The sequence below is a fragment of the Hypomesus nipponensis genome, chromosome 4 (genome assembly GCF_054491055.1).
Source record: "Hypomesus nipponensis isolate SF chromosome 4, ASM5449105v1, whole genome shotgun sequence".
Lineage (NCBI taxonomy): Eukaryota > Metazoa > Chordata > Actinopteri > Osmeriformes > Osmeridae > Hypomesus > Hypomesus nipponensis.
The window spans coordinates 1333251-1405339 of record NC_140364.1 but is presented as its reverse complement, the minus strand read 5'-3'; the positions used below and the strand labels follow the sequence as shown (position 1 = coordinate 1405339).

Here is a 72089-nt window from a genome sequence, read left to right as displayed (position 1 = left end):
GGGCTTTACAGCCAGTTAGTAACACAGACAAACATGTATTCTTTGGTGCAGATACCAACATGGTGAAAAATACAGAAATTGAAACGGTTCTTAATTTGTGTTTTTTCAGATTGCATTAGACCTTTAAAGTTATCCTACAACTGACAGGATATGCTTTTGAGTGTTAGGGACAAATCAGATGGCCAGAGACTTGAGACTTGACCTGAACTAGTGGCAAAAGACTTGACTTGGACTCGAGCTCAAAGACTTGACCTTCCAAAAAATGACTTGTGAACATCTCTGGTTCATGACCATGGGTGGAATACTCCAGGCCACCAAAAAGGCTACAAAGGCATTAAGGTAATTCAGCTCTCCACTGACCACACTCCCCAACTTGGTGTATGCACGGAAGGCCAAAACCCTAGTTGACACCCCAACGTCACAGCAATTCTGGCACTCACTTAAACACACACCTAGGCTACATCACTCGTGTAAGGGAGACCCAAATAACCCACTTCGGACTTTGCACCTCCTCGTACCCTATTTTCTCCTACCACCTGGTCATTTAACTAAGTCTAATTAAAATTGCACAGGACAAACACAGTTAAGGGTATACTTAGCTCGCCACTTCGTGAAAGCCTCCCCTGGGATCTGAGCTTGTGACGCCGTCCGCTTTCCCAGGAGGAACGTTTACTTAATTGCTTAATTGGTTATGGTCAATCATCATTTGGCAATCGTAGCACTCTCCTACTTCCCCTGCTTTAACTTCTACAGAAAGCAATATTCCTTTCTTGCTGTCACATGAACACTTAAATCCCCCTTACTGTCTTTGTCGCCATCAGTCCTTTTTACTGCGAACGCTCAGCCACCTATCCCCCCTATAATCAGCCACACCTGCAACCACTAATTAAATTACCCTGCAGCTCCTTCCTATTACAATATCACTAAATTGCCTGTGCATTTTTTTTTTTTACATCATTACTGTTATTGGATGTAAAACGTCACGCTTCAAATGCAACCAATAACTTCACTCATTTCTAATTAGAAATTACCGATCACCCCTCCCCGCACCCAAAAGTGAATGGGGGAGATAGGTGAAACAGTGGTTCTCTGAGGATGTTGACCAAATCAGCTAGATTTAAATTTGGTTACCTGAACCACAAAGAGTTTATATTAACGTCAAAAGGAAACACAGCCGTGTGTACATTTTACAAAGAGACGCTCATTGAGACGGCTGGGACTAGGCCTACATCAAACTTTTACCGGCATTTGAAAGAAAACATACAAAAAAGGTAAGCTGAGTGTAAGTGATGCTAGCATAGCTACCTAACGTTTGCAATCTGCCTCTGTACCAAAACTCTTCAGAAATCTTTTCCCCCTTTACCCAAAGAGACTTAGCAAGTATTAGCTACCTACCGTGTGTAACGTTTTATGGTGTATGTTTCAGGGTGCTAGCAAAGCCTGTTTAAGGAGAGCCTTGCCACTCCCTATTAAGCCCCATTGTACCGAATTTGGGTGCAGTTCCTCCAGAGTTCCACTGAGGGTGATCGCGAGCGAGTGCATGTTGAATGGGAGTCTATGGAGCTTAACGGCTAAATTTGCCTCTTTTGTCTGATTGTCGTTGAGATATCTCCGATTTGATTGTATTGCATGTTCAACATGGATTATAGGTCAAAAGTTGAATGAACGAGTACTTATTGGTGGCCAAGCCGCGAAGCCACCTTAAGTGTTTCTACGTATTCTTATTATTGGGGTGTGCTTGCCTTCGGCAGCACAAACCATTGTAATCTCACACATGTATTTATTTTTGGGGTGTGCTTGCCTTCGGCAGCACAAATCATTGTAATCTCACATATATATTTATTTTTGGGGTGTGCTTGCCTTCGGCGAGCACAAACCATTGTTATCTCACATATATTTATTGTGAGAATGCTGTTAAGCTGTTATGCTTTTCAACTTCTCAGTTCTTCCGCCGTTTTTTGGCCTTTAACTAGTCCTGCATACTTTCACCGATTCCTACAATTTTTGTATCAAAACATTCAGCTCCTTCAGGAAATGATGGCTATGACTTTTGGTATTTCTCACTTATATACTTTTTAAAGAATTAAGGTTTTTGTGCAAATTATTCTCCCATTAAAAGTAATGGTAAATCCTTTCAAATCATTAAAAAGCTTCCTCCTCTTTCAAACTTAACTACTTCAGCATACTTTCAGCTAGAGACACCATTCAACCTTTAAAATGTTCACAAGACATTCAGCTACTCCCAAAAGCTTTTTCAAATATATTCAGCCAAAAAGTATTTTTTAAATACTTGAAAAATGTTGCTCCTTCTTGATTTTTATGATTGAGCAGCCAGCAGAGTGGCACACTCTAAGCAGTGGCCTTACTATAGTTATATAGTAAGGCCTGGTCCTAACCAGACCCTCGTACATTGCATTTGTACAGAGGGTCTGGGATCTCTCCATTGACAAACGTTAACTTCCTTGAAGGCGGGTCCTCTGTTTAAGTTTAAAACCATTGGATCCGCTCAGAGCCACTCTGATTTGCCATAACCAATCGCAAGCGTCCGCCTTAGCCAACTCCTTCACCACTACTGTAACGGAGCTAGCTGCCGTAGCTGGAAAATCAAACTTTTCCCGAACCCCGTGGGGAGGAGGGCCACAAAATCATGGCCACCAACAAAACTCAGCAAGGAATGTTCTTGCTCTGGCTTTAACCTATGGATATTCGGCAGCGTTGCTGTCACAACCGCAGAATAGTTTCACTCGCATCTTTCTCCGCCGCCATTACTGAACTACTCAAACTAGTGCACGACATTAACGTCATCGTTCTCAGCCACTCCCTCTGTTCGCTGATTGGACCTACAAAAAAATTGTTTCTAGAAACCGACTTCAGAGCCTAGTTCCCAGACCTAGTACAGAAGCAAAATCCAAATTGAGCAGAAGTACGTAGGAGGGCAGAGCCAGGCTAGCCTTACTAGGGACCCCCAAGAAATTAACGCTTTCAGGAATTTTTATGTATCACTCTATACTTCAGAACAGCAACCTACCACTGATGACATGTTAACATTTTTAGCTAATCTTTCCATACCAAAATTATCCCAGGACATAGCTGAAAATCTTGATAGACCAATCACTGCAGAAGAGGTGGGGGAAGCTATTATGGCTACATAAAGTGGGAGGAGCCCTGGGCCCGATGGGTACCCGGCTGAGTTTTTCAAAAGATTTTCTGCGAAGCTCATTCCTCTGGTTCACAACATGTTCACGGAGTCTCATGCTTCAGGCATTCTTCCCAAAACTTTACGATCCGCCCAAATTTTCCTACTTCTGAAGAAGAACAAAGATTCTCACTGCTGTGGTTCCTATCGCCCTATTTCCCTATTAAACGTGGATGAAAAGATTTTAGCAAAAGTCCTTGCCCGTCGTCCGGAAAGAATCTTACCTGACATTATATGAGCTAACCAAACAGGCTTCATCAGGAACAGATTTTTATTCTTTAATGTGAGGCGTTTATTCAACATCATATACCACCCATCTGAATCCCCCATTCCAGAAGTTGTAGTGTCCTTAGACGCCAAAAAGGCTTTTGATAGGGTGAATTGGAGCTACCTTTTTTACACCCTTGAAAAGTTTGGTTTTGGCAAGATGTTTATTTCCTGGGTTAAACTACTATATACCTCTCGACTCTCTTGAGTTCGTACCAATAACACCTTTTCAAATTATTTTCAGATAGGCCGTGGTACAAGACAGGGTTGTCCACTATCACCCTTGCTCTTTGCTTTGGCCATTGAGCCATAGTCTCTTACTGTGAGCCAGACTTCACTGATAAAGGGTGTTGTGAGAGAGGGTCAGGAACAAAAGGTATCATTATATGCAGATGACCTACTTTTATACATTTCAGACCCAGCCCAATCTCTTCCACATGTGCTTAACATTTTTGATACATTTCATCATCTCAGGCTATACACTCAATTTACAGACGAGTGAATTGTTTCCAATTAATGAGGCCCTCCATCAATACACATCCAGTTCTCTGCCTTTCAAGGTTTCAAATACATTTACATATCTAGGTGTCAATTTTGTGGATAAATTCTCCAACCTCTTTTCTGCCAACTTTTCACCTCTCCTCAAACAGACTGAAATTAACCTTGAGCATTGGAGGCCCCTTCCACTCTCTGTTGCAGGCCGCATTAATTCCATTCGAATTAACATTCTTCCCAAATTCACTTATCTATTTCAATGCATTCCTGTATTCATTACCAAATCATTCTTTCAAAAACTAAATTCTGTCATTTAATCTTTTATATGGAATAACAAAGCTCCCCGCATAGCAAGAAGTATCTTACAAAATCCAAAATGTCTTGGTGGTATGGAAGCTCCAGATTTTCTTGCATACCACTGGGCTTCTAATATATGCCCAATTGCACATTGGCTGTATGAGGATCCAGGTGCTGATGCGCCATCATGGTGTGCTCTTGAATCTTTATCTTGCCTACCCTCCTCTTTGCCAGCATTGGTCTATTCCTCCACTTCTGAATCCCCAACGGCATTTACCAAAAATAAGATAGTGAGATCAACCTTAAAGATCTGGAAACAGATGCATCATCATTTTGGATGGACAAGTTTATCTTTAAAAGCTCCTATCCATTCAAACCATGTTTTCACACCTTCCTTATCAGACGTGTCATTTTTGAATTGTCAGAGATCAGGTATTGAATCTTTCTATGACCTCTGACGGTGTTCTTTCCTCATTTGACCAGCTCTGTAGCAAATTTGACCTCCCCAAAAATAACTTCTTCCGCTACCTTCAGGTCAGAGACTTTCTGCGTAAAACACTACCGGTGTTTCCAGCACTGCCACCATGCAGCCCATTTGAGGTGCTTGTAGAGCGACCTGACTTATTTAGGAGGATCATTTCCATAATATACAACAAGTTTACACAGGTTGCCACTCACTGCTTCCATCTTTAAAAGCCGATTGGGAATCTGATTTAGGTGAAAGCATTACAAACGATTTGTGGCTCTCTATCCTGCAAAGAGTACATGGTTTATCAATTTGTGCAAGGCACAGCCTGATGCAATGTAAAATTCTACCCCGCTCACACTGGACCAACCTAAAACTTTCAAGACACTTCCCAGACATCAGTCCCATCTGCAGTCGATGCCATTTATCCCCTGCTACTCATGCCCACATGTTTTGGGCTTGCAGCAAACTTAAAAACTTTTGGTCTTTGATTTTTGAAGTTCTCTCAGAATGCATTGGTGGGGGTTATAACCATCAGTCCTTGCTCATTCATGGCCATTATGGGTGCCTCCCCTGACCAACTTAAATTGTCAAAACAGTCAGATTCCATTGCTTTTGTGACTTTTATTGCCAGACTTTTAATCTTACTCAAGTGGAAAGATCCCCATCCTCCCACTTTTACACACTGGATTGAAGATGTGCTGTATTTTCTTAAACTAGAAAAGATAAAACACTCACTAAGGGGCTCTGTAAAGAGGTTTTTTTCTTTTATCACTCATGTCAGAGATAAAATCCAGCTACCTGCAATGTAAATGTAAATCATCTTTACGCATGCCTATTGCTCAACTTAAAATGTCAGCTCTGTAGGAACAATCATCCTGTGTTCTCATTGCCTAGTCCTGTGTTGTCTTGTCCATTTTAATTTAATTTTTTTAAATATATTTTGTTACTTTTGGGTGGGGGGTGGGCATTCTGATAACCTTGACTTTATTGTGTATGCTATTATTTGTTATGTCTCTGTAATATTGACCTTGACTACACCAATTATGCAACAATGTATATTGTGCTGTATAATTATCTGAAAATCCCAAGTAAAAAAAAAGTGGCACACTGCTGGCTGCTTTTTTTCTGATATTCAACTAAATTGTCAAACAAATTCTTCTGACGTTCATATAGTTTAACTTACAGAAACAAGTTATACCTTAAAATGTAGGAAAACTTGTCCTCTTTCAGCCAATGTAACTATTAAAGAGCTCACATTTACAGATTTTCAGCTTTGAGCCTTGAAGCGAGAGCAGCCTTTCAAATTCTCTCACTAACTTAAATGGAGCGGTGGGTCAAATTTGTCAGAGAATTTTGAAAGTAGACGTGTTTTTAAACTGCCGGTAGAGTTGTATTTCTGGTTTTGGGAGAGTCTTGGGTCTCGGAAAATATCCTTATTTTTTGGATTGGACGTATAGTTTTGCGTCTAGGTTAACTTGTTTGAGGTGTGTATTCCAGCTAAATTTGTGATTCTCTCTGCCCAGCTTGTTAGCGATCACAGCTGCGTCATCACCGTGGCAACCAAACAGACACGCACCATGAAAGCAGAATTGGGTGACGTTTTGGAAACTGCCAAAAGAGTTGTATTTCCGACCGCACAGACACATAAAGGATATCAATGGTTTCAGCAGTCTTGGGTCTCGGAAAATATCCTTATTTTTTGGATTGGACGTACAGTTTTGCGTCTAGGTTAACTTGTTTGAGGTGTGGATTCAAGCTACATTTCTCATAATCGAGCTAGCGTGATGGCTCTCCATAACTAGGCTAATAGTGGTTCGACTTTTTTTCCACAATCGACCAAATTGGCCAAACAAGGTATGTACATTGAGCTTAAAGTGTACATAATCTAGCTAGATCTTTTTTATTTTAGTAAGTTTTAGAGAAATCTGCAAAACTCGAGGCGTAACTGTCATAGCTGACCGTCACGAACAGCCAAACCAGGGCTGGGGTACAGTAACGCTAAGTGTTTGCTGCAGCTGGAGTTAATCCTACGAACAAACGCTTCGTAACTGGAAAACTTTTACTTTTAATTGACGATATTGAACACAGATGTTAAGTAACTTGTCTTTACTGTAAATATCTTGTCCGTTTTCAATTTGAAGTAGTAGATCTACTAATGTAGGAAATCTTCCATTGCATCCTCTCTCTGGGTTCCCGCCTTTGGTTATTATTCAAGCCTACGGTGTTACATACCACTTTGACACACAAGAAATGATCCGCTGGTTAGATGTAGCATGATCTTGTTATTTACTATTAAAAAAACACACGAGGGACAACAACAACATTGCCAACCCTGCACTAATTATTATGTTGATGTCATCTTAAATTAAGTGTCTGAACAGGACTGGGTGTGCAGGCACGCACGATTAGTTTCTCCTCCGTCTTGAACCTGATACATGGATTCTAGGTTAGAAATGTTGCCAGTCTGTTGCCAATGACCAACGGTTGCTATATTTTTCCAGCAAGTTCAAGTCATTCCAATGTTGTCCTTTTACCTTCAAATTCGTTCAACCCAGACTTCAGCAACTGGTTTTCTGTAAAATTTTCATATTTTCCTGCAGCTCATCAATTTTCCCATTTTGTTTAGCATTTTTCTTCTTCTTTTCTTCTGTTTTCTGCTTTCATCTTGCTCCAGGTCCTTTCAAAAATACCTTTCACAGCAGCATCTTCCAACTGTCAGTACTTTTGCATTTTTTTTTCTCTTTTCTGTACTTTTCTGCCTTTTTGCTGCAGGTCCATTCTAACATACATTTCAGGCCTTTTGAAACTCCAGCAAATAATCTTCTGCAAAATTTTCAAATTGTTATGCATTGTTCCTCTTCTCTCTGATTTTTTTTTCACTTTTTCTTCTCTTTTCTGTAGTTTTATGCCTTCGTTCAGCTCCAGCCCCTATTTAAAATACCTTTTGGGCGCTTTGAAGCTACAGCTTATAACTTGCTAAAAATGTTCACAATTTTCTGCTTTTTTAGCATGGTCAGCTCTCTCCATTCAGGTTTTCAGCATTCTCACTGCTGTTTCGCAGGAACAGCCTTTTGTAGTTGTGAGAATGCTGTTCAGCATTCAACTGGTTTTCTGCAAAATTTTCAAATTTTCCTGCAGCTCATCTTTCTGAAATGTTCCCCTTTTTGTTTTGCATTTTTCTTCTTTTCTGTACTTTTACATTTACATTACATTTATTCATTTAGCAGATGCTTTTATCCAAAGCGACTTCCAAAAGAGAGATTTACAAAGTGCATAGGTCACTGATAATAACAACAAGATAGCCCCAAAGCATTGTGGGTAGCCAAAAACAAGAAGTACACATTGTGAACAACCAAAAAATAAGTGCTAAAGGGAAGAAACCACAAGAGCATGTGGTTAAGCAAGTTACAATTAAACAACATTAATCTCTAAGTGCAAGTGTACCTGTAGGAAAGCAATAAAAATAGGATTAACTCAAATAAAATACAACAGTTTAAATCAGCTACTACTAACCAACAAGAGCAACAGTCTAAGCAAGAGTCATTGTGATCGTTGAGGAAACTAGCATTGGGTTCAGCAAACCATTCCTAAGTACCATTGTACTCCTGGAACAAGTGCGTCTTGAGCCTTCTCTTGAAGGTGGAGAGACATTCTGTGTCTTTGATGGAGGTGGGGAGTTGAACTCACCACTGGGGGGCCAGGCAGGAGAAGAGCTTGTGTTGGGACCGGGCGGTCTTGAGCGGTGGGACCACTAGGCGGTTGTCTGAAGAAGACAGTAGGTGGCGGGTGGGGGTGTAAGGCTGCAGGAGAGACTTGTTGTAATCGGTTGCAGTCCCGTTCACTGCTCGGAAGGTCAGTACCAGGGTCTTGAATCTGATGGGGGCGTTAAGGGTAGCCAGTGGAGGGAGATGAGGAGCGGGGTAACGTGGGAGCGTCTGGGTAGATTGAAGACCAGGCGGGCCGCTGCGTTCTCAATCCTCTGAAGATGGCGGGTTGCCCGTAGACCGGTGAGCAGCGAGTTGCAGTAGTCCAACTTGGAGAGGACAAGTGCTTGGACAAGCAGCTGGGTGGAGTGCTCAGACAGGTATCTCCTGATCTTCCGGATGTTGTAGAGGGTGAATCTACACGACCGCGAGACTGCAGCAATCTGGGCCGTGAGGGAGAGCTCGTCATCCATGGTAACCCCAAGGTTCCTGGCAGAGGATGAGGGGGTCACCGTCGCAGATCCCAGGGTGATTGAGAGGTCGTGGGGGATGGAGGGTTTGGCCGGGATGATAAGTTCTGTTTTGGCGAGGTTCAGCTGGAGGTTGTGCTCGGTCATCCAGGCGGAGATGTCTGCGAGGCAGGCCTCAATCCTAGCTGAGATCCCCGGATCGGTCGGGGGGAACGACAGGTACAGCTGCGTGTCGTCAGCGTAGCAGTGGTAGGAGAAGCCATGGGAGGTGATAATTGGTCCAAGTGAGGTGGTGTACAGAGAGAAGAGGAGGGGTCCAAGGACGGAGCCCTGTGGGACACCAGTGGAGAGCTGGCGAGGGTCTGACAGTTTGCCTCCCCAGGAGACCTGGTAGGATCTTCCCGACAGGTAGGATGAGATCCACTGGAGTGCAGTGCCAGTGATGCCCATCTCAGAAAGTCTGGAGAGCAGGATCTGGTGGTTAACCGTATCAAACGCTGCAGAAAGGTCCAGCAGAATGATGACGGATGACCTCGAAGCTGCTCTGGCAGACTGGAGGGCAGTGGTGACTGAAAGGAGGGCAGTCTCTGTGGACTGGCCGGTCTTGAAGCCCGATTGGTTGGGGTCAAGCAGGTTGTTCTGAGAGAGAAAGTTAGACAGTTGGTTAGATACAGCATGTTCAATTGTTTTAGAGAAGAAGGGTAACAGTGATACCGGTCTGTAGTTCTGGAGGACGACAGGGTTAAGGGAGGGGATTTTGAGTAGAGGGGTAACTCTGGCCTGTTTGAAGGCAGAGGGGAAATTGCCAGAGGTAAGAGAGGAGTTGAGAACATGGAGAAGAAAAGTTATGATTGAGGGGGAAATAGTTTGAAAGAGAGGGGAGGGGACAGGATCAAGGGGATAGGAGGTGGGGCGATGAGAGAGAATGAGGTTAGAGAGCTCTGCCTCGGACAGGGGAGAGAAAGAGTTTAGACATTTAGTTGGGTCAGTCATGGAGGGTGAGGGGGTAGGAAAGGTGGGTTTAGGGAACCGACTGCTAATCTCTTACAATGTACTGCAAATTTAAAATACTGTTTGTTTAACATGCAAATCATCAGAGCGAGCTTATCACTTGCAGCATGCAAACTTACGTAAAAGCTGAGTGGGGAACGGTGTAACAGAGAACGATTTTGTTGTCTTGGCCGGAGAAGATAATGTCATTCGATTTGGATGTGTCTCTTAATAGCCATTCAGTTTTTCAGGTGGTAGGCTACATCATATTCAACGTTGAACTATGAAAAATAAACCGTGTTGGCAGAGTTTGCATTCAACGTTTTTCGAGTCACCCGGTACTTTGTAAATGTACTTGCTGCCATACCACAGATTTCTTTGCCATTTTGACTAATAACACCGACAAAGTAGGTTATGTCAGTTTGTAGTTCTGCAGCCAATTGTGCTCGTGCCGTGTGCAATTACCAAACCAAAACAAAGCACAGATTAATGAAAGGGAAAACAGCAACACTTTTCCTCGAAATTATATATGTTAAGAGTTGCTTTATTTGTCTTAAATAATATAATCTACAATTTCTGTAGAACATTTTGTTAATTCAGCAATGATGACACAAGCGGGAATCAGATCTCACACTGCCATAAGGCAGCTTGACTAAAAAAATCTTAGTCGACCAACCTTGGCTCTTCTTGCAAGAGCATATCGAGCAGAAAATCGACTAGTCGCCTGAGTGCGGACAGCCTTAGTTAGCTGCATGCCTCTCCCAACAAGATGTGAAAGCAGAGACAGAGTGGAGACCAAGTACTAATGTGCCTCCATTTCTATGAAAAAATAGGCTGCTTTGTCTGACCATAAGCACACAGCACTACTTTAAAAGTGCCAATTTTCAGTTAAAATACATAGGTACAGATCAAATCTAACTTTTAACCTAGTCAAACCGTACTGCTTGTGTGTTTTGAGTGGTCTGGTCTTGACCCGGCCCCACATTGGTCGCCCCACATTGGTCTTGACTTGTTATCGTCTTGGACTAGACCCCTTAAAGTCTTGGTCTTGTCTTGGTCTTGATACACTGTGTCTGTGTGCGTTGTGACAACCAAGAGGCGTAGCAGGGGGCTATCTATTTAGCTCATAAGCCGCACCTGGGCATCTTGTTGTCTTCCTTGGGAGCGGCACTCTGAAATACCTGCCTCTGATCACCTGACCCAGGGCTTGCCGGTACCGTTGCCCAACGTGCTGACTGGTCAGCTGTCCCAGGTGCTGACTGGAGTGCTGCCTGCAGTGCCAACTGGGACGCTGCCCATGGTGTTGCGTTCCTGGGTTGCCACAATGTGTATGCATTTCTGTTTGTCTTTTCTGTTAATTTGTCAGCACTCCCCATTTTCATTACTCCCCACTGTAAATTGATGGCTGGACTGAGCTTCAATCCTTGTCAGCGGTGGTTCTGTCGTGATTTAAACTGGCTCTTCTCTTCAAATTAAGAGAACAACCTGACCATTTACTCATGTGTTTCTTTGCCACATATTCTTCAGTATCATTTGTATTGTTCCACCTTGTACAATGTCCCTCGGTAGGGCGAGGGAGGCAGGTAAAATTCCCAAGTGCTAGCGTCATGTAGGTTTTGGTTCTCTGTCTAGAAACGCTAGGCTAGAAATTAGTGGATGTCACCTAGTGTATATTTTCGGGTTTAGTTTAGAGATTTCGAGTTTAGTTTGTCATTTAATACATTGCTGGTTACAGAAAAAAATAACCATAGTTAATAACACATTTTCCTTGTCTGTAGTGGTTGTTATTATTCCCACATCATGTACTGACATGGTGTGTTATGGCTCACCCCCTCTCTCATGTCCCTCGACCAAAGAGAAGGCTGAGATAGTGTGCGTGTTTGTGTTTCCTGTTTGAAGCAATGCAGCAGGGATTGCTTTGGGATTGCAGTGAAATCCTCCTTCACACATCGGCTCCAAAATGCAGCTATAAGACACTTGCGTAGACGAATTAGGCTGTATGTGTGTCTACTTTGTGTGTGATAAGGGAGTGTAACAGATGTGGTCCTGCTCCATCAGAAGGCTTTATGGACCATTTGTTCGTCCCTGCCTGGTCTCGAACACGCAACCTCTGAACTGCCAAGCACAACCACTACCAGCTACGCCAAAGAAAAGCTAGCTATTCGTTGACGCGGGTGGCCTGTTACATACCTGAGGAGTGAGTTTCACCGATTCACACCGGTTACATGTTTGTATGTGAGTGCATGAACTTCAGTAAACCTACAATTAAGTATTCACTGTAAACAAGAGTTATCCTAGACCCTGCCTCACATGCTTTGCATTCAGAGTAGGAATCTAAGCTCATACACAGACAGCAATTTTGACCCTGTCATCCCTCTATTACAGATCTAGTGCCTAACAGTGTGGCTACCCTGCAGGTAGTAGTTTGCATGACTGGGAGTCCCGCACCAGCGCCCTCTAGATGACATGAGAGGAGATGAGAGGAGATGAGAGGGGACGTGGTAAAGGTGGGAAGAAAGTGAGAAGAGGTCAATGTGAGGGGTGGAGAGAAAGATATGAGGGTGTGCAAGAGAAATGCTAAAGGATGGAGAGAAGGTGTGGAATGAGAAACAAGGGTTTCTGTGTGCGTGCGCGTCTTTCTGGTTGTGATATCACTAAAAGCTCTTCAAGGTGACTCTTTTTCTTTTTACACACACACACCCCTACACACACACACACACTCTCATAGCCTAATGCTATCACTGTGCCCCCTGCTCTACTCCTAGCCTGGTACTGGCTGGCCTGCTTCCTTTTCCTGTTAGGGTTGGCAGACACACACACACACTCATACATGAATACCAATGCACGCGCACACAGAGACATGTACACACATACAGACATGCAAACACATAAATTCACAACTTCCAACACACACAAATAGGCAATAAATACTCCCTCTTCTTCCTCCTCTTTTCCTTTTTCTCCCCTTCTTCCACCTCTCTCTCCTCCCTCTTTTCTGTATCCCCTTCCACCCTCTCTCCTGTCTCTCAGTCTCCTCTTTCCCCCTCCATGTTTTATTCAAGCTGCTCGGGATATCTCTGAGGATTCAGGAGGGGGGGGGCACATGAGGGGTTTGAGAGAAGAGAGAGGAATACAGAAAAAGACGAGGGACAGAGAAATGTTCATCTCTCTTCTGACTCCTGAATAAAATAAATGAGTTGGTAAGAGAGGGGGAGGGGAGGAGGAGCAGGTGGGGGTTAGAAGGGGGCTCTATGTTAAGGTTGTCTCGTGTGATTTTACTTATGTCTGGTGAATGACTCCAAACACAACTCACTGTAAGGAAGTTACCCCGTGTACAATCCTTGTTTTCTAGCCTCAGTCTCCTTTATCCTTTAGAGTCCCACACACACAAGAACAAACAAGCTCATGCACACACTGAAATGGACACACACAGACTTACCTTGAGGCACATACACAAACACACAGACGCACACACACACACAGACTCACTTTGAAAGTCACATTGGTATGGTACACAACACCTTTTATGCAAATTGAGTAAAGGGCCTCTGCGTTCAGGACGGGCCAAGTTTAATATGGGCACAACGTCTATTGATGTCACTCTGAGCTGAGCGATCTGTTTGTCATTCGCTGCAAACTAACGTTACACGCGTGATTGACACCTACCCTGCCTTATGATGCTAACTACACACATATGTAGATCACACGCATATGGAGGGGGTGGGTGTTTATGTGCCATGCATGTATTCACATGTCTTGGTTAGACACAACAGACACTGACAAACCCATACACACGTGGGAAAGGGGAATGCAATCCTGCTGATCCAAGTGTGTACAGTACGATGGTGGACACCAGATATATATGGATATAATCATGTTTTATTTTAATCTAACAGCCTTGACAAGGTTACAAGGGAACTAAGAGCAGTGCCAAATAAAAGAACAGAGTAAAACGCCCTGCCTAAGCATATAATAACTAAACAAAATTACAATAGGCGGCACCCGCACCTTACCTAGTGTTCTTTGGCAGGGTTTTAACTATGTGATGGGAGAGTAGACCCATGGGTAGCTTGCTTATCCCCTAGTTCCTTGCTGGGGAAAACATAAAACACTACACCGAGTGTCGCCACAAAAAGGTTCTCTCAAGACAAAGGTACAGCTCTCCCTCACAGAACTCAACACTAAAACACACGACAAGTCAATTACACACACAAGACTTGGGGTGACAGCTCTCCTGGGATGTTGAAGCGAGCAGCCTTTATACGTAGTTATGGCGGTTGGCGATTGGTCGGTATGGGATGGACAGGTGAGTGGTTAGCTGAGGGAACCAGCATGGACCAATCAGGAAAGTTATGTGAGATGAATGGAGTAGGAGACGGGGAGAGAACACAAAACAAAACACAAATACAGCACGAAGACATGGGACATAACACACACACATCTGAGCACACACACACAGACACATCAGTAATACGGAGCAAGGTGGCCGAGCGGTTAGGGAATCAGGCTAGTAATCTGAAGGTTGCCAGTTCAATTCCTGTCCGTGCCAAATTAAGTTGTGTCAACCCTACTTGCCTCGGGGGGAATGTCACTGTACTTACTGTAAGTTGCTCTGGATAAGAGCGTCTGCTTAATGACTAAATGTAAATGTGAATACATTTAGTCATTTAGCAGACGCTCTTATCCAGAACAAATTTCCAAATATCCAGTAATAGTCCTGTTAATATTCTCGGTGAGAATGCAGAAAAGGCTAGCAAACAGATCACACCTATAAGTTGACTATTTCTCCAGCACAACCAATGCATAATGAGAGGCATTCACTGGAGACAGAAAGAAAAAGAGTCAAATACAAAGAGCCATACATATAGGAGACAGAAATAGAGGAAGTGGGATATAGAGATGGAGAGGGAGGAGTGGAGATGTAAGGAATTTAGATTTGTTGACAGAGGCTTAGTGATGAGAGGCTGGTGGGGAGAGTATTGACCTTTCTCTGTTTTGTGGGTAATTGGGTTAATTAAAGTGTTTTTAGCTTTTTAACTCCAGACAGCATGACAAACATGATGCATCCTTTGCTTTCATCTCTCTCTCCTCATAGATTTCTCAGATTTTTATTTATTTATTCCCCCTTGTTCATTTGTGTCTCTTTCTCTCCCTCTTTCTTCATCACTCTCTCTCTCAACATGTTTGTCTCTTAAACATAGACACCTACCTTTTTACTGAAGCATTTAAGTAATTTTATCTCAGAAGGGTTTTACTACTTTTATTAGTTATACTATTGTTGCTATTTTAATTATTACTTTTATCACTTGTATTATTGTTTTTATTGTTTTTATGTAAAGCACCTTGAGCTACAATTCTTGTATGAAATGTGCTATATAAATAAAGTCTTACTTACTTACTTACACGCATGCCTCTCTTTTTTTCTCTTTCTATCTCTCCCTCATACACACAAACAGGCCCAAAACATATACATGCATGAAAACTCCCCCAAACCCCACACACAATGATCTCAGCGCTCTCTTTTACTGACTGCCATTATGGGCTCTCTGAAGTCACAGACGGAAAGAAAGAGAGGAAGGAGGAAAGGAAAGAAATAGCAGGAGAACAAAAGAGGAAAAAAAGGAAAGGATTTGGGTGGATTTGGATGGGTGAATAGGATGAGAAAGAAATTTAGATGTGGTGAAATGTAATGCTGGAGAGAGGGGAGAGGGAGATAAGAAGAGTGAGCATTTCAGAGTGAGCTGTTTAGTTATATAAGTAGCAAGTAGCCTTCCTCTGGTACCGTTTTATGGAAGCATAATACACTGTGTATTATTATGATGTAGAACCCTGACACTCACAGGAATCACGCTGTACGTGTGTGTGTGTGTGTCTGATACATTCTGCATGATGAAACCTTGGATGAAAACTTTGGAGCAAATGAAAATTTCATGGGCTGCTGCCTTCATGGCCTAGGCTTCCTCCTACCACTCCTCCCCCTAAAAGTACAACCCTACCCTGTCAAGACCAAAGGTGGTTGAAGTTAGTCTCTCCTTATCCTCTTTTACTTTTTTGTTTCTCACTATTTTCCTCCCTGTCTTCTTTCTTTCTGTCTTTCTCTCTTGCTCCATATTTTCACTCTCTTTCTATGAAGCTTGGTGAAGTGTTTATAGTTTCTCAATTACCGTACTAAGATACTTTGAATGACATAGGGATCCACTTGATTTTTGTCATAACACGTATCACATTGTTACATTACTTACCCCCACACTGTGGTTTAAAATGATTGTTCTATCTTTGTTGCAAGGGAAAACATCCAATGCGTTTCTGATGAAAACGCATTGAATGACAACAACTGTGTCTGTTTCTTAGGTTGATTTCTGAAGCAAAAACTCAGACACATCCCAGACAGAGACCAGCCAGCCTGAAACACACACATACACAAACATAGACACCAACAAATAAACACACACACACATCAACCCACACACACACATACTCACACCAACACGTACATGCACACATAAACACTGACAAGCACACACACACAGCCTTCCTGCCAGAACCTAGACATCTGGCTGTATTTACATAGACATTAAATTAGTTACAATATCCATCGGATGCCTAGCGGCGATGCAAGAGCATTAAAGATGATAAAAGCTGATCTGGAAAGACCCTGCTTGGATGGGTGGAAGACACACACACTCATGTAAACACTTTACAATAATACGGAGTGTGAATGAGGGAGAGAACAAAGTAGAGGGAGAGAGCATAAGGCAGAGAGAAAGAGAGAGAGGGATTAACAACAAACATAAAAATTGAGAGAGACAGAGACTGAGATACAGGCAGCGAGAAAGACATAGAAAGAGGGAGAGCGAGAGGAAGACAGGAGGAGAAACAGGGAGTGAGATAGACATGAGAAAGAAACACAAATAAAAATAGAAATGGAGAAAGTGAGAGAGATAGATGGATGGAAAAAAAGACAAAGCCCCTCCCTCTCAATATCCTCCCTATCATTCTCCGCAGGTGTCTGTCCGCCATTTGCCAGGATCATCGTGCTAGATCCGGTTTCCGCCCGATAATGTTCCCGTCCGTCTGCCCTGCTGCCTTTTATAAGCCGGAACTGTCCTCGGTTCGCCAGCCAGTCATCCGTGTTTTGCATACATTATCGAACTCGTGCATTTAGACAAGGTTTGTAAGCTTTGTCCGTTTAGACCTTGTTAAGTCTAAATTGTTTGTGTTTTATGGTTTATTCTTGTTTGTTTGGTCACTCACAGGAGAGAGGGGTCAGGTAAGCCGTCCATGGGAATACAATTCCATCACACAGCTTACTCCTTGTTACCACACTAGGCAAGGAACGGTGCCGCCCCATGTAATTTCTGATAGAGAGGCATTATTTGGGTAAGGCAGGTTATTTAGCACTTTTGTTTTCTTTTCTTTGACACCATTCATGGTCCCCTTGTTCTCTTGTGACGCCTTCTTTGTATGTAAATAAAACACATGGTTATCGACACCCTGTCTGTATCGTGTTGGCTAGTTGTTAGACCCTCATTCGCCCCTAGACATAGGATATAACCCTTCAGTTGTAATAATTCAAGAAAGAAAAGAGAGTATATTTTTCTGCTTACAGGAACAAGATAAATAGGAGGACTTGTGTTTAGAGAGTAGTGGCCCGTGATAAAACATTGTTTTTGTAAATGTGAAGACAGGAGAGATGTTAGTATTCAAACACATAACCACACTTGCATGCTCCTAATTACAGGCCACTGGGTCTGTCATTCACTCTTGTCTGTCATTCACTCTTATTAATAGTATTTGCACAGCTCTAATAAGGTTAATAAACCTTATGGACCAAGGAACAAGAAGTGTGACAGAAAGGGAGAATGTTTGCGTGGGTGAGAGTTTCCATAGTTGTGTGTCCATGCGTCCAGATAAATTCATAAAATGTGTTTGTGTGTGTATGTGTTAAGGGGTAGGGAGTTAATACAAGAAAGAGAGGGACAGAAAGAGAGAGAAAAAGAGAGAAAAAAGAGGGGGAGAGAGAAAGGACAACACTGTAGAGTAGTACCTAAACAATAACCTGTTATGATTAGTAGCAGTTAAACAAGCCCTGTGTGTGTGTGTGTCCTACTGACAGTCTTGTTTTATCTTCTGAGCAAACAGTCCTTCAACAGGATATTGAAATGCCATGGGCCATGTCATCAGCTGATGGTTTATGGTGTTGGGAGGCAAGGAGCATGGGGGAGGATGAGGGGGGGAGGCTAGTTAAATATGTGTGTGTCTGTGTGTATGAGGCTGTGTGTGTGTGGGGGGAGGGGGGTGTATGAGTATGTTTGTGTGTGTATGCTTGCATATTTGTGTTCATGTGCAGCCAAAAAAGTTTGGGCTGGAGGTATTCAGGGGTAAACTAAGCCGATCCCTGTGAATGTGTCAATGTGTGTGTGTGTACAGACCCAGTATCAGGTACCAGCCCAACAACATTTGCAGCCTGCTCAATGGGAGGCATGTGGAGTGCAGCAAGGTGAGACTCACCTCAATAAAACTTTTAAGAGGCATCAATGTTTAAGTAGGACTTTTACAGCCAGCGTCCACCCTCAACAAATGCAAAGCACTGTCAGCCAAATAAGCAGACTGACACTACTGAAAACCCATAGCTGGAGTTGCCAACCTCTCCCTCCTCTCTTGCCTCGCTCGCTTCCCATCCTCCTCACCCCCAACTCCGTTGACATGCGTCGGAGATTGATGGTGGCTACAAGGTAATATCTTTTCATCGCAAATGGGAAGTATAACACGGCAGGAATCTTCTTTCTTTAATACTTATATATAAATATATATATCTCCACGGTGATTGATAGATATCATAAAAATTAAAGGCTCAACTTTGAGGTCAAGAAGATAGATTCCTTGTCAGCGCTTCTTTAATAGTGAGAGAGGAGACCAGAGGAGAAGAGCGTGGAGGGGAAAAAGATGGAGGAGAGCAGCAGGGAGGGGTGAGAGATGGAGGACAGAATTGAGGAGGGGGTGGAACGTAGTTCTGAGGTTATGAGTTTTTTAATCAATAATGTTTGTGGCTAAAAGATTATTGGAAAAACTCCAGTAGGTAGAGGGTCCCTGGTATGGATGTTTGTGTTTGTGTGTGACTCATGCATGCTGGGCTATGTATGGTGTTCCCCGTGGGTGTGGAGTGTAACACAGGGAGCCATTAGATAGATGCTAGCACCACACAATGAGTGCCGTGCTCAATATTTAATCTCAACAGATGGTGGGGAATTTGTCAATCCCTTTTTGATGGCCTCACTATTCAACCAAAAAATGAAATATTAATTAAACAAACAGCCTGTCACTTTTCCTTAGTTCACAGACGGGCGTGTGTTGGATGGGATGTATTTGCGATTTAGCTGGGTGATTTAGCATCAGGTAAACAGCCTCTTCTCCAGAGGGCTTTAACAGCAAGAACAATAACCACTATAGTTCATCCTCTTTAGGCAGGGTCTTTAGGCTCTCTCTCTGGGATTCACTACTGTGCCTTGCTCGGGGCTCTAATTCCACACGTCTGGAATTAGGAGATTGCGGCTTCATATCTTCTATTCACCAGGTAATGTGGATGAAAGCACCAGTTTTTGATTTGTCATTGCTTGTTCCCAGGTCTTCACGTGGGAGATTCTGGCATCAAATCCCTGTAGTTTTGATCTGCCAATGGATTAAAGATTTACACACAATGGCCTGATTTTGCACACACAAAATATACTGTTGAGTAAAACATACTGTGCAGTTGAATCTTAACCTACTTTGCTATTGTATGCATAGTGCTTTCTTACAGATAAAACACATACAGAGGTCAAGAGCACAAACAATACACAAACACACACACAAATACTTGTAAAACCTTACTCACTTACACATACGCAGACAGAGACAGTGATAGAGTGTTCGTCTTTGTTCATTTGGAAGAGACCCAACTCATTAGGGTGATTGTCTGGAAAGCACCTTTGACCACAGATCATGAAGCACATAATTGGGCCTGGATTTACAGCAGGGAGTGTGTGTGTATCTGCATGTCTGCATTTTTATCCCTGTGTGTGTGTCTGCGTGTGTGTATGTGTGTGAGAGAGAGTGTTATCGAGTTGTTCTGCCTGTTGGGCCCCAGGAAGAAGATAAGCATCCTGCAATACTCTACAAGTATGTTTTCTACAACAAGTATGTTTTCTACAACAACTGGCACGGCCCATGTCCTTGACATACACAGGCTGAAGTACTGGGCACAGTTCTTGACGATCTCCGGAACATCCTTGTCCAATAGGGACAGCAGGGTGTCGGTCAGACTGTCCAATCCCCGGTTCCCAAAGTGGAACGCGCTCTCCAAGGTCTTCTCCAAGATGGCAGCCACCACCACCCTTATCTCCCTCCTGCTGCATTCCAGCAGACACACCCTGGCGGGGGGAAGGGGGGAGAGAGAGAGTCGACAACAGATGATTTTAACATCAATTCAACTATGGATTAAACTTTTTCGAGACTCGTAAACCATGTAATATTTTCCTGATGTATTAAAGATGGCACAATCGGACTTTAAGCCAATAACAATACCATATTTAGTCAAAAGTGACCCGTGTGTGTGTGTAATAAATGTAATAAAAATCTAGCAGGAATTCTCACTTGTTAAAAACCCTGACATATTTGGCCTTGACACACACCACACACGCAGTTAAGGCATGCTACTGTGCCTGTGTGTCTTTGTTGTGGGTGTGTGTGCGTGTGGGAGAGGACTGGCATGGAGCGTGGCCCAAAACGTCTGATACGCAACAGCCAATCACAGCTAAGAGCTGAACTCACCTTATCTCCACACACACACACTCACACACGTTGATTTGGGAAATATTACACCTCGACAGCCACTCACAACCCCTTTTTCAGCCAATCACTATTCAGGAGGCAGGCGGCACCCACACAGGTGCTTTCAATCTGCCCTCCGTCCCGCTGGATGTAGGATAACAGGCACGCTAACAACAACCCCCGGGGAGCCCTGTATACCGTGAGGTGCCTGGGATGTGCGTGTGTCCATCTGTGTGTGTGCATGCACATGTGTGTGTTTAAGGTTGTGGAAGCAAGGAATGATGAGAACCAGAAAGGTGTGATAAGAATGTTTACCTCTCAAGTAAATCTCTTGGTGAGAATCACACTTGTTAATTATCTCTGTTTTTAAAACATTAAAACTTTTGTACGCCCTTCGACTGGTTACCTCTTACAATTCCCACACAGCAGATGTGTAGTAGCTAGTTAGCGCTACAATTTACTTGGACTAAGTCTGAATTTAGGAGCAAAACGAAGCACAGCTGCCAGCTGTAGGCAGGGGAGCCGCCAGGAATTTTGGGCCCCATGAAAAAAAGTTTATCCTTTCTATTAGTTAGTCAGTCTTGGAATCATCCTAAAGGTGCCAGTATGGTACTCAGACTCCGTTACGGATGGGCGGGCCGCCGGATAGGACGGATTAATTAGCATTTCTGTTGCCTTTATGGTTCTCCGAAGGCTGGGGGTGCTGAAAACAATTCACCGCCATAACAGTAGGTGGAGAAGCGGGTTTTTGTCGAAAACACGTTGCTTTGTTGTCTTTGTAAGTTAGAAATCGTCGTTGTTTATCTCCCACCTCTCATCACACGTGTGACACTCTTACCAGCTGTCACTAGTCAGACGATGAGTGCAGCAGGTGCAGTCACATAATATTATATTAAAGACAAACTCAAGGCCCGCCGCGTCATTTTATGTGGCCCGCGGAAGATTAATGGGCTATTGAAATAAGTCTACGCTGCTTTACAGCGTGCATTGACCATAAACGACATCTCTCACCATGCATTTCAATTGTGTTACGGCAAAGTGACGACAGCCCGCCTCTAGAAAGCAGTGTATGCACATCAGTGTTAAACGCAAAGTTTAACTGGGTGAAGGCGAGCATGGTTTGAATGACAGCACTCCAATGCAGCCGGTTCTGCGAACGTACCCCATGTGCATTTTCAGCCAAGGTCCTCGGGCATTCAACCCAAGTTGGTATCGCTTTCGAACTTGGTTAGAGTACTCAGCCAAGCTAGCATGTTTCTGCTTCCCTTATCGACAATTTGGAGCCAGCAATGATGAAGACATCACCTTCATTAGACAAGGTTTTACCTAGGCTATTGGAAAACGGCAATGTTTATTTTACATAAAGCTCAAAAAGCTATTCTGCGTTCAGATGAAGGGCAAAACAAGTTTTGCTCTTGCGCTATGCGTGCTTGCATTTTGTCACCAAACACTGAGAAAAATTTGCAAATGTATCCTCCAAGAAAAACAGCAGATTGTCCAAGAATTAAAAGGCGGACTTAAATTACAGCATAATATGCCCTATGTTCACAAAAGCTACAACAAAAACACCATGTTTTTACATCGTTACTGACGTTACATCGTAGTTACAACTGGCCCTTTGACGGCAACCATGCTGATGTGGCCCTCGGTGAAAATGGGTTTGACACCCCTGCGATATAGACAAGGCTCTGGTTTTGTGAATTCATTTCTCCACCAAGTGTATAATCCAATGTGAAAAATGATAAACAAAAAGACTGATATAATTGGAAACAAAAAGATCCATACAAACTGTATGTAGGCTACAGTCAAAACTACAATGTACTACTCTAGGTCACTAAACTGTGGCAGTCAGTGCACAGACAACAAACTCACGTTTCTGAATTCGCTATAGTAGAGCATAAACTAGCTCACAATAAAATTTCTCTCCAAGAAGTTCTCATCACAGACGTCTTTCAAAAAGACGACCTTAGAGAAAACGCCTTTCTGTCGAAGTCGGAAATGATGTCGTTTGGAAATGATGTCGTAGCAGACCAATCACGGCCAAGGGGTATCCGTTGCGTACAGCACGGCACGACGGATCGACAGGAATTTAAACGGTGCACGGGAAAGGTCTCCGTCGGCCCCACAGACGACGGAGAGGGCGTTTCAGGGCGTTCCAACCATGCGTAGGCCCTTCCCATGTGTCCGTAATCGTATAGTACGGAGTAGCATATAACGGCCTTAACTGTTCCCCCCTATACGGCGCCCCTAGCTGTAGGTATATGCAGGTAGCAACGCTAGTGCTAAACTGCTAAACTTTAGCTGGTCGGCTCCATGACGCCGGGTAAGTAGGGCTTGTGAGACTGCTTACCAAAAGAAAGAAGGTACCTAGCGAAAAGTAGCCTCAACTTTCCTAGACTTTTAGCTACGGTACTAATGCTGAGGGCTCGCTGATATCACTGTCTGTCCGACTAGAACGGCTTACTGTCTTACTGACGTTGTGACGTTAGGCTAGCACTGAGGTCCCTTGGTATGGTCAGGTAAATATAGTTGCAGAATGTCAAAACCCAAACCCTTTGGATAAAGATGACACAGTGAGAGAAAGAAAGATTGTACAATGATAGAAAGAGTATAGTAATGGAGATAGAGTACAGGACGTGACATAGACAGTACAGGAAGTGAAAGAGAGAGAGAAACAGAGAGAGTAAAATAATTTTAGGTTGTATGTCGTGGTTGAACTGTAAGCTCCTTTGTTCATTGTTAAGGAACATCCTGGGACTAGTTTGCAGAAAAGGAGTTAGGTCAAGAGGGGGTGAAGGATTTAGAAGAATTAGCTTGACCTAAGGTGCTGACCACCCTGTGGGACAGTTGACCCTTGGGGATGGGTGGACATCTTTTAAGGCCTTCTATCCAAGATTCTTGATACAATGCAGTAGTTTGACCAGGGGGTGAAATCCGGAGACATGAAGTCTCGGTCACTTAACAGTTAACAAGTTTTTGGGAATATGTCAAGTAAGGGATAATGCCCTTTGAGGTGTACAATATCACCTGAGAATGGACTCCGCTGCGCGTCGGACGGTTCACGCTTCCGCATCGTCTATTATCAGGGCGACCTTTCCGGAGCTTCACCTCCCCCCCCTGAGCGAGCTTTCGCGAGCTTCACTCCCCCCAAAGGCGAATTCACATGGTTGTTTGCGCGTCAATGTTGCTTCACTCGGTTAACCTGCGCGTCGTCCATTACTGTTTACAACGTTAGCTTGGTTACTTGTTTGGCGTTGCCTTTTCAGCGTGAGATATACAAGGTGTGGCGTTAGAAATGGTTGAAATGCTTTGGCTACGGCCTTAGCCTGTGTAGGGAGTTGAATAGCAATTGGATGTGAGATGATCACATCAAAGTTGACATATTCACCAAATAGTAATTATAATTTGATAGTATGTTTAACAACAAGACTAGCCAGCCATCCTGCCATTGTCCCCAAATCAAATACAAGTTTTTACAAATAAAATAATCGGTCATGTGTAGCGGCTACTGTTGTGTTGGCCGCAGCCTGTCTGAAGTAGGCTAGATTGACTCGGGAGTAGCGATTAGTCTCAGAGAGCAATTCGTTAATTTTCTCATGGCCGAGAAAGTTACTTTCTGTTTCCTCTTCTGAGCCTAAACAGGTCATGTCAAAAATGATCCAAAGACCCTGACCCGAAGACTGAGGCAAAATGAACAAATCATTCCTGTTTCCTCTAGCTAGGCAGTACTGAGCCGATGCAGGTCACGTGAAAATTGATCCAAAGACTCATAGCCGACTAAATGATGTAGCCTATGTATTTAAAGGTCCCATGACATGAAATGTTCACTTTAGGCATTTGAGAAAATGAAAGCTTAAACGCTCAGTTTTGAAAATTATGGTTTTATGACGTCATAAAACCGCTGATTATCTCCCCTTTCTCTGCTTTGACCGCACCGAGAATTTGGCCCACCAATAAGAAAATGAACAACGACCATACGAGCGCGATATTGGTTTTCCTCAAAACATCATGGCTAACAAACGACCGAAGCATGGCAGTTAGCCCCACCTCTTTCTTCCTCATAGCATTTAAAGCTACAGACAAAGAAACAGCACATCCTGAGGAAAGCTCATCGTGGGACTGCTCGTTGTGGCTGTAATTCTGCACCAAGGCTGAATTTCGGGAAATAAACTTCAGTTACAGTATTAGGGGACCACCAAGGCCTATATAAAAGCATCCAAAAACAGCATGTCATGGGATCTTTAAGTTGATTCTCTGAAATGTAGCCTACATATTGAACTGAGGGAGAATGAGAAGATGAGAATGTAAGTGGTAAATCATTGTTTTCCCATTGGGTCACATGTCACAGGAATGTCTGGTTAAGCAACGACACGGGTTCAGCCAGACAGTTAGCCTGCCCCGGACCAGGATAGTTACATATATTTACATTTAGTCATTTAACAGACGCTCTTATCCAGAGCGACTTACAGTAAGTACAGGGACAAGTAGGGCAAGTAGGGTGAAGTGCCTTGCCCAAGGACACAACGTCATTTGACACGGCCGGTAATCAAACTGGCAACCTTCAGATTACTAGCCCGACACCCTAACCGCTCAGCCACCTGACTCCCCTTTGATTTTCGAAGCATAAGTTGCCATTGTAACTGAGTTCGAACTACGCTGAGCTGGCTTTATGGAATCGAATGAACTAAAAATGAGTCAGACTAACTTACATAAGCCTTGGCTATTCGGTAAACTGTTTATGGCTTTATGGAATAATCGATGCTTGAAAATTCCATGGCACTCCTATAAATATTGAAACGGAAGATAGGCATCAGAACTTGTGAGACACTGTTTGGGCGTGCGCTACTTCTGATCCCATGTGATACATGGACAGGTGGTTATGAGTTATTGTCTTATGTTTGAGTGTTGATGATGGTTACGTTGGTATAAAGTTTTGTTTGAATATAAAGTCTTGTCTGCAGGGTTTTTATCACTCGGCTGAACAACATTTGCATTACGTGTCCTTCAGTAGATCGGTCTCAGAGTACTCTGATAAGTATTTCACGTATTGAATGAAGAATTGGTACTGTATTAATCCAGCATTTTTTTTTTTTGTGCACAGTGTTTTCAGATTTTCCACTACAAGATTGAGAGAATATAGGAAGTGAGATAGACAGAGTACAGTTTTTTTTTTTTTTTTTTTCAAAATGAACGAAGCGTTCATGAACAACACATCACTACAATCTAGCCTACTTCAGACAGGCTGCGGCCAACACGACAGTAGCCCCGCTACACATGGCCGATTATTTTATTAGTAAAAAAGTCAGAGATCGATCGTGTGCACCTGCAGCTCTGATAAAGCCGGAGCCATATCGCCATAGCAACACAAAGCTTCACCCCAGTCAGTGTTTCTACATTTATGTTCCAATTATATGCATCATTAAGGCTAATTAATTGATTGCTAATTGAAAAATAAAATAAACACACACACAAGGTTCTGAAGCAGAAGCGGTTGTGCGGTTGACTATTCACTCAAACATTTAGTGCACTTACCGTGAGTTACATGACTTATCTGGACACAAATAAAGCAACCCCCCAACACACACATAACACACTTGCCCTAAAATACTACACAAAGACAAAAAAAAAAACGGACACACTCCAAATCACACACACACACAGCACACACAAAAACACACGCACACTTCCCACCATAGGAAACCCTGCCCTGTGTGCCCAGGGAGCAGTAAACATAGATCAAAGCACTTTGTTTGCCAATCAGAGGGTTCATAACACATGTAGTCTGACAGAGCAGACTCAGTCCTGCGTCCAGATACTGCAGACAACTGTTGGGATGTGGGACGGGGGGGGACGTTTTTTTCCAAGCTTGCTGCGCATAATGCACTACTCGGCTATAAAAAACTCCCCTTGCTTAAACCACTATACAACAGTTCAGGGAGGCAAGTTTGATATCAGCTTTGGCAGGGACATCAAGAGTTAATGCGAGCAGGCACATTTTTTGGCATTCATTTGAGCGCAAATATTGTTTTTTGAGCTTCATGTAATATCGTTTTTATGTTTTAGTCAAAAGAAGATGATCAGTAGGTCTATCATTTAGAAACTTTCTTTAGTTTTGTGAAGTTTTCTTAGCCTACCTCAATTCTGACTTGTGTGCCGAGTCCGACACCTGGACTTCTGTGTGCGCACGCACACTGAACTTCTATAGTTGTTGAATAACTGTATACAGTACATTTATTTGTGTGTGTGTTTGTTTGTGTATGAACCTGTGTGTGCATGTGGAGCTTCTACTGTATAATTCAACTGTTTATTTATTATTTGTGTTTGTGCTTCTGTAGATATATGTGTGTGTGTGCTTGTGTACATTTATTTATATGTGTACATGTGTGTGTGTTACAACTGGCTCAAAGGTGTAACAAAAAAAGAAAGACATAGGCACGGCTTGGATGGTGTAACAACAGTTAACAAGATTTAATTAACAACCAAAGGAAAGACAAAGTCAAAGTTTTCCGATGAAGATGGTCAGCTCAGGTAGAGAGAGACCCACCCGTTCCTGGAGCAGGTTACGTGAAGCCTCAAGACTGGGCCCAGGTGTGTCCAGTTAGCCCTGAAGAGCAACCAACATAATTTGAAGCTTATTTGCTGCATCTTCAGCCCAGCTTTCAAGGGCCATTAGACACATGACTAACATTCATGTGACTGCACGCAATACCTATCATACATGTTCAAAGCCACACACCAAGCTATCTCTACATGTGTAAACACACATACACATAAAATGCATGCACAGAAATACATTTCTCAATCATTTACCCTATCAACTTTGGCATGGCTGTTTTTTTTTTGTTGCCATTTTGAACAGACACAGTTACAGAGAGACAGAAAATGAGGCGGAGACGGAATTGAACCCGGGCTTCTGCATTAGGGACTAACTTTCATAACACAAGTAGGGAGTAGTAAAGCTATCCTTTATTTACAGGTCTGGGTTCAGGTCACCCTGTCTCGGGTCCACCTTGACTGTGAATTAAGAATTAGATTATAGCTGACCCCAGACCAGTGGATAGGAAACAGTCCTGTCCTATCTGAGTCTAATGACAACGATAATGAGATATGACCGACTGTTCTCACAGTGTCCTTTAAGGTCATGGTGCTTCTCTCTCTCTTCTCTCTCTTGTCTCTCTCTCTCGTCTTTCTGTCTTGCCCTCATTCTCTTGACTGCTTGTCTGTAATTAAATGAAGCGAGTCCTCTCTCGTCATTCTGCTCATCCTTTTCCCAGACACACACAGAGAGAGAAAGAACAAGGGTTAGAGAAGAAGGGGTGGAAAGACAGAGGGAGCGATAGTTTACATAGATCACTCAGGACTTCAGTGTGCCTTTTCTTTTAGCAGTATTAAAACGGGAGACATGATTACTGTATGCAGTGAGTGCCATAAAAGCAGACATGCAAGCATGTGTATCCATGTTAAGCAGTTTTATGCAGAGTACGTATGACCTAATTTACATAAAGAACACAGATGGTTTCCAGACAACACACAAGCGCTCTTGATTGACTTGAGGCACACCAGTTGAAGCTGATTGATGGACAGATACCCACACCTTTAAATGAAAGTACTTGAGGAGCATTAGATGTGGTTGGCATTTTCCAACTGTTCCATCAACATCTTTGTGCTTGTCAACATAAATCAAGTTGACCCTAAGTAACCAGGGGGGTATTCGTCGTAGCTCGCTAAGCAGTTTAGCGAGCTAATTTTCAGGGTAAGATAAAACACGCCCCTATTTTTGGTTCGTGGAAGCAAGTTTAGATAAATCACCATAGTAACATATCAATTAGCACTAACCTGCTCGAGAGCAGGCTAACGTAAGTGTAGCTGGATAAGCTTGCCACACCCCCGGAAAATAATTGGCAGCTCCCTTTTTGAGAGACCCAGCTGACCAAGGAGATATAGTTCGATTAACTTTCCATACCAATAGAGTTCTTCACGATCCTCAAGATCCTTTATTTCACACGGATGAGTTCTTCTTTGAGCAATATCGATTCAGCCAACAAGGACTCATTTATTTGCAAGACCTTCTCGGGCCGTACATTGCAAATATCACACACCGCAGCAAGCTATGCTTTACGAGCTTATGCTGCTGTATGTGAATATGTAACGCTATGTTCTAAGAAATGTCTTATCTGTTGTGCCTGTGGTTTTTATGTTTCACTGTGGGAGAGTGGAAAACGTCATATAGATTCCTTTTTATGTCTTGACGTGAAGAAATGGACAATAAAGCTACTTTTTACTGTGCTTCAGACTCTCTGCATAGCCTTGAGGTTTTTCGCGTCAGGTAGGCTACATTTTTATACAGTATAGGCGATGCAGAAAACATTGGCAAAGCCACAGCATGCGTTGGTGTAAGAAAAGTGTACGTGGCGCTTAACCAGCTGATGAATCAATTCATCATATTCCTGGCCATGCCCCAGTCAATGAAATCAAAGAGGGATTTACACATAGGCCTACATGCATATACACATATATAGGGTGATATCAGGTAAAATGGGCCATTTAAGGTTTGGGGGTCCCAGCCCTGACAAGTAACAGGGGATTTGATTGCTTTATGGTTGCTATGGTGGGCGGGCCAATAATTCAAACAAGACTGCACCAGAAAGCTGCATGGTAAGTAGCCTGGCATACCAAATCTAATTAAACTATTTTAAGGAGGATACATCTTTTTTTTTTTTTACATGCACATAAAAAAACTATGCATATCTGTCTTGATGGCATCAATCACAAATAATGTTGTTAGTTTGGTATATGAACATATTTTTTGAAAAAGTTATGTTTTTCTTGGTGGTCCAATTTACCTTAACCCACTGAGGTAAAATGGGCAACATGGTTTCAGATAAAATGAATAAAATTCAGATAAAAATCACTCACAAACACACGTACACATGTGTTGGAGTGAGGGTGTGTGTGTCACACCATGACCCCCCCAACAGTAATAAGGGTAGTAGATATTTGATGTACAGTGAGTATGGCGAAGGAGAAGGAAGCGAGAGGAGAGGAGAAAGGGAGAAGGAAAGAGAGAGAAAAGAGAGTAGGAGCAAGGACCAGAGAGGAAAGGATACAAAGATAAAACAGGGATGGAAAGGAAGGCCAAACAATTACAATCTGTGGAAAGAGGAGAGGATGAAGGGGGCCTTAGATGAATACATGGAGGGAGAGAAGAAAGGAATTACAGTGAGTGTGCACCTCTTATCAAGAGCATGGGGTGTGCCGCAATCAACACTGCAAAGACGCATCAGTGGAAAGGTGACTGGCAGTGAACATGTGTCAGGGCAGAAGCCCTACCTTCCACAGGAGACAGAAAGGGAGCTTGCTGCCACCCTCAACACATTGGCGCAGAGGGGGTTTCCCTTCACAAAATGTGATGTCTGGCAAGTGGCTTTTGATTTTGCAGCCAAGAACAACATATCTGGTTTCTCCAAGACAGCAGGGAGGGCCGGATATTACTGGTTTAAGAACTTTCTAAAGCACAACCCAGAGCTTGGGATATGCAAGCCAGAGGTCCTGTCTGCAGCACGGGCTGCTGGACTCAACAAAGAGGTGGTTAGCCAGTGGTTTAACCAGTATGAGAGCCTTTTGGTCAAGCTGGGTATTGAGGGAACACCGTCACATATATATGGAACTGTGACGAGTCTGGGCTTCAGGATCATTTTTTTTAAATTATGGCACATATGAATGTTTGTTTAATGCAGTTTAAATGTTTTGTGGCTGTATAAGCAACTGTGTTTTAAAATTAAAATTGATGATAAATTACTATTTCCCATTTTACCTGAACAGCTGGTCCATTTTACCTGAAACTGCTTGTGCCAAAAAACTTGGCACAGCTGATGTTTCAAGAACTCATCGTCGTCATCGTCATCTGCCGCTTGTCCGGGGATCGGGTCGCGGGGGCAACGACCTAAGCAGGGAGGCCCAGGCTTCCCTCTCCCCGGCCACATCCACCACCTCTTCCTGGGGGACCCCGAGGCGTTCCCAGGCCAGCCGAGTGACATAGTCCCTCCAGCGTGTCCTGGGTCTTCCCCGGGGCCTCTTCCCAGTGGGACGTGCCCGGAACACCTCACCAGGGAGGCGTCCAGGAGGCATCCTAATCAGATGCCCGAGCCACCTCAGCTGGCTCCTCTCGATGCGGAGGAGTAGCGGTTCTACTCTGAGCCCCTCCCGGATGACCGAGCTTCTCACCCTATCTCTAAGGGAGAGCCCGGACACCCTGCGGAGAAAGCTCATTTCGGCCGCTTGTATTCGCGATCTCGTTCTTTCGGTCACTACCCATAGTTCGTGACCATAGGTGAGGGTAGGAACGTAGATCGACTGGTAAATAGAGAGCTTCGCCTTTCGACTCAGCTCCTTCTTCACCACGACGGACCGATGCAGAGCCCGCATCACTGCGGACGCCGCACCGATCCGCCTGTCGACCTCGCGCTCCATTCTTCCCTCACTCGTGAACAAGACCCCGAGATACTTGAACTCCTCCACTTGGTTCAGGATCTCCTCCCCGACCCGGAGATGGGACTCCACCCTTTTCCGGTCGATAACCATGGCCTCAGATTTGTAGGTGCTGATTCGCATCCCAGCCGCTTCACATTCGGTTGCGAACCGCTCCAGTGAGAGCTGAAGGTCACGGCCCGATGAAGCCAACAGGACCACATCATCTGCAAAAAGCAGCGACCCGATCCTGAGGTCACCAAACCGGACCCCCTCAACACCCTGGCTGCGCCTAGAAATCCTGTCCATATAGGTAATGAACAGAATCGGTGACATAGGGCAGCCCTGGCGGAGTCCAACCCTCACCGGAAACAAGTTTGACTTACTACCGGCAATGCGGACCAAACTCTGGCACCGGTCGTACAGGGACCGGACAGCCCCAATCAGGGAATCCGGTACCCCGTACTCTCGGAGCACCCCCCACATGAGCCCCCGAGGGACACGGTCGAACGCCTTTTCCAAATCCACAAAACATGTGTAGACTGGTTGGGTGAACTCCCATGTACCCTCCAGGACTCCGCGGAGGGTATAGAGCTGGTCCACTGTTCCACGGCCAGGACGAAAACCACATTGCTCCTCCTGAATCCGAGGTTCGACAATCCGGCGGACCCTCCTCTCCAGGACCCCTGAATAGACTTTCCCAGGGAGGCTGAGGAGTGTGATCCCCCTAAAGTTGGAGCACACCCTCCGGTCCCCCTTTTTAAAGAGGGGAACCACCACCCCGGTCTGCCAGTCCAGAGGCACTGTCCCCGATGTCCACGCGATGTTGCAGAGTCGTGTCAACCAAGACAGCCCTACAACATCCAGAGCCTTAAGGAACTCCGGGCGGACCTCGTCCACCCCAGGGGCCCTGCCACCGCGGAGCTTTTCAACCACCTCGGCGACCTCGGCCCCAGAGATAGAAGGGCCCCCCCCGATGTCCCCAGACTCTGCCTCCACGTCGGAAAGCGTGTTGGTGGAATTAAGGAGGTCTTCAAAGTATTCCTTCCACCGATCCAGGACGTCCCCCGTCGAAGTCAGCAGCGCACCGTCCCCACCGTATACAGTGTTGACAGAGCACTGCTTCCCCCTCCTGAGTCGCCGGATGGTGGTCCAGAACCTTTTTGAAGCCGTTCGGAAGTCATTCTCCATGGCCTCGCCGAACTCCTCCCATGCCCGGGTTTTTGCCTCCGCGACCGCCAAAGCCGCGTTCCGCTTGGCCTGCCGGTACACATCAGCTGCCTCAGGAGTCCTACCAGCCAATAAAGCCCGATAGGCCTCCTTCTTCAGCTTGACGGCATCCCTCACCTCCGGAGTCCACCACCGGGTCCGAGGGTTACCGCCGCGACATGCACCGACCGCCTTGCAGCCGCAGCTCCGGTCAGCCGCTTCAACAATGGAGGCCCGGAACATGGCCCATTCGGACTCAATGTCCCCGGCCCCCCCCGAGACATGATCGAAGCTCTCCCGGAGGTGGGAGTTGAAGCTCCTTCTGACAGAGGGTTCCGCCAGCCGTTCCCAGCAGACCCTCACATTACGTTTGGGCCTGCCAGGCCTGACCGGCGTCCTCCCCCACCATCGGAGCCAACTCACCACCAGGTGGTGATCAGTTGACAGCTCCGCCCCTCTCCTCACCCGAGTGTCCAAGACATGCGGCCTCAAGTCCGACGACATGACTACGAAGTCGATCATCGAACTGAGACCTCGGGTGTCCTGGTGCCAGGTGCACATATGGACACCCTTATGCTTGAACATGGTGTTCGTTATGGACAAGCCGTGTTTAGCACAGAAGTCCAACAACAGAACACCACTTGGGTTCAGATCGGGGGGGCCGTTCCTCCCAATCACGCCCCTCCAGGTCTCACTGTCATTGCCCACATGAGCATTGAAGTCCCCCAGGAGGACGAGGGAATCCCCGGGAGGAGCGCTTTCCAGCACCCCCTCCAGAGACTCCAAAAAGGGTGGGTACTCTGAGCTGCCGTTTGGTGCATAAGCACAAACGACAGTGAGGACCCGTCCCCCCACCCGAAGGCGGAGGGAGGCTACCCTCTCATCCACCGGGGTGAACCCCAATGTACAGGCACCGAACCGAGGGGAAACAAGTATTCCCACCCCAGCTCGACGCCTCTCAGCAAGGGCAACTCCAGAGTGGAAGAGAGTCCAGCCCCTCTCAAGGAGACTGGTTCCGGAGCCTGTGCTGTGCGTCGAGGCGAGGCCGACTATATCTAGCCGGAAACTCTCTACCTCGCGCACCAGCTCAGGCTCCTTTCCCGCCAGCGAGGTGACGTTCCACGTCCCTAAAGCTAGCTTCTGCAGCCGAGGATCGGACCGCCAAGGCCCCCGCCTTCGGCCGCCGCCCGTCTCACACTGCACCCGACCCCCATGACCCCTCCTGCGGATGGTGAGCCCACTGGAAGAGGGTCCCACGTTGTCTCTTCGGGCTGTGCCCGACCGGGCCCCATGGGAAAAGGCCCGGCCACCAGGCGCTCGCCATCGAGCCCCACCCCCGGGCCTGGCTCCAGGGGGGGGCCCCGGTGACCCGCTTCCGGGCAGGGGCAACTGAGAACCATTGTTGTGTTTCTTCATGGTTGGTTTTTTGAGCCACGCTTTGTCTGGTCTTTCACCTGGAACCTGTTTGCCTTGGGAGACCCTACCAGGGGCATAAAGCCCCCGACAACATAGCTTCCAGGATCACTAGGACACGCAAACCCCTCCACCGCGGTAAGGTGGTGACTCAAGGAGGGGATGTAATAATATTTTATTACATCATTTCAACAAAAATGATCAAAAACAGTCATTACTAATCATAAAAACACATGCAAAAGGCATATATGGTATTGTATTATTGTCCCAAACGATTTACCAAAAAGTGGCCCATTTTACCTGATATCACCCTAGTAGGCCTACATGCGCTTTCAGTAGGCCTACATATATCCTCTTAAGTGTCTATGAATTCGTATCAATTATACTCTTTGGCCTTGTTTTTATACTTATTCTGAAAAAGTTGATATCATAATTTTCGCTAGCAAGATCTCATTCGATGATTAATTTCCATTAAGCCTACTGCCAGCAGGCACATTTAAAGAAATGTGATCTGATTGATCGGGGTAATAAGGCACTAAAGATGAGCCATTTTACCAAAATACGCATTTAGTTTATCGGCAATTTTTTTGCCAAGATGCCTGTCTTGCTCTGGCAGCGGTGGTGGTGTTTGACTTAGCCATGATAATATGCTTATTGTCTTCGTAGAGACTCATTATAATAGTTTGCTCAGATGGCGAGAATATCACCGCTCTCTCTTTCGTCTTTTCCGCCATCATACCGTTAGAAAATCACGGTTTTGTTGATCAACCTTTCCTGCCTTTTGAAGTAGGACGTGCTTGTGCACTTGTCCTGATAAGTTTAGCCTGATTGAAATTAACCACATGATTTGGATGCGGATCAGCCGTTGACGAACCGATATTTGCGGTTCTCAGTTAGCTCACTAATGTTAACGGGCTAAAGGGACAATGGATTAGCTTAGCTTCAACCCTTACAACGAACGGGCCCCAGAAGTGTCTAAACAGCAAACATAACATTGAAATGTCATTATTGCCTATGCATACAGTGTTTACTAAGGACATAAGACATAAGTGGCAACAACAAAAGCCTCTGACTTCATACTTCAATTCTGCGTCAACCGTGATACAAGAAAATAAATACAACAAATCAAAATTCAACAAGCCCTGTGTCAAATGGTGCAGAACAAAGCATTGACATGCAGAAGGAAAATGGATGGGAACGATGGTAGGAGATAATCACCCTGTTCTGTGGGAGAGTAGGTGTCCCCAGAGGAGGGTATGAAGGGAGCCGATGATGGCTAAGTAAACCCTGTGATGAGGTTGGGATCCCTCTGGGTTAAACTCCTAAGTCAGCCTCATAATTGCTAGGCTGAAGAAATGTTGTGGACAAGAGCTTAACGGGAAAACATGTTGTGCAAAACGTGAGGAGGATCGGCAGTGGAGTCTGATAACATTTCAATTTCTTTGCATACATTTTGATCAAATTTATCCATCTTCATTCATAGTGAACATTTCCTATAAATATTTTATATCTATCACATCTTTAAGTACATAGCATGAATGATGATTGAAATACCAAAGATTTCCCTGAAGATTGTATGTTTATCTGTCATATGAAATAAAAATAAAAAGGCTGATGACAAGAATATTCCCAGCCCTTCCCTGTCTTCATGCTTTCCAGCTCTTCCTGTGGTAAAACCCAGACAAGGTTCTCCTAACGGTCCATTTGGACTAATAGGGTACCAAGGATGCTTTGACAGTGCTAGACATGATTACTGCGTGTGGCCCACACCACGTTTCCCTTTGAAGAGTCGTTTCACTGAGGACCTGCACGCCATAAAACTCTCTCGGCAGTACCCAACCATCACAAGGCAGTAAACATATTCTTTATACTGTGTTATATGTTCCTTCTGGAACTGATGAAAAGGTATTAGGTTCTGGACCAGAGCAAAGTGAAACATTATTACCAGACATTCCATGTTATTTCCCAGGGATTTCAGAAAGCACATTTTACAAGACGGACATTATTTGACAGTTTTTCATGCCCTAGAGCAGGGGTTCCCAAACCTGGTCCTTGGGCCTCCCTGCCCTGCATGTTTTAGATATTGAATGGTTGAATCAGGTGTGTTGGAGCAGGGAAACATCTAAAACATGCAGGGCAGGGAGGCCTGAGAACCAGGATTGGGAACCCTTGCCCTAGAGTACAGATGATGTTGGACACATGACACAGAAGACCTTAAGAAAGGCCAATTGAAATATGTGCAACAACTTTGTTGAATACAAAAATCAAATCCTGTTGATAACTTACTTTTCCTAAAAGTGTCAGTATTTTAATTTAAAATGTTTTGTATATAAATTACACAAAAGGCAAAGAAAATAAGATTGACCTATTTCAGGCATTCACGGTCATATTGACCACATGGAATTTATTTCCAGCAATTGATGAAAAGCTGCTTTGCAGCAACTATCATTGTATTTGTCAAAGAAAAGTTGCTAGGGGTCAGAATCAGAATTTATTCGGTATGTATGTTATACAACACAGAACTTACTGTGGCAGGGAGGTGCAAAACACTTAACATATACTAATCTTAAACTACAGAGGGTACCATTTCTGGGAAAATTGTAGGGTGTGCTTGTTTGCATCGGTTGCAGGTGGGTCCGTTTTCCCTTCTAGTGACATTTTCAAGCATTTAGCCTACTCATATTGCATAATTCATTAAGAACACCCTTTGAAACAAGCGAACACCCTTTGAAACAAGCTACTGTAACAACGTTGTCACTGGCAGTATTTCAGATTGAATTGTGATTCAAACAGTACCGTCTGCTAACTGAAAATAAGCCCCCCAAAACGTAAATGCATTTACACTGCAGCGATGCGAGCGCCAACATGTTGTCCATTCATTTTCTATGGAGCCAGGCGAATCGCTTGCGTGGTGCATTGTGGGTAGCAATGCGATCGAATTGAGATTGCCTCAACTTTATGCAAATGAGGAGTGATTTTTGCTAGCAATGACCAATCGCAGTGTTTTCTTGTTTCTCGTAACATACCAACCATGGTAAACAGTTCTAGCTTTCAGTTTTTAAGATGGAGGAGAAACTAATCGCCTGAGTGGCTGCATATCCAGTCCTGTATGATACGTCCCAGTATTTGTACAAAGACATTAATAAAAAGAATGGCTGGCGCAGGTTTGCCGACGTTGTCGGTGCTCCTGTTGGGTTTTTTGTACTTGTACTTTGTACTTTTTGTACTTCAGTCTCTTGTCACATTACGTAACTTTGTTCTGGTAGCTAGTTACAGTAGTAGCCCTTACACGCCCATATCACGTGTAAGTCGTAAAATGATCAAATAGTTATCACCCAGGCCTCTTTGCTTGTGGCGTTTCTGCAGCTGCCTTGCAGTAAAGCAGTTAGCCTAGCCATCTCCCAGAAGTTAACGAGCTGCTAAACTGATGTTCTGCTTGAGATAGTTACGCGAGTTTTCGTGACGAAGGCAAGCACACCCCAATTAAGTAAGAAAGTACAATAATTTAATATTAGTTTTTTAATTTAATAGTACTTAAGAAAGTACAATAATTTAGCTATTTCTAAGAACTAAACAATAAATTTAAAATAAAAATATATAAGAATAAGAATGAGCAGCGTGAGTGGTCAACATAGTGCAATCGGATACTGAGAAGGTGGCTTATGCATACTGTAATTGCCATTAGATGGACTTATAATAGTTAAATAAGTGAATGAATGTCAATGGCAGTCCTTGGCCTTGTTGAAGAGGCCAGTAGCAGATGGAAAGAAACTGTTCTTATGGCTTGAGGTTTTGGTCCTGATGGACCGCAGCCTTCTGCCAGAGGGGAGTAGCTGGAACAGGGAGTGACCAGGGTGGGAGGGGTCGGCCACAATCTTCCTCGCACGCCTCAAGGTCCTCGAGGTGTGCAGATCCTCGAGGGTAGGTAGATTGCAGCTGATCACCTTCTCAGCAGTGCGGATGATACGCTGCAGTCTGCTCTTGTCCTTGGCAGTGGCAGCAGCGTACCAGATGGTGATGGAAGAGGGGAGGATAGACTCCATGATGGCTGCGTAGAAGTGCACCATCATTGGCCGGGTTTCCCAGATTCGTTAAGATCTTCTTAGGAACGCTAAGATCTTCTTAGGAACGTTCTAAGAGAGCTTCTTACCGAATCTGGGAAACCCGGCCATTCTCTTTGGCAGGTTGAATTTCTTCAGCTGCCATAGGAAGTACATGCTCTGTGTTCAGTTCCCACTTGAGGTCCTGGGAGAGGATGGTGCCCAGGAAGCGGAAGGACTCCAGTGTTGACTGGGTTGTCGCACAAGGTGATGGGGGTGAGTGGGGCTGTATTATTCCTGAAGTCCACAACCATCTCCACTTTCTTAAGAGCATTGAGCTCTTAGTTGTTCTGGCTACACCAGGTCACCAGGTTGTCTGCTTCCCACCTAGGGGTCACAAGTGCTATCACTAATTTATTTATAATGAATGAATAACTGAATTAAATCTCTCAATTTGGTAGGTGTTCATCATGAGACTGAGAGATTTATAGTATGGAAATTGTAACTTGTGTGAACAAAAAACTTTTCATGTGCAAACGAGTTACAGTTTCCGGTGTGTGTATAGCTAATTTCTTATAGCAAAGACACAAAGACACTGAGAGCATGGATACGCATGAACTTATAGATATATTTTAAACTTTTTAGGGGCTCCTCCATATTATATAGTTTGAAATGTAGTGGTTTAAATGACCGCTTAGGTTATTGCTAGTTGTTATGGAATTCTGGACATTCTAGTGATAACTACTAGCTACATTCTAGGGTTTTCTATACCACTTCTCTGCACCAGACTCAGTGGTTCTTTGAATTTGTGCACAGTCATTGCCATAGAGACTGCGCTTAGATACAGGCCAGATAGATTGAGTGCTCTAATAGTCAGCGATAGCCAGGATGATCTGGAGGAAATACAAAAAGGTCAGGATTTTCCCTGACATGTTATTTCCAAAAATTGGAAATTGGGAGGATAGATGTAGAATAGTTATCAGTTACCTAAGTAAGGCACTGTACAGTATGTAATTGTATATAATAATACTGTAGAGACAGAGAGAGTACAACTATTTACTAAAGAAAGACATTAGTGAGAATGTGCTACATGTGAAAGATATCAGTCAGAAAAAAACACGATAGACTTTTTTGGTGAAGGGTAACAGTACCACTCAAAAACACAGTTGCGGTACCAGACAACAGACGTTTATTAGAATAAACGACCCCAAAAAAACACACGAAAGAAATCAGGTTCTTCCTCGGTTGAGGGTCCAGCTGGGCTGTCTGGACCCCCACTCCTCACTGAAAAAAACACAAAGTAGGAGTTGGTTATACTGCGACCATCTGCATGTGTTGGAGTCCAGCTCCTATTCACTTCTATCGATTCCCCCCTCCGGCAGGGCTGGCCCGTCTTTTTGTGGCCATCCTCCATTCCACTCATGAGCCGCACTGGGCAGCTTGTTGTCTCCCGTGAGAGCGGCACCCAGACATACCTGCCTCTGATCACCCGACCCCGGGCTTGCCGGTGCAGCTGCCCAAGGTGCTGATCGGAGTGCTGCTAGTGGTGCCTACTGGGACTCTGTCCATGGTGCTGCACTCCTGGGTTGCCACATGTGCTTCTTCTACAGAATCGTTCCGGTAGTGTTGCAATCAGGGCTGTCAAGTTTAATCAAAAGTTTTGCGTGAGATTACCATACCTGTTTAACTCCTTTATAACTCAAGACAGCTATCAACTTGGCAGAAAACTTACTTCTGTATGCATGTGCCTCGTCCATTCATTGTATATAGCGGGATGTTATCCCCTACTTCTCAGTGTGAGAAATACAAGGTGTTATATATTACTATTACTATAATATTACTTTATCAACGTTACCCATATTATGAACTTGTTATATACATTCCACGGTGATATCGGGTAACACATGGCTATTTACTCAGTAAGTAAGCTGAAACTGTCCTGTAAAAGGAAGCTGTGTTTGTTTCCGTGGTGTTACCAGGCCCTTACCATATCCTTTTTAACTGTTCATTCTCTTTCCCATGCAATAAATGCAAAGTTGGATTATGTTACTAAGAAAAACATGACACTTCACTCTGTAAATTGTAACATTATTTTAAATTGTTTCCATGGCATAACATGTATAACGAACAAATACAAAGGTTAAATCTATACAAACCTCCATATCAAATCTCAAAATTCAAATAACTTTGTACGATGATAGAACACATGTCAGTATGAGTTTGGCCCCTGTGGTTTGTCTTTCTACAGCTCCTGTAACATATTACATAGTATACAAATAAGTAAGATTCTACCTATTTGAAGTAATATGTTAGAAAACAGAATAATCAATTGGCAAATTGATCTGAGTGTATCCTGTGTGGTAGCCAAGGATGCTGTGGTCAGGGTTTTATAGAAGTGGGTGCACACTGGCCATCATTTTTTCCTTATCCAGAGCGACTTACAGGGACATTCCCCCCGAGGCAAGTAGGGTGAAGTGCCTTGCCCAAGGACACAACGTCATTTTGGCACGAACCAGCAACCGGCTTGAACGAGCAACCTTCTGATTACTAGCCTGGTTCTCTAACCGCTCAGCCACCTGACTCCCTGACTCCACCTGACTCCTTTGCATTGGCATTTGTTGGTTAAGCATACTGAGGGTGTCAAGAAGGCTGATTTGGTTTGATAGGATGTCGGATCTGTCTGGTCTGGTTGACCTTGCTATAGAGGGAAGGGCTGGGGATGGAGGTGAGGACAAAGCAAAGATGGAGAAAGGACTGGATGGGGAATGATGAGAGAACAATGGAGAGGAGGGCAAGGAAAGCATTGAGGGAGGATGAGGTGGGGATAGATTGGATTGCTGGGGAGGGCTGGGCTAGAGAACAGGATGGAGGAAAAAAGACGGAGCAAAGATGGAGGGAGGACGTGGTTGTAGGTTGACAGCCTCAGACCTGGAAAGGGGGTGTTGTTACAGTCTCGTTAGACCTGGGGGAGCAACTGAACACTTATCGATTCATCTTTAAGCTGTAAACTAGGATGTCTTTCTCTCTTTCTCCCTTCCTGTCTCTTCCTCTCACCGTATCACACTCTGTCTCCTCCCTCGAAAGAGTAAAGACAAGATAGAGGGATGGAGGGCAGGTGGATGGGGAGAAAGGAGGGAAGGAGAAGTTTATTGTCCATAAAACGGACATTATAGCCATGGCCACCCTCCCCTGGTGTACACCAGTAAATAACCATCTGTGCAGGCCTAGATCTGTCCTGTTACATCACCCCCACCCACTTGATTTAGCACTATTTGTTTATTTCCTTCTATTTATTTTGCATGATGACGCTATTTATGAGACGCACTCCGAGAGAAGGAGCCAAACTCGGACCAGCCGTTGCAGTTAAACATGACAGCGTGACTAGTGCGCGCACACACACAAACATGCACATACACACACACACAGACCAATTCCGAGGTATTAGACTGCTTTAAGTTTTACGATCCGGTATCACCAAACCTAATATAATTACCCCTGCAAGGGCACTCTGTCTTTCAGCCTCCTCTTGGCTGAGTGGGTTGGGGGCTAGGATGGAGGGAGGAGTGTAAGATGAATGAGTGAAATGAGTGTAGAAGCAAAGAACAAGAGATATACCTCCTTCTAAAATATTTTCAAACCCACAACCGTCTCCCAGACCACCCACCCCGCCCCCTAACACACACACACACATTCAAACCCTCCTTGTAAGACCACATCCCCACCCTTACACACACACACACACACACACGCACACACTATCAACCGCCTTCAAAAACAGACTCTGCCCCTCATTCTAGTTAAGTGCTCGTCCTGAGTCGTTCAGGTGGTGACCTTAACCGTGTTGTTATTAATTACCTTATTATTCTAATGAAGGAATAACACCCCATGCAGAGAGCAGTCATCAGAGCCTGCCTGAGAAGCTGGCTAATTAATACAGGCCCGTCTGAAGGTCAAGCTACAATAGGGATAGGGGTGTGTCTGTTTTTGGGGTGGCGGTATTATATGCAGGGCAGTGTGTGTGTGTGCGTGCCAGAAACGTCAGTATGAGAGGACATACATGTATGTGTCCATGTGTGCATGAGTTTTCACCCCCCATCCGCAAGCTCTACTTCATCTTCTTATATGTGTGTATATCCGTGTTTGTGTGTGCCCATGTTCGTGTGTGTATGTGCGAGCCTGTATGCATGTGTGAGTCAGGTATGATTAGCTTTCATCCCCAGTCCAATCATTCATCCTCTGAATGATGCCTCAATTACAGCAGTACCAAAGCCACGGGAGTGTCACTCTATCCTCTGGGGATATATACCACCATTATGAATACAATAACCATCATAATGAGGTCCAATCCTGCCTTATCTATCTCTCGCTCTGTCCCTCGCCAGGTGGTGAGTGGTAATGCCCTGAAAGGGGTAAGAAGATTGATCTTGACCCAAGGTTATCCTGAGGGCTCAAGACTGTCCTGGGTTTCATACAGGCGTTGCAGCCACCGACAATCCAGTGTTTCCCCAAGGATTTTTTTCAGGGGGGGAAGAGCTAAATTTAGCCTCCCATTCATTTTCAACGGAAGTCACATGACAGGCCCCGCAAGCAGTGGCGGCCCTAGCTTGTGAGGCTCCCCCCGCCCCCCCCAGAAACCCCCCCCCCCACCGTATAGCACTTATTGCAATTTGTATTCTGATATTTTGGAACAAAACAAATAACTAATTGTAACATTTAAAACAATTTCAAAAATAAGTATCAAAGACAAATAACAAACTGTAGCATATGGAACTAAAATATGGAACGCCGAGTTAGTCCAAATAAATAAATAGGTAAATAAACAGATAAATACATACATTAATAAATATGGCAATGAAATAAACACTGAAATAAAACAAAGATGGCAATAAATATATATATATAGCATTATACAATTATATAGCTGAATCCATTTACCAACATCAATAAATAAATACATTTATTTATTTATTTCAAAATTACATTTTTGTAAATACAACATTTATTTATTTCCTGGGACTTTTATTTCCTAATGCCACATTTATTTTTTGAGACTTTTACGCACCACATTTATTTCCACACCACATTTATTTCTGTGCTGTCTTTATTTCCGATCTCACATGCAAACAAGAGGGGCGTGGTTATCTTCCGACCAACGCAGCTGCACACCTTGATTCCTAAATAGCTATGCTACCTGTATGGGGGGTGACAGTGGCATCGCAGTGCCGAAAAGCAAACAATGTAGACAAGCACATAATGTATGTGTTGTCTCTGCCTTTTGATCATTTGTTCCCAATGGGAGTGATGGCGGTGACCTATAGTAACCTACGTGTGGGGACTTGGTCTTTGATAGCTACAAGGTAGCGCTGAAGTTAAACTTTGTAAACATTGCTTTCGCTCGTGTGACGTGTAACTCGTCTGCAAAGCTAACAATCACTGCCACCACTACGTCTTCCTAGGTGGTATGTTGGCTATCACCGGTCTCGATGTCGGCAACTGTAGGCCAAGTGGCTGGCTAGCCGGCTAGCTAGCTGGCAAAATAATGAAAGGACGACATCAGTGTGGCCATTTCAGCTAGAGCTAGCTACTGTAGAGTTAGTAGTATTGTGCTGTATTGGCACAGACCTGAACAGTCAAACCCGTTTTGGCACTGAATGGTCATTAAAACGAGTTAAGTGGTAGTGGTTTGATTTAATATTGAATAATTCCATAAATTATAATATCTGGGTTTGGGTATTGTGTACCGTGTTAAATGGGTCTTGGTCTGGACACTTCTTGGTTAGTTGCAACTTTAAATTGCCAATAATAATAAATATAAGAAACTGGACTTCAATTTGAAGCAGTACTGCAAATCCAAAGGTATGGGTAATGTCTGGAATGTTCTGGCTTCACTTCAGGTCTCATCTCACTAAATGGTAATACCGGCATGGCATAATGGTGGAGCTAGATAGTTATAGCCAGGTGCCTTATCGATCTAGCAATCCACATAATAGCAGAGCGATGTAGCGGTGGCAGTGATTGTCTTCTTTCTTAGGCGTAGTGACCGTTGTTATGTGCAGCTGCGTTGGTCATAAGATAACCACGCCCCTCTCATTTGCATGTGAGATCGGAAATAAATACAGCACAGAAATGTGGTGTGTAAAAGTCTCAAAAATATATAAATTTGGCATTAGGAAATAAAAGTCCCATTAAATAAATAAATGTTGTCTTTACAAAAACGTCATTTTTAAATAAATACATTTTTTGATGTCGGTAAATGGATTCAGCTATATAATTATATAATGCTATATTTATTACCATCTTTGTTTTATTTCAGAGTTTATTTCATAGCCATATTTATGTATGTATTTATCTATTTATTTACCTATTTATTCATTTATTTAATTTTCACTAACTCGGCGTTCCTAACTAAAATACATAAATAAATAAAAAATTGCTCAAATCCTTTATCACACAAAGTAGACTAATATAACATATTAACACACTTATAAAGAAGAGAACCTGATTATTTCTCTTCAAACTAGAAACAAAGTAACAACTAAATTCCACACCTGCCATCTAAACCCTGACCTTTTTGCCTTCCTGGATGCAAAAGCCTTCTATTACATTTCATTTCATGTGTATTGCAACCAACATTTAATAGCATTAAGAGGTAAGTGTCTACATGCTAACTGGCATATTGTTTTTTTCTCGCTAGTAGTTTGTCAGAAATATACATCTTTATCAAGTATTGCAGTCAGTCAGTGAAGAAGTTAAGAAAGTGTATTGCTTACACCCGGCAGCAAGGAGACAAATCATCAGGGTTGTCACAAAGTATGTCTGTTAGCTTGTGCGCTAGCTAACCATTGTGGTAGAAAATTCTAGCTGGTCTGTGTAGATATGAATAGTCGAAGATGGCGGTTGCAATTGAATTTATTAAGACTATACAATTTCATATGATTAAACAAAGTACTTTGTGATCAGTCATTAACGAAGGAGGTGCCATCTACACAAATCGTAAGAGTGATAGCTACCATCACACATGTTCAACCTTATATAAACTTTAGATCAATGGCATTCTGTAAGGTCAATCAATCAATGTAGCAAACTCTGTGATTGGCTAACTCAACATAGTGACAGCTTAAAACAATACATTTCCACCAAGAGTCCCAAAGTTCTTTGTTGTCACAGCTCTCTCCAGAGCAGTAGATAATAACGCCACAGGGGTTGACCAATCAAATGGTCAACTGTCCTTTGTGTGACCATCTTCAAACAATAACTTAATTAACATCACCTATGAAACAGGAAGAGTCAGGGCAGCTTGATCCATTTATCCATCTCACCACAGGTGATAAGAACAATACAACCAAACCCACATTGTCCTTAGACCAACTGTCTCTTCCCCCCAGGTGACAAGAACTCTTTCAGGTCACCCAGACTTCCTGTCTCTTACCAATGAACATAGAAGATTATAGATTTCATACACCATTCAAACGAGACCGCTCTCCACAGTCATTGGTTCATACACAGGCATGCAACTGTCACATTGGCTCTTCTTTCATTGGTTCCCTTGCATAGATCTTGCGCGGGTGTGTGTGTGCGCATGTTTGCGTGTGTGCGTCATCAACCCTGGTTGAATCTCTGGTTCTGGTGTCGTAAAGTCTCCTTAAAACACACAAACCCCCAAATACCTCTAGTTTTAAAGTGTTACATCTTCAACTTTTCTGACAGTTGCTTGTTATTGAGCTAAGAAAAAGAGAAGATTCCGGTGCTAGATTTGCAGGCAGATTTCTTAGCTACATTCAGGTTAACTTAGGCTTTCTGAACGTTCGATTCAATGCGTTTGCTACCTGCGTTCCACAAAGCCTAGAAATATTTGTTAGTTGGTTATCCTTGGCCAAAAATGTTGCGTTCTATTGTCCACCCTACTGAGGGGAAAGTTGAGATGGAAGAGGAAGATGGGAATTACCGGCCCGCTTTTGGTTTTAGTTGCGTTTCAGACAAAATATGAGTGTGTCTGGGGAGTGTTGTGTGATCAGTCAGACAGGCACGGGTGAGCAGATGTGTCAAATGTGGAAGTGAACTCGGAGCACCTTAAAATCTGAAGAAGGCCAGGAGAAACATGGCTTCTAGGGTGGCATCAGTGGAATGGGTGGAGTTGCCAGCACGGACTGTCTAGCAGTTCAGAAGTGAGAAGGAGCCATGTGGATGGCATGCGGGGCTCCAGGGAGTTTGCTTCTGGCGCCAATAGCTTGAACTTCAGGAGCAAGAGACAGGAGAGAGAGTCAGCAATGGTGTTGTGGTGGCTGGGGACTTGAGTGGCCCTGAGGATGAACTGGTGTGTGATTCAGCCAGGTGAGGCAGCGGAGGAAGGGCATGGCAGAGATGGAGTCGGAGCGGTCTTTGTTGATCGAGAAGATGACTGCAGGGTTGTCCGCTGGTCCATTTGTGGCTCCAGTGGAAGGACAGAGTTTGTGGGATGATGCAGATGAGAGGGGTTGTGATGAGGAAGGGCAGGAAGGGACCTCGGGAAACCATGGGGAAGAGAACCAGTGGCCAGCGTATTAGCGGCCAAAACCATGAACAGTTGCATGTCTTTGGGCTCTAAAATTAGTTGGTTTTAGAACAAGGTAATGCTGTTCCAGTGAGACAGAAGGTGATGCCAGAGGTCCATGAGACAGGAGGTGTCCAAGGTGATGGTTTGGTGGAGCGAGTGGGTACGAGAAGCGAGGAGGTGACTGTCACAACGTGAGGTGGGGTTGGACCCAAATGCAGGGGAGTCAGCAGGCATGGTCAAACAAAAGGTTTAATACTCGAAACGGGAACCAGACAGGGTACACACAGGGACAAAGGGTAATGCCAAGACAAAGACTGGACACAAAACAGGAACCTAAATACACAGAAACAAACAAGACACAGGTGGACACAATGAAACTAACGAGAACTGAACGAGACACAGGTGACGACAATGAGATAGGGAACACTAGGGCAGGGAAAAAAACTGAAACTGTGGGGGGGGGGGGGGGCACGGCTGTGGCCGTGACAGTACCCCCCTCTCAAGGGACATCACCAGACGCAGGGGGTCGGAGCAGGTCCGGGGGACGGCCCGGGGGCAGGGCAGAGGGTCGGGGCAGGTCCAAGGGACGGCCCGGAGGCAGGGCAGAGGGTCGGGGGATGACCTGGGGGCCGGAGCTCAGGCACGGGGGCGCCTGGGAGCGTGGAGGAGGGGGCGCGGACGAGGGGTCGCCTGGGAGCGCAGACGAGGGGGCGCCTGGGGCACAGGGCAGGAACGGGGCTGGGGTACAAGGCAGGAACGGCGCTGTGGTACATGGCAGGAACGGGGCTGGGGCACATGGCAGGAACGGGGCTGGGTTCCGGCGGCAGGCGGCCGAGACTCCCCGGCAGGAACAGCCATGGTGGTCTGGGTGCTGGGCGGCGCAACCTTGTTCGTCCGGGCGCAGGGCGGCACAACCTCCGGATGAGGCAGGGGCACAGGGCAGGATCGAGGCAGGGGCCCAGGGCAGGACCGAGGCTGGAGTCGGGGTTCGGGCAGGGGCTGGAGCCAAGGCAGGAACCAGGACCTAGGGTGGGCCCTCTGCTGCAGGCTTTGTGGTCCACCAAAGGCATGCCTGGTCCCAAGGAAAGGGTTCGGGGAACTCACCGCAGGGTCCAAGTTTGGTCTTGGCATTCTGTCACGCCGTGAGGTGGGGTTGGACCCAAATGCAGGGGAGTCAGCATGCATGGTCAAACAGAAGGTTTAATACTCGAAACGTGAAACAGACAGGGTACACACAGGGACAAAGGGTCCCTGTGTGTAAGGGTAATGCCAAGACAATGACTTGACACAAAACAGGAACCTAAATACACAGAAACAAACAAGACACAGGTGGACATAATGAAACTAACGAGAACTGAACGAGACACAGGTGACGACAATGAGACAGGGAACACTAGGGCAGGGAAAAAATGAAACCGGGGGGGCTGTGGGCTGTGGCCGTGACAGTGACAGATGAAGGAGCGTCCTTGGGGGATGATTTATAGGGAGAGGACATGGAACTTGGTGCAGGTAGGAGTATGCAAATAGTTGGAAAAAGGGGAGTGGTGCTTGGAATGACACAGTGTCCAGGGTGATGCAGAGGAATTCCCGACAGGTAGCCATGTTGGAGGCCTCGAGTGCCGACTGGAGGTTTGGGCATTGAAATTAGTAGGTCAGCAGGGACCTGAGAAACCGGTGGTCGAGGTGGTGCTGGAGAGCCTTTGCCAGGTTAGGGACAATGATGGAGGTGGGCTTACAGTAAGGTGGCTGGCTTGCGAGTGGGGTTTAGGGAGCAGGAGGAGTGAGGGTCAACGCTGCCATAGAAAGAGCAGATGTGGAGGCTCCTGCAGGAGGATATGGAACACCCGCCATCATTTAAATTGTCCTGCACAGAATCGGGTGGCCCGAGAGAAGGGGCTGTGGAGTGAATGGGTGGCAGTGTTTCCCACAGAGTGTTTCTATTTTTGGTGGTAGGCAGGGGCGGAGCCAGACGTTGTAAACATTAAGGGCATAGCCAAACCTGGTCCTAGAATCTTTTTGAAGTAAGCGTAGATAGGGTCTTCAACAAGCAATGCGAGCATGTGGAGCATGCAAGCTAATTATTTTTGCATTAATTTGAGCGCAAAATAGTTCTTTTTTAGCGTTCTGTAATATGAACATAACGTTGGCCTCATATTCTTATATTTGTCAAATGTATTTAACTATGAATATGATTATATTTAACTTAAATATATCAGTTTTGGACACATTTGTGCACACAACTATGATACTAAGGCCCAATCCCAATGTCCCTAGGGACAGCCAGGGCTCAAAATGCTAAACATTGGAATGGGACAGCACTTTGCTGCATTGACGGCAAAATAGTGATGTTATTGGATCAAATCTGATTGAAGCATATTTGGAATTTATCATCGAAGAATACACACAGTTCTGGCTATATTAACCATCAGTGGCCTTTTTTCAAGATGATTTCTGGCATATTTTTGGACTTCACTTAGCAACAGTATTTTACCCTGAAGGGACGCATCTGTTATCGGATGGGTGTCCTTCTCATAATACGTCTACACAATTGTAGATTCTAGCTACACTTAAATCTCTCACAAATCATTTTACTGATATGCTAAATTGGACATGCTGTTTTCACCCCATACACATATGTGACAATAGTTGAATGGATTTAAATGGACAGTAGATTTTCTTCCTTTCCCTCACACTCACAACTTGGCCCTCTCTACCTCTTTCTCTTCTTATTGCTCCCCTCTCTCCCCCACTCCTTTTTCCTCCCCCCTTTTTTCCCTCTCATTTCTGTCTCATTGATGATTGATAACACTAGTTATGTGGTGTGTTATGAGAGGTAGTTCCGTACAGCTGTCTGGCCTACCTGCCCGTCTGCCTTGTCATGTCCTGTTAATGTCAGCCAACTCTGTGTCCCTCCAACACAGATTAGATGCTAATTAACCTTTCAAGAGCAGTTTGCCGACCGTGCATTAACTATTTAACCCGCTGCTACGGCCACCGGTCGTCTACAATGCCACATCTGTCTGTCTGTCTTTTGTCTGTTTGCTCAATTACCTTTTTTCCGTTGAAGAACGGAAGGCTTGAGATATTAACCTTCTCTCCTTTCTCCTTCTTAAACATACTCTTCCTTTCCTTCTCCACTCTCTCTGTACATACAAATTAATTGTTCATGTCTCCTTCCCGTGCAGTGCCGGTCCTTTCTACAGTTGACATAGGCATGAAGAGGGGGGCGGGAATTTCCAGAGTGCATACAATTTTCAAACCTTGCCTAGGGCGCCAAATGTGTTAGGACCGGCACTGTTCCTGTGCGTGTGAGAGGCCCGTCAACTCCAGGAGCCCCCCGCCCTGCGTCCGGCAGGTTTCAACCCACCTTCCCTCCTATAAGTGACCCCCCCCACACCAATTTTCTCTGGTTTCCTGGCTCCGCCCCCTGTTCTCGCTGACCTTCCTACTGTGTTTGCAACCTTCATCGCCTCCCTGGGTCCTCAGGTACCTACAGAACAGTGCTGGGCACCACCCCAACTTGCTCCAATTGTTCCCTGCCCTGTCTGCGTCACTCCCCTCATGCAGAAGCTGCCGGGCCTCTCTTTCCCACCCTGCTACCCTTCTCTTTGCCCCCTCGGCGGTATCTCCTCTTTCCCTGCTTGCAATGAAAGGAATGTGATCTGTTCCACCTTTCTTAAGTGCAGGGCAGGACTGGACGACTATTTCTCCCTCCTCCTCCAGCTTGCTCTGCGGTTTGGATGTTCTGGCTTTTACACTTACCAAGTGTGGTTCACCTCAGAGGCCACAACTTGGTTGCAGCCAGTCAGCCACCTACTGGGGCGGCTTGGACAATGAGACACTGTTTCACATTTTCGCTTAACCCCTTCTTGAGAGTTGTGAAGACGGCCATAGAATCAATCCGGAGATAATAACGGTTAGGCCCAATCCCAATGTCCACTCTTACAGTAAGTCGAACTTGTTTCCGGTGAGGGTTGGACTCCGCCAGGGCTGCCCTATGTCACCGATTCTGTTCATTACCTATATGGACAGGATTTCTAGGCGCAGCCAGGGTGTTGAGGGGGTCCGGTTTGGTGACCTCAGGATCGGGTCGCTGCTTTTTGCAGATGATGTGGTCCTGTTGGCTTCATCGGGCCGTGACCTTCAGCTCTCACTGGAGCGGTTCGCAACCGACTGTGAAGCGGCTGGGATGCGAATCAGCACCTCCAAATCTGAGGCCATGGTTATCGACCGGAAAAGGGTGGAGTGCCATCTCCGGGTCGGGGAGGAGATCCTGAACCAAGTGGAGGAGTTCAAGTATATCGGGGTCTTGTTCACGAGTGAGGGAAGAATGGAGCGCGAGGTCGACAGGCGGATCGGTGCGGCGTCCGCAGTGATGCGGGCTCTGTATCGGTCCGTCGTGGTGAAGAAGGAGCTGAGTCGAAAGGCGAAGCTCTCTATTTACCAGTCGATCTACGTTCCTACCCTCACCTATGGTCACGACCTATGGGTAGTGACCGAAAGAACGAGATTGCGAATACAAGCGGCCGAAATGAGCTTTCTCCGCAGGGTGTCCGGGCTCTCCCCTATACTAAATCTTAGCATACTTGAGTATACTTTAAGAGTGATTAATCATCAATATACTTCTAATAATTGAATGATTAGTTAATTTGAAGTGTGCTATTTTGGAACAACTTATTTTGTACTTAATATATTCAAGTTGTAATTAAATTGTACTAAAGCACAATTTAAAGTATATTAAGTGCACTTTTACGTGCTAAAGTGGAACAACTTCAAGTATACTTAGTACACTTTAAGTATACGGCTATGTCCATATACTTAAAGTGTACTAAGTATACTTGAAGTTGTTCCACTTTAGCACGTAAAAGTGCACTTAATATACTTTAATTTGTGTGTGTTTTTAACCAGATGGCATTACCAGTTTATGATCCGGGGTGGGAGGGTGAACGAGGGACTGTGGTTTCGGGTGTAGCCTGGCTGGCGTCTTGTGTGCCTAGTGCAGTGCCGTGGGAGTGTGTGCGGTGCCCTCCGGGGGTGGTGTGTGGAACATTGTGGTTTGCAGTGTTGTGTGACCTGTCTGAGTTCAACGGGTTCTTGGGGGTAGGCGGTTAGTTGGGTGGCATATTGAAGCTCGCTGGGGCTTTTAGTATCTGACCTTATCCAGCATAACTGGTAGTAGCCGCATGAATTTAAGTACTTGTCTAAATATTAATAAAGACTGAACCTTTTTTCAAAAGTCCGTTGTGCAGCTTCGTTTTGTGTGCATTCTCCTTGCCGAAAGAATCTGACTATATTCTAGGTCTATTACAATATTGATACAATTTTTGAGACTGCTTATCGATCCGAGTGTTAAATCAGGCTTGGCCACTACCACAATATTTTCTCATCGAATCAGAACGAATCATGTAGGTTACCCATTTTGGTTTCAAAAAGGTGTCTCACCTAAAGGTGAGGAGTTTGCATGCCTGAATAGTGTCTCTCCTCCTACACCTCTCACTCCACACATTCCCTTCCTCCTCCATCCCCTCTTTATCCTTTCTTTTCTTTTTCCTCTTCTTCCATCTCCTCTTACTTTCCTTTCTCCACTCTGTCTTCTACCTCTACCACATCCTTCCCCTTTTCCACCACCTCACCCTCTTTTATCTGAAATAAGACTGTGTAGCCACAAACCGAACAGAACTTAGATGTTTTATTGGATAGGTCAACATTTACATATAGATGTATTATTATTCAAGTCAGGGCTCGACATTAACTTTTTGAGGCGACAAGTACATTAACATTTCACTTGTCCAGACATAAGTCACTTGTCAGAGTAAAGATTTATAATTAAAAAAAAAAATTAAATGGCGTTGACGTTTCTAGTTTGCTAGCGTTGGCAGTGGTGTACCATGGCAGCATTTGTATCAGTTAAATGTATGTAGTTAAATATCAGCTAATATTCAACTGTAAAGTAGGTGCTCAAGCACCCCTAAAAAAATATATATATATATATATTATTCTTTATTATCATTTGATGCTGGTAGTTCATGAAGAAAGTGATATCCTTAGTTTTTTTATTCATTCAATATTTTTCATAATAATACATAAATGTATTAATTGCTATCAAGTGAAATTAGGGATTTATAATAACAAGGGGGTTTATCACTTTTGCAAGGCACTGTATTCATATCACATTCTAATTGGGGACTGAGCACCCCTAGAGGTCTGATCCTAGAATCGCCCCTGCTCAGACGCTCTCACACCAAACCTCTCGTTCCCTTCTCACGCTGAGATGGCAACGCAAACAAAGTTGTCCTGCTAACGTTGTAAACAGTAATGGACGAGGTGCAGGCCCACGGAGTGAAGCAACATAGACACTCGAACACCTGTGAAAGCTTGTCTCGTGGCCATTTCTCTTATTTTAGATACAGTATAAGTTTAGATAGCTTGCAAATACTGAGGATAGCCTACCGAAGTAGAATTAGCCAATGTCGTAGCGATGCTAGCTAACGTTAGTTTGCTAGCTGTATAACATTTCACTGGGTCTTACAGCGTTGCTTGATTTACTGAATTTATTATGAAATGGTCAAGCCATTTGCCTACTTGAGCAAGTCACAGTGTTTTTAAGCCCTGAGAGTGTAATTGCGATGACACAGTAAATAATTTTTCAGGTAATAAGCCCCCGTTCAAGTGTTTACCATTAAATTAGCTGCACTGTCTGATCTTGGGACGAAGCCACTTATTTTGTGTTTTGCTAATGCAGAATTCGGTCAAATAAATTCGGTAAAATAGACGTAATAATTGGAACATAATTTAGCAATAAGCCCCAAGAGGCCGTGGTTTACGCTGATTTTAGAACAGGTAAGGGGAGTTGTTAGGCGCGAAGCGAAGTGCCGAAAACCCCCTTACCTGTTCTAAAATGGACGGATGGATGTAAATTCTGAAAATACTCACCAGACGCAGATCGACAATACTGTTGTCGACCAGTGTCAACACTCGTTGACAACACTGTTGCTGCTGCCGCAATCGTCAATGGAGGCTGACGGGGCTCTCACGTAGCAAACAAATCGCTGTAAAAACAAAAGTTTTTACTATTTTTACTAAAAACAAAAGTTTTTACAGCAACCTACATTAAAATCTCACCACCTGGCTGTTTTCACAATAGTCATCGTCATAACATTTCCCTCTTTCAGTTTTTTAGTGTAAAATGGAACTATAAAATTAGCTACAAACATACTACTATGACGCTTTCTAGCATGGCTGCCGCCTAAAAGACGAGGCGGTCTCACGGGCGACCTGCACTCGCTCAAATTTCAAAGACTTTCACAACCTAAATCAAAAATCTGAGATTGCAGTTCCACTCGAAATCGCCTTATCTACAAAGCCAAATGGTTGTGATTTTTTGGGGGTGGTATTTTTCACTCTTAATCTAAGCTCCAATTTGCGAGCTAGAAAGTCTCTATCACGTTGTATCCATGCGTCGTTGCTAACGTGTGTTGACGTGGTGACGTGGCTAGCACAGATTACCCTTCATCGACAAAACCCATTGACACTGTATGACTATGTTTAGCTTGTGTTCTGCTCCTCTCTCTTGCCAACCGTCTCTGGAGGAGGTGATCCCTCTCTGAATTGCTCCTCCCAAGGTTTCTTCCATTTTTTCTCCCGTTGGGAGTTTTTCTGGGAGTTTTTCCTTGTCTTCCTTGAGGGTTTAGGTTGGTTGAGGGGCAGTTCTATGGGCGTATGTGAAGCCCTCTGTGACATGCTTGCGTGTAAAAAGGGCTATTCAAATAAATTTGATTTGATTTGACAAAAGGCACTTTGTTGCCACAAAAACGTTGTAACCTCCTAAACTGTGCAACAGAACGTATATCCCAATACAAGCAAAGCAATCGAGACCAAGACCAACATTTTGACACAGGCGTTGTCTATGTAGTCCAAATATTGACTGATCCTTAGGGGGGCAAAAATAGTAAATAAATATTTATGTGAGATAACAATGGTTTGTGCTCGCCGAAAGCAAGCACACCCCAATAATAATAATATATATGTGAGAGAACAATGGTTGTGCTCGCCGAAGGCGTGAGCACACCCAATAAACCATCGGGAAATAATGTCATTCTTTCTACAATGTAAATGAAATATTTAAAGTTCTTCCCAATACTTTTGCAGAAGTTGTAGGTTGTAGCACTTGTAGGTTGCTTGCTTCCCCCCCTTCTGTCCAATTCATCTCAAACCAGCTCAATGGGGTTTCAGTCTGGAGACTGCTGGCCATTCCAAGATTTTAAGCCTACTGTCTTGTTCTTTTCTTCAAAGGTAGTTGGTGTCACACACTGAGGAACTATTCTTTTCCTTATTCCAGTGGTTCTCAACCAGGGGGACGCGTACCCCTGGGGGTACGTTAAGGCAGTCCAGGGGGTAAGTGAGATTTTTAAAGATTAGCATCCATTCAAAAATCCATTAAAATAGTTATTACACGGTTCCTTAGAATGTTCCAAAAAGTTCTGTAAATTTGTATGGGCCATATGTAGGTTAAATGTCTGCGTTCGCAGGTCAGTAATTTCTTGATATGCCTCGCTGCAAAAAGCTGTCGTTGGCAACGGGTTTTGTGCTTCCAATTCACATCTTTCATATCATTCCGCAAGTAGTCCGGTCATTTAACGTAACGGAAAGTCATTGAAACTTGAAGTCTGAAGGTGGGTTGCTACGCACAAAGTTTTACCAATTGAACAACGGCTTTGTTTGTTTTACACAATAAAGGCAAAAAAAATTGGGATTGCGCGCTACGCGTGCTCGCATTAACTATTGATCTTCTGAACTAGCATCACATCTAACTCAAAATGTGCATGCATTAGCAGGGCAGCTGTGGTGGTACGGGGGCCGGTTCTGGATCAAAGAACAGGGCCTATTTTTACTCCCACGTATACGTAAACCACCTACGTGGATGCGGGGGGCGCGAGTCACTGGCACCATTATTTTAGGGGTCGTGGGCTAAAATGTTTGAGAACCCCTGCTCTAGGTGGCCGCGGGAACTAGGGGTGCTGATGGTGCTGCAGCACCCACCGACAGCACGAACATTTAAATTGATGACTTAAAAATCCACCACCGTGGCACAGCTCCGCAGTAGTGGACTGAGCATTGGGAGCACCAGGAGAAGAATAATGATGTAAGACCAGGCTAAGAAACGTAGGGTGGGGCTGAAAAATTAAGAGAGAAAGAAATCACCTTCACTAGACAAGGTTTTACCAATTGAAAAATGGTTATGTTTATTTTACATACAGCTCAACTATTTTGCGCTCAAATAAAGGCCAAAAATGTTGGCCATGCGCACTCGCATTACCTGAATGACTGAACACTGAATATGCTTGCATTAGCAGGGCAGCTGTGGTGACGTATATGGGGGCCAGTTCTGGTGGGCCAGTCTGAATCAAAGTCCAGGGCCTATTTTTACGTCCCTGCCGCCCCGCAACATTAAGCCCCCCCCAAGAACCCCCTTGATAAAATATGTTCCCGCGGCTATGGGTGGCACTGTTATCTCCTCTGAATATATTTTTTTGTGATGTTAACATTAATTTGCTAAATGTTTTCTGGTCAAATTTGAACAGCTCTTGGCTAGTAGTGTGCATTGAATATGTGATGTAATGTTGAATGAACACTACATTTTGTATTGCTTGAGGGAAGCTGAGGTGCAAAGAGAGAGAAAATAAGATGGCAATTTGTTGTTTTATTGTCTTCTGCAGGAGCAAATATATCAAAAAACCCACCCATGAGTTGTGCCTGTTCATGCTCTGAACACATCCGTTACAATGTCATAGCGCTGTGTATTAGGGCCTACATCTTTTTTTCAATCAAAAATGCTCAGCGCTGGTTAGGGGGTACTTGGCTGAAAAAATATTTCACAAGGGGTACATCACTCAAAAAACCACTGCCCCATTCGATAGTGTACAAAATCCTGCGTGATGAACCAAAGATTTCATCGCTTCATGGCCCAGGTAAGCCTCGTTTTCTTATTTTGCCACCGTATCAATGCCTTTCTTTTTGCCTTTCGTTTTGTCTTCTGTTCACAGTTGAGACTTACTTACTTTGACCAGTGTTAAGTTGTGCTTAAAGCTGTTGTCCTGTGGCTATTACATTTCCCTGTATTACATTTCCCTACACAATGGTTGCGTAGAGCGCGTGTGAAGGGGGAGGGGGAGAAGTTGAGGAAGAGGTAGAGAGGAAGAGGCTTCTATAGTAACAATGGACGATCAATGGAAACTGACCTAACGATGATTAAGTTAAATCATTTGTAAAATACAGTCAAAATCAACAATTCAATCACAACATGTCAATATGTCACAAGTAAGAAATATTGCAAATCGAAGTTACTTTTGTCGGTTTGAAGAACGGAGTCAATAGTTCGTTATGTCCAACGAATAGAAAACGGAATCTCTCGTCAAAGTTTCCCAGGTGCTGTGTGATGTGCAGGTTAAGAGGAATAAGTTAGAGAGTGACGCGTTCACCTCAGTTTAATCCTACGAACGAGCGGGGGTGATTGTATGTTTAGGGGTTATATACCCCAAAGAACAGGGGTCATCCCTGTGAAGGAGACCTCTCTCATTGGTCAGTTACTTCCACCTGGGCGTCGTCCTGGGATCTGCCCAAAGTGGCTTTTTGTTTCTGAGTTCCGTTATCTCAAATGTCCATGGGATGCTTAAACTTCAGAATATAACAATACAACGTTCATAACTGGTTTTGTTAGTATGATACAATTATTTTGATACCAAGATTGACTGATTTAACTATATCTGAAGGGGAGTTATAATCAAACATCAATTAAACAACGTTCTAGGTAAATGAGAAAAACACATTATAACACATCGACTACTGTCATTGAATTAGTGTCCATGAGCCATGTAGTCCGTGAGAATATGTTTGTAAATCCACAAAAGAAAGTTCTTCCTTATAATCCTTTGTCTGATACAGTGCGACCATGTGGTCTTTGTTCCTGACCCCATGCTGGGTCAGGGCTTTAAAGCTCTGGGAGATAAGGACAAAGGGGTAAAGACCCTTTCCTTGTCGGGGGTAGGGGAAAGGTGTGGATGGTACCATGCTTTGTCTGTCGAGACTCTGCTACAAATACTTAAAAAACATTTCATCCAGCTACTGAACACAAAACAGATATCAAGATGTATTCATCAGTGGAACAATTGCATGCTTTCGAAGAGGAAAAGAAGCCTTCAGTCGACTACTATCTTTCAACACATGGTTGGCATCTGTCTGTCTGGCACACAAACTGAGATTTATCGATACTTTCAATGTGTTCTGGAACTGTGCAGACCGTTTTCAAGCTGACGGACTCCACCCAAACCGTAGAGGATCTTAACTACCAACAGCAAACATCAGTCACGTGCTCCTGACGACAAATCAAGTTGCTCCCCCTATCCCTGTTGTGTCTAAGCTGACCGACACATTCCAAACAACCTCCCATGGAACAGAACAGAACATTCAAACAGCCTCCTGCAAGGGACATGGGCCTTGCACAGATCTGCACCCCCCGGAGGAATTCCCTTGTGATGGAACAGCTCAGTGACATAGACTTTCCCAATGAAAAGCTACGCTAGGACAGCCACCATGCTATTTCATTAGACATACCGGTCATCATCACAAACAGAAAATGGCATGGTAAAATGCATGGTTACAAACCTGAAACTAGTGTTAGAAGTCACAGAACTATCCATATTCTTCAAACAGATTTATCAACCCCTGTTTTATCTGTTAATACCCCACAGATGAAACTGGCCCTTCTAAATGTTAGATCACTAAATGACAAAACATTTATAGTTCATGATCTGGTCAAAGAAAACAAATTAGACTGCATCTGTTTAACAGAAACCTGGCTAAACAACCACATGGCAACAGCAACTTTGATAGAAGCATGTCCACCAGATTACAGCTTCCACCAAGTTTCTAGGAAATCCAAAAAAGGTGGAGGAGTCGCAGCTATCTTCTCCTCTGAACTATTTTTCAAAATCACTGAGCTAGGTGAATTCACCTCATATGAATATCTTGCTATAGAGCTCATAACCGAATCAATACTTTGTGTCATTATATATCGGCCACCCAAGCACTCGCCAATATTCATACAAGAATTCTCTGAACTATTATCACTGTGTCACTAGATATGATAAAGTAGTTTTAAACGGAGACTTAAATATCCAAGTAAATAAAAAAGCCGACCCAAGAACTATTGAGCTCTTAAATCTCCTAGACAGTCTCAATCTAACTCAACACATAACAGACCCAACACACCTGCACGGAAACACACTAGGTCTAGTGATAACAACTGGACTAAATATCAATAATATCTCAATAACTGATCTACCCCCTCTATCAGACCATCATGGTATACTTTTTAATGTGGAAATTATCCCAACAAAAACCACAAAAGAATTCTTAGTCCAAAGAAGATATTTAGACGATACAGCTATGATGAAATTTTCTGAACAATTTGCTCTATATGAACCAACTAATCATGATTGCTCTCTGAATGAAATGGTAGAGAACCTCAATGATGCACTATTATCTGTGTTAGACTCTGTTGCACCACTGAAAACCAAAAAAAAGTCCACAAGCAGAACCTCCCCATGGCTGAGAAATAAAAATGTTAGTGAAACGAAAAGAAAATGCCGTGCAGAAGAGAGAAAATGGAGGAAAACAAAGATCACTATCCACTACAATATCTATAAAGATACACTAACCACCTACAACAAAACCATCCGTCTAGCGAGGAGAGAATATTTTTCCAACATTATTACAGAAAATGCCAGAATCTCCAGAGTTCTTTTCTCCACCATTGACCAGCTGCTAAACACTGTCCCTACCCCCCCGCCATCCTCAGCAGTTAAATGTGAAGAGCTTGATTTGTTCTTCAAGAACAAAATAACTTTGATCAGAGCTAGTAATAGTGGGGTCGAAACTGACATCAGTAGATTCTGCAACATAACCATGAGCACATTTACCTGTATCACACTTAGTGAACTTTCAAAAATTGTCAGTGAATCTAACTCCACAACCTCAGATATTGATCCTATACCCACAACATTCTTTAAGCAAGTGTTTGATAGTGTCTCAGGTCCGGTGCTAGAGATTATAAACACATCCCTTAGAACTGGCGTCTTCCCAGATGCCTTCAAAACAGCTGTTGTAAAGCCCCTATTAAAGAAACCCAAATTGGATAACAGTCTACTTGCAAATTACAGACCAATATCAAACCTTCCATTTATTAGTAAAGTACTGGAAAAGATAGTTTCAGTCCAACTAAATTCTTTTCTTGAAGAAAATAACATTCTGGAAGTCTCTCAGTCAGGTTTCAGGAAATATCACAGTACTGAAACTGCTCTCACCAAAATAATTAGCGACTTCAGACTAAACTCTGATACAAATAAAGTCTCTATCCTTATCGTTTTAGATCTCAGTGCAGCATTTGATACCATTGATCACAACATCCTAATCAATAGACTGGAAAAGATTATTGGGTTCACGGATAGTGTATTGAACTGGATGAAATCATATATCACAGGAAGGAAGTTTTATGTTAGTTTAGGAGACCATAGGTCTAAGAAACATGAGAACTGCTACGGGGTTGCTCAAGGAAGCTGCCTAGGTCCATTATTTTTCTCTCTTTATATGTTACCACTCGGTGACATAATCAGAGAACATAACATGAATTTCCATAGCTATGCGGACGACACACAACTATATATATCCACTGAACCCAACGATGCAACGGCCATCAATTCCATTACCAGCTGCCTGTTGGCAATAAACAAATGGATAAATGATAACTTTCTTAAATTAAATGAAGACAAAACTGAAGTCCTACTATGTGGCCCCAAATCCAAAAGAGAGATGCTTACTAAGAATCTAGGAAGTTAAACCCCCTGGCTTAAACCAGATGTGACAAGTCTCGGTGTAATCCTGGACTCAGATTTGAATTTCAACTCCCACATTAATAAAGTGACCAAAACTGCTTTCTTTCACCTGAGGCATATAGCAAAGGTACGACCATTCATAGACCAAAATGATGCAGAGCAGTTAATTCATGCTTTTATTTCCAGCCGGCTGGACTACTGTAACTCACTTTTTGCTGGCCTTCCCAAAAAAAACACTGAAAGACTACAGCTCATTCAAAATTCTGCAGCTACATTATTAACCAAAACTAAAAGGAGAGAACACATTAGTCCTGTCCTAGCTACTTTACACTGGCTCCCTGTTACCTTCAGAATTGACTTTAAGGTCCTATTCCTCACATTCAAAGCTCTACACGGACAAGGACCTAGCTACATTGCTAACTCTCATAAACTACACACCAGCTAGAACACTGCGATCATCAAATGCAGGCCTATTAGAGGTCGCCGGAAGCAGCCATAAGAAGATTGGTGATGCTGCCTTTGCCAATTACGCCCCAAAACTATGGAATAAATTACCCATAAATATCAGAGAAGCAAATACGCTAGACATTTTTAAAAGACAGCTTAAAACCTACCTTTTTACCAAAGCATTTAACTAATTTTTTTATCTCAGAAGGGCCTTCCAACTGGTAGTAGTTATATTATTGTTTTAACAGATTTGCTTTGCATTCCCGCAAAGATTGCGGCTTGTGTTTGACTTGCACTATTGTTTTTCTCTCTTTATTTTTCTCTCTTTATATGTTACCACTCGGTGACATAATCAGAGAACATAACATGAATTTCCATAGCTATGCGGACGACACACAACTATATATATCCACTGAACCCAACGATGCAACGGCCATCAATTCCATTACCAGCTGCCTGTTGGCAATAAACAAATGGATAAATGATAACTTTCTTAAATTAAATGAAGACAAAACTGAAGTCCTACTATGTGGCCCCAAATCCAAAAGAGAGATGCTTACTAAGAATCTAGGAAGTTAAACCCCCTGGCTTAAACCAGATGTGACAAGTCTCGGTGTAATCCTGGACTCAGATTTGAATTTCAACTCCCACATTAATAAAGTGACCAAAACTGCTTTCTTTCACCTGAGGAATATAGCAAAGGTACGACCATTCATAGACCAAAATGATGCAGAGCAGTTAATTCATGCTTTTATTTCCAGCCGGCTGGACTACTGTAACGCACTTTTTGCTGGCCTTCCCAAAAAAACCACTGAAAGACTACAGCTCATTCAAAATTCTGCGGCTACATTATTAACCAAAACTAAAAGGAGAGAACACATTAGTCCTGTCCTAGCTACTTTACACTGGCTCCCTGTTACCTTCAGAATTGACTTTAAGGTCCTATTCCTCACATTCAAAGCTCTACACGGACAAGGACCTAGCTACATTGCTAACTCTCATAAACTACACACCAGCTAGAACACTGCGATCATCAAATGCAGGCCTATTAGAGGTCGCCGGAAGCAGCCATAAGAAGATTGGTGATGCTGCCTTTGCCAATTACGCCCCAAAACTATGGAATAAATTACCCATAAATATCAGAGAAGCAAATACGCTAGACATTTTTAAAAGACAGCTTAAAACCTACCTTTTTACCAAAGCATTTAACTAATTTTTTATCTCAGAAGGGCCTTCCAACTGGTAGTAGTTATATTATTGTTTTAACAGATTTGCTTTGCATTCCCGCAAAGATTGCGGCTTGTGTTTGACTTGCACTATTGTTTTTCTCTCTTTATTTTTCTCTCTTTATATGTTACCACTCGGTGACATAATCAGAGAACATAACATGAATTTCCATAGCTATGCGGACGACACACAACTATATATATCCACTGAACCCAACGATGCAACGGCCATCAATTCCATTACCAGCTGCCTGTTGGCAATAAACAAATGGATAAATGATAACTTTCTTAAATTAAATGAAGACAAAACTGAAGTCCTACTATGTGGCCCCAAATCCAAAAGAGAGATGCTTACTAAGAATCTAGGAAGTTAAACCCCCTGGCTTAAACCAGATGTGACAAGTCTCGGTGTAATCCTGGACTCAGATTTGAATTTCAACTCCCACATTAATAAAGTGACCAAAACTGCTTTCTTTCACCTGAGGAATATAGCAAAGGTACGACCATTCATAGACCAAAATGATGCAGAGCAGTTAATTCATGCTTTTATTTCCAGCCGGCTGGACTACTGTAACGCACTTTTTGCTGGCCTTCCCAAAAAAAACACTGAAAGACTACAGCTCATTCAAAATTCTGCGGCTACATTATTAACCAAAACTAAAAGGAGAGAACACATTAGTCCTGTCCTAGCTACTTTACACTGGCTCCCTGTTACCTTCAGAATTGACTTTAAGGTCCTATTCCTCACATTCAAAGCTCTACACGGACAAGGACCTAGCTACATTGCTAACTCTCATAAACTACACACCAGCTAGAACACTGCGATCATCAAATGCAGGCCTATTAGAGGTCGCCGGAAGCAGCCATAAGAAGATTGGTGATGCTGCCTTTGCCAATTACGCCCCAAAACTATGGAATAAATTACCCATAAATATCAGAGAAGCAAATACGCTAGACATTTTTAAAAGACAGCTTAAAACCTACCTTTTTACCAAAGCATTTAACTAATTTTTTATCTCAGAAGGGCCTTCCAACTGGTAGTAGTTATATTATTGTTTTAACAGATTTGCTTTGCATTCCCGCAAAGATTGCGGCTTGTGTTTGACTTGCACTATTGCTTATGTGTTAAATTTTATCAATTTTTGTTGAGTTATTGTATTTTGTTATTCTGTAGTTTCTATTATTATTATAATTGTATTCTTTTTTTAAAAAATTTATTGAGAAACGACAAAGACTGCAAGAGTGCATGTGTTTTGTCATATGTTTGGAAACCGCAAGTGCAGCTCCGATCTAAGACGGATTCGAGAGACCGCAGATAGAGTGCGGCTTGTCTGGGTTGTTATATGTTTGGAAACTGCACGAGGCAGCTCGGATCCAAGACGGATTCGAGAGACCGCAGATATAGTGCGGCTTGTCTGGGTTGTTATATGTTTGGAAACTGCACGAGGCAGATCGGATCCAAGACGGATTCGAGAGACCGCAGATAGAGTGCGGCTAGTCTGGTTTGTTATATGTTTTAGATCTATTACTTTTATCACTTGTATTATCGTTTTTGTTGATTTTATGTAAAGCACCTTGAGCTGCAATTCCTGTATGAAATGTGCTATATAAATAAAGTCTTACTTACTTACTTGAGTCTGCCAGACATCTTCCCTGTCAATGCCCTACAGTTCCGAAGTGCCTTTTGATGATGTATGAGCAGGGGCGGACCCATTAGGCAAAGTAGGCAACTGCCAGGGGCCCCCCTGCTGACAAGGGGCCCCTTGAAAGACTCCATAAAAATACTATATGGTCAATAATAACTAATTATTATTATTAATATATGGCAACGACGGTACGAGCCTTCTGATTGGCTAATGGGTAGTCATGCCAGACGCGTATTGCCCTCCTCAGCGGTCCATACGGCTCCGTATTGCCCTCTGACGTCATCTTCAAAATGAGCGACGAGTCAGCTGCTGAGTTTTACTATCCAGATGATGAAAAGATTTGTCATCGAAAGTGAGGATTAAGACTAGACTCTTTTAATCACTTGTGTCGTTATTTTGTGTTGAAATTAAAGCCATTTTATCCATGTTGTCCGCTTTCTATCAAAAGTAATGAGTTGCTAGGCAACACATGAAACACAGCGTGAGAAGACTTGAGAGCTAGCTACAATTAGCCTAGAGGTACCATTTACCGTTCGGTCATGCCGTGAAATATCAAACCTCGGCTTTGCCGTATCGACCGAGCGAAAGCGAGGCGAAAGCGAGGTCGATACCAGCCTCAGTTTGATATTTCCCGGCATGACCTCACTCTCGGTTAGTATGTAGTTAATATCATTTAAAAATAATAACTTTCCCCAAAAGAATCGACAAAGATACCAAGACAGCGTTTATTCTATTTGTGTCAACTAGGGCTGTCCCCAACTAAGATTTTCTTCGGTCGACCAAGACTCGACAAAAACGACTGAAAATTGACTAATCGAACTTTGAAACGCTTTTGGAAAAAAAAACGTACAAACATTTTCGCGATCTGACTCAATGGCTGCTGGACAGATTCAGCCGCTAATAGCCTACTAATAATAAGACTCGTATCACCAGTCCCGTTGTAACCAAATGCCGATGGTATTTAGTAGGCTGTCTCTTACAATGTACTACAAAACAATTGTTTGTTTCACATGCAAATTATCAGAGCGCGCTTATCATTGCCTGAACTTTCAGCATACGAACTTACGTAGAAGCCGAGTGGGGAACGTTGCAACAGAGAAAGATTTTGTTGTCTTGGCCAGAGAAGATAATGTCATTCGATTTGGATGTGATTCTTATAATAGGCATATTCATTTATCAACCCAGGGCATTAGCATGAGCGAAGTAGGGCTAGACCAACTGACGTTTTTCAGGTGGTAGGCTACATCATATTCGATGTCGAACTATGAAAAATAAACCTTTGTTGGCAGAGTTTGCATTCAACGTTTTTCGAGTCAACTGGTACTTTGTAAATATACTTTAATGAAATGCTGCCATACCACAGATTTCTTTGCCATTTTGACTAATAACACCGACAAAATAGGCTATGGCAGAGTTCGTAGTTCTGCAGCAATTGTGCTCGTGCCGTGTGCAAAATACCAAACCAAAACAAAGCGCACATTAACGAAAGGGAAAACAGTAACCCAGCTAACACATGACGTTGCGGCAACGTTGCCAGTAGGTGCTCAGTTGGTAACCCGCGACGTTACCTTCTGGCAACGTCGTAGCAACGTTATAAAGGGAATGTTGCCAGTTGGTCCCATGGACAACGTTGCCACGACGTCGTACCTTGGTCGGCTGGTTACGTTATTTTTAGACCTGTGGGCAAAGTTGCCGCGACGTTGTACCTTGGTCGGCTGGTTACGTTATTTTTTTGGTCCCATGGACAACGTTGCCGCAACGTTGTACCTTGGTCAGCTGTATATTTGTGAAATATGCTATATTTCCGACGCTTCCACAAGTGAGTTTTTCCCAAAACGGCAGCTCGGTAGCTTTAATTAGCTTCCGTTACCTAGCAACCTAGCATAATACTCTTAGCAATGCTCCTGCTCCTACCTGCTAGTGTTACTTGTTAGCCTACTAATTGTAAATGTTGAAGCCATACTATACGCTATATAGCGTTTGTGTCATTGTTTGTCTATCGGAAAATAGTCGGTTGTAATGTTCAGAATCACACATGTGCAACGCTATGCTGTGGGGCCCTGCTTTCGAACGATCACACATGTGCGATGCTACTCGTTTTATATCAATATCAAAATGCTAATACTATGTACTTAAACTAAATTCCACTTTCATTTCTGTACAGAGTATCCTACCACCGTCACACGGCCTAGGCTGTGTCCCTGGGAAATTATGTTAAAGTAATAAATGACCGTTTTTAACAGTGACAATAATTGTATGAACCATCCCTTACTAAAAAGAAGTATACTTTAAGTTTATTTTGTAAGTATACTAAGTATAAAAAGTATACTATTATCATGTTACTTAAAGTATACTAGCAGTGTACTTATTTATATACTTTTTTTGTACTAAGTAAACTGAATTGGCCCACTTTTTAGGTCATTTAGTACACTTTAAAGTACACTTGTAGTGTACAAAAGGTTTACTTTTGAATACTGCAAAGTAGCCTGTGTAGTGCACTTTCAGTTCATCAAGTATACTTCCTCAAGTACTTCAAAGTATACTTTGGACTACTCTAAAGTAGCCTGTGTAGTGCACTTTCAGTTCATCAAGTATACTTCCTAAAGAACCTCAAAGTATACTTTGCAATACTTTCAGGTGCACTTTCATTTAATGTATGTATGTCAACAAGTAAACTTCTAAATGTAATTTTACTATTATTTACTAATGTATTTAAATGTTTATGGGCCCCTCAAACGCCTTAGATCTTGAGTCACTTGGCGAGAATGGGGCCCTCATAATAGTTTTCTGCAGATTCGTAGCTCTTCACTGCATACCCAATACTGTTCCTAGAATCCAGCTGTTCTTATCAAATGTAACAGTCGTTTAACTCATGGTTACAATGGTAAACCAGCACAACAATGACAATTACCACGCAACAAAACTCTACATTCTAAGCAGACACATTTAAAAATCAAAATTCATGAAGTTACATTTGTATTTCGAACAAACGGCAAACTTATCAGCAAATTTTAACACTATTTACCGCCTTGCATCATGGGAATTGACTAGCCAATGAGCCACACTATCTCCATTATTTCATGTCGTTATTTCATTCTTCAGTCAGTTTGACAGTATAACCTTCAAATTCTCAAGTAGCTTTTTCGTTTTTTTCCATTAATACTCCAATTGATAATTATTAGTATAAGAGTATAGGGTTTCAGAATGTTTTAGCAGTAATTAAGGTTACAGCTTCAGTAACAAAAAAAGAGTCAATGTGCAATGCATTAGATTTTCATAGACATGAATAATTAGAATGAGATGGATCTAACAAATTTAACCTGTAATGTACTTTAAAATTATTTGGACTGTTTTTGCTGTATAATAATAGAAAACATACATCCTACGCCAGAAAAAAATGTATACCATTTTCTGTTTCTAAGCATACGTCTTAAAAGTACGTTATTGAGTACGTAGTGAAGAGCTACGAATCTGCAGTAAACTATTATGAGGGCCCCGTTCTCGCCAAGTGACTCAAGATCTGAGGCGTTTGAGGGGCCCATAAACATTTTAATACATTAGTAAATAATAGTAATATTACATTTAGAAGTTTACTTGTTGACGTACTTACATTAAATGAAAGTGCACTTGAAAGTATTGCAAAGTATACTTTGAGGTTCTTTAGGAAGTATACTTCATGAACTGAAAGTGCACTACACAGGCTACTTTAGAGTATTGCAAAGTATACTTTGAAGTACTTGAGGAAGTATACTTGATGAACTGAAAGTGCACTACACAGGCTACTTTAGGGTATTCCAAAGTATACTTTGAAGTACTTGAGGAAGGATACTTGATGAACTGAAAGTGCACTTCACAGGCTACTTTGCAGTACACAAAAAACTATTTTCAAAGCATACTTAAAAGTATATTAAAAGTAAACAATGTTCTAAGTATACTTCTTAAAAGTATATTAAAAGTGAACTAAAGGTGTACTATCCATATTTTAGTATACTTATAGTATACTTTAATATATTTCTTTTTTTGTAAGGGACGGCAACCCAAAAGGCTATGTTTTGAAGCAAAAGCATGACTTAAAACTTTTGCATCACCAGACCCCTAGGTGTCAACTCTGGTCTGGTGGAGGAGAACCCACATGGGGTCCAGGAAAACAGCTGGCAGCCAAGCAAGTGCAAATATAAGACACTCAAAGCTTCTCAATAGCATTGCCAACTCATTGTAAGGCATACTTAAGTTGTTCTGATCGTGGCAGGGGGTTACATATTTGTCAAAACAACAAATGTTGTCTTACTAATGCTTTGTATACAAACATTCAAGGTAACATGTGTTATTTACATCAATGTTACAGCTAATCTCGAAGAACCACAGTGTATACCAATCATGTTAACTCTTGTAAACTTGTTTTACTTGTCTTTACTGACAGACACATTACAGTTTATGTTCCAGAAGATGGAGACATTGGAGGAGAACCAGTGAGAGGCTCTCCTATTCAGGCGACGACAGGGTAGACATGCTGAAGAGGTGCCAGTGATGGACCTACAGGTGGCCCAAACACAGGCTGAACTCCAAGACCTTGAGGAGCGCCTTAAGGTGCTGGAGTTCCGAAAGAGTGGTAGGTGTTTTGAGATGCCGTGAACTATGGCTTACACTATGGCGTTCAACGTTCAAATTGGTGCTAACAATAAGTTCATGACTTCTAATTGCAGATGCTGTGATGAAGTGTAAAACGGGACTAGGAGAGAAGGCTGTAGAGCTCCTCACAGCATAGAAACTCAAACACGCCCCGGCAGCCCATTCAAAACAAGCCGGGTGAATGAATCATGATTGCAGCTTCCCAATCCAACCTTTCACATGATGGCTATGTGACCAAAAACTAGAATCCCATAATATTTTTTTGATGATGTATATTATTCTAGATGTGTTTTTTTTAATGACTTGTAGGCTATAGCCCCTTTCATACGTTCAATTATATTGATAGGACACTAACTTATTTGTGCTTCATGACTTGACTAAAAAAATCTTAGTCGACCAAGAGCATATCGACCAGAAAATCTACTCGTCTAATAGACTAAATGGGGACAGCCCTTGTGTCAACGCAGGCTTCCCCTCCCACCCAATACTACTGTGGACTATTCCATCGCTTGTAGCTGCTGCGCAGCAATGCACGTTGCAGGTGGCTGAGCGGTTAGGGAATCGGGCTAGTAATCAGAAGGTCGCTGGTTCAATTCCTGGCTGTGCAGTTTGACGTTGTGTCAATCTGCACAGCCGGTGAAGGCACTTCACCCTACTTGCCTCGGGGGGGAATGTCCCTGTAAGTCGCTCTGGATAAGAGTGTCTGCTAAATGACTAAATGTAATGTAAATGTAATGTAATGACATCATAAGAGCAACATGCTCTTATGGTTCTTCCCTTTGACACTTATTTTTTGGTTGTTCACAATGTGTGCTTCTTGTTTTGGCTGCCCGCAATGCTTGGGGCTATCTTGTTTTTATCAGTGACCTAAGCACTTTGTAAAGCAGTCTGGGGGATAAAAATTGGGTCGGCAAATGTTTTCATAATTATTTTGTCTTAGGTTTTTGTAAATGACTTAACAACCATTTTCGAATAGTGCTTTGTTTCCTGTTTATTTCCCGTTTTATATGGGATTTTCTTTTATTTTGAAATGATTGCGCAACAATCTGGTGCAAGGTGCTGTAATCGGACGTAGCCTACCTGCAGAAGAAGAAGTTTGCAAGGATAGCGCATCACGTGTAGCTCGCAGAATAAATACGAAGTATAAAAAGTATAAAGTATGTCGAGTTTCGGAGTTGAGTCGTTATGTTAGCCTGGCTTCAGAAAAGGTACTAAAAGAACGCGTGTGCCAGAGCCAGACAAGTCAACAGAGGTCCAAGTCCAACCAGAAACATCGGATCATGAGCTTCAAACAAATACATACATATGCATTGCCGCGGGAACTCGGGGTGCTGAGGGTGCTGCAGCACCCCATGACAGCACGAGATTTTAAAATACTATGACTTGAAAATCCACCACCGCGGCACAGCCCCGCAGTACCGGACTGGCCATCGGGAGCACCGGGAGAAGAATAACGATGGAAAACCAGGCTAAGAAACGGTGGGGCTGAAAAATTTAGGCAAAAAGACATCACCTTCACTAGACAAGGTTTTACCAATGAAAAAACGGCTGTGTTTATTTAACATAAAGCTCAAAAACTATTTTGCGCTCAAATAAAGGCCCAAAATGTTGGCTCGCGTGCTGTGCACGCTCGCATTAAATGTGGAAGTACCTATCTTTCTTTCCGAACTAGCATCACATCAAACACAGACTGTGCATGCATTAGCAAGGCAGCTGTGGCGTCATAGATACTTTAGAACTAATTATTATGTTAAAACTTGAACAAATAAATAATAACGGTAGGAAAATTGTACATTTGCAAACACCCCTTTTCATATAATTTGGGTCGCTGAAAAAAAAGTTTGAAAACCACTGTTGTAAAGCTTTCTCTTGGAAGTCGCTTTGGATAAAAGCATCTGCTAAATGAATGAATGAAATATGTTAAAATCGGGGCCGGCGTTTCCTCCACCAGCAGAGAGGGGGGGGGGGGGACATTTGTTGAAACAACAAATGGGGCCTTGGCGGTCCGATCCTCGGCTGCAGAAGCTACAGTGGTATGAAAAAGTTTCTGAACCTTTTGGAATTTCTCACATTTCTGCATAAAATCACCATCAAATGTGATCTGATCTTTGTCAAAATCACACAGATGAAAAAACATTTATAGGTTTTCATATTTTAATGAGGATAGCATGCAAACAATGACAGAACGGGGAGGAATAAGTAACTGAACCCTCTGCCTAAGGAGACTTAAAGAGCAAAATAAACCAATTTTTACCAAGCAATTTAAGTCAGGTGTGTGCCCAATCACTGATGAGTGGCTTAAAGCTGCCCTGCCCACTATAAAACACACACCTTGTAAGAATTGTCTTGATGAAAAGCATCGTCCGATGTGCACCATGGTTTGCTCAAAAGAGCTGTCTGAAGACCTGCGATCAAGAATTGTTGATCTGTATAAAGCTGGGAAAGGATACAAAACCATCTCTAAAAGTCTGGATGTTCATCAATCGACAGTCAGAGAAGTTGTCTACAAATGGAGAGAGTTTGGCACTGTTGCTTCTCTCCCAAGGAGTGGCCGTCCACCAAAGATGACGCCAAGAGCTCAGCGCAGAATACTCAGAGAGGTAAAAAAGAACCCTAGAGTGTCTGCTAAAGACTTACAGAAATCACTGGCACAGTCCAATATCTCTGTGCACACATCAACTATATGTAAAACAATGGCCAAGAATGGTGTTCATGGGAGGACTCCATGGAGGAAGCCACTGCTGTCTAAAAAAACATTGTTGCTCGTTTAATGTTCGCAAAAAGGCACTTGGACACTCCACAGAAGTTTTGGCAAAATATTTTGTGGACTGATGAAACCAAAGTTGAATTGTTTGGGAGGAACACACAATGTCATGTGTGGAGGAAAAATGGAACAGCTCACCAACATCAACACCTCATCCCCACCGTGAAGCATGGTGGAGGGTGCATCATGGTTTGGGGCTGTTTTGCTGCCTCAGGGCCTGGACAACTTGCAATCATTAATGGAAAAATGAATTCAAAAGTTTATCAGGATGTTTTGCAGGAAAACCTGAGGCCGTCTGTCAGACAGTTGAAGCTAAAAAGAGGATGGATGCTGCAACAAGACAATGTTTCAAAACACACAAGTAAATCAACTTCAGAATGGTTTCAGAAGAACAAAATACACGTTCTGGAGTGGCCAAGTCAAAGTCCAGACTTGAACCCCATTGAGATGCTGTGGCATGACCTCAAGACAGCGATTCATGCCAGACATCCCAGGAATCTGACTGAACTACAGCAGTTTTGTAAAGAAGAATGGGCCAAGATTAGTCCTGATCGATGTGCCAGACTGATCTGCAGCTACAGGAAGCGTCTGGTTGAAGTTATTGCTGCCACAGGGGGGACCACAAAATATTAAATGTGATGGTTCAGTTACTTATTCCTCCCCCTTCTGTCATTGTTTGCATGCTATCCTCATTAAAATATGAAAACCTATAAATGTTTGGGTGGTTTTAGTTAAAGCAGACACTGTTTTTTCATCTGTGGGATTTTGACAAAGATCAAATTACATTTGATGGTGATTTTATGCAAAAATGTGAGAAATTCCAAAAGGTTCAGATACCACTGTAGCTCTAGGGACGTGGAACGTCACCTCGCTGGCGGGAAAGGAGCCTGAGCTGGTGGCGTGCGAGATAGATATAGTCGGCCTCACCTCGACGCACAGCATAGGCTCCGGAACCAGTCTCCTTGAGAGGGGCTGGACTCTTTTACACTCTGGAGTTTCCCTTGGTGAGAGGCGTCGAGCTGGGGTGAGAATACTTGTTTCCCCTCGGTTCGGCGCCTGTACATTGGGGTTCACCCCGGTGGACGAGAGGGTAGCCTCCCTCCACCTTCGGGTGGGGGGACGGGTCCTC

General features: G+C 43.5%; 2 long non-coding RNA genes across 2 annotated transcripts; one reads left to right on the top strand and one right to left on the bottom strand.

Annotated features, from left to right (window-relative positions):
• Positions 1 to 39000: 39000 nt before the first annotated feature.
• LOC146294936 (uncharacterized) lies at positions 39001 to 56776 on the bottom strand. Its single transcript, XR_014753299.1, has 4 exons — positions 56704 to 56776; positions 53293 to 53408; positions 39302 to 39464; positions 39001 to 39110 (listed from the first exon to the last, which is right to left on the bottom strand). It is a non-coding gene; the product is annotated as an uncharacterized LOC146294936 (long non-coding RNA).
• Positions 56777 to 64986: 8210 nt separating this feature from the next.
• Positions 64987 to 70121, top strand: LOC146294935 (uncharacterized). The gene is made up of 3 exons (XR_014753252.1): positions 64987 to 65386; positions 67659 to 68176; positions 68271 to 70121. It is a non-coding gene; the product is annotated as an uncharacterized LOC146294935 (long non-coding RNA).
• Positions 70122 to 72089: the final 1968 nt, after the last annotated feature.